The sequence below is a fragment of the Carassius gibelio genome, chromosome B11 (genome assembly GCF_023724105.1).
Source record: "Carassius gibelio isolate Cgi1373 ecotype wild population from Czech Republic chromosome B11, carGib1.2-hapl.c, whole genome shotgun sequence".
Classification (NCBI taxonomy): domain Eukaryota; kingdom Metazoa; phylum Chordata; class Actinopteri; order Cypriniformes; family Cyprinidae; genus Carassius; species Carassius gibelio.
The window spans coordinates 3521856-3589626 of NC_068406.1; the positions used below are offsets into that span (position 1 = coordinate 3521856).

At 39.6% G+C, this 67771-nt stretch overlaps 1 protein-coding gene across 21 annotated transcripts; it reads left to right on the forward strand.

Moving 5' to 3' along the window:
- The first annotated feature begins 10513 nt into the window (after positions 1-10513).
- Positions 10514-49165, forward strand: LOC127968146 (gastrula zinc finger protein XlCGF46.1). Of its 21 annotated transcripts, XM_052569071.1 has the most exons (18): positions 10514-10630; positions 13015-13169; positions 13356-13547; positions 18331-18477; positions 24103-24226; positions 25317-25400; positions 25913-25996; positions 26760-26843; positions 28560-28643; positions 29071-29154; positions 36239-36322; positions 38303-38386; positions 38940-39023; positions 40584-40667; positions 41523-41606; positions 42376-42494; positions 46635-46713; positions 46935-49165. In XM_052569071.1, exons 2-18 carry the CDS (start codon positions 13125-13127, stop codon positions 46952-46954), a joined length of 1566 nt encoding a protein of 521 aa, XP_052425031.1. In that variant the 5' UTR covers positions 10514-10630; positions 13015-13124; the 3' UTR covers positions 46955-49165. The 21 variants fall into 21 exon arrangements, with proteins under 21 accessions (XP_052425031.1, XP_052425030.1, XP_052425033.1 ...); XM_052569070.1 differs by having other exon boundaries at positions 46635-49165; XM_052569073.1 differs by lacking the exon at positions 38940-39023 and having other exon boundaries at positions 46635-49165.
- The last annotated feature ends 18606 nt before the right edge of the window (positions 49166-67771 follow it).

The window sequence follows — 67771 nt, forward strand, 5'->3', positions numbered from 1 at the left end:
TTGAGTGCGCTGATGACGATGACAGTGGTGGTAAATCCAAGTGCGGTGAATATAATCCGTGGGTGAAGGCAAAGGTCCAACAGAAACCAGACAGGAAACAAATCAAGGCAGGAACACACGAACAAGACATCAGCCACGGATCTACAAACAACGATCTGACAAACAGGAGACGAAAGACAAGGTGTTAAATAGGCTGTTGGAATGAGTAGCACCTGCCGCTGATCAGACGATCAGCGGCAACACCCACATGAAACAATCAACATGACGTAACATGAATACAGCTGGAGACGGTGCATTCACGAACCGTGACAGTAATGTCACAGTGTCTGGTCTCTGTTTCCTGGGTCTCACTTCCCCATAGGCACCTCACCGCAGGCACTACAATTCCCACAAAGCCTTGTCCCTTCATCACAGTAATTGCACTCCTCTTAATTGCACTCGGGTGTCTTCACTTGATAGTCATTACCCTGCTTTTATTAACTTTTCTGTTTCTGTTTGTTTTCATAGAGTCCTTACTTTCCGTCACCCAGTTTCCGCGCGTTCCTAGTTTCTAGTTCCTATTCCTGTTCCTGTTCCTTTCCCTGTTTGTTTGTTTGTTTTGGATAGATTTTTGGTTTTGACCCACTGCTTGTTGGATTCTGAATTTGGATTACCCATTAAGCTCACATTGTGTTTGGATCTCTCATCTCCTGTGTTCCCGAGCATAACATTTAGCCCATTCTGCCTTGTGCAGATCTACAATCTTGACTGCACTTCGGTTTTGCCCATGGAGGTTGGAATGGGAGATACCGATTGTGTGGACAAATAGGCTGACATCAGTAGTAACTTCTTAAAGTGACAGGATCAATCTGTGTTTTACATGGGCACATAACCAGTCTGTAGGAGCCAGGGGCTCAAATTATTATTTCACTCACTGAAATGCAAATCAGTTTCTTAAATTTATATAATGATTTTTTTTTTGGGTTGATATTATGTCTCTATCCATTAAAATGAACCTACCATAAAAATTATAGAACTTTCTTTTTTTTTTTGTAAGTGGGAAAACTTCAGCAATTAAAAAAGCGATCAAATAAATATTTTCCCCATTGTACACTCCTTTCGAACTGGAATTATGTCAGTATATCCTGTGATTTACACTTTGCATGGCACTCACATTTGAATGGAACAAGTGTTAAGAGAAACATATAAAATATGCAGAGCAGGGGGTCGTGATGACTAGGATTACGATCTGTTGCTCTACGTCATCAACATGTGACTGGAATCACATATTACCTCTTGCAGAATCTCTTCTGCTGACCACTTCTGAACTGACACATTTAATTGTTATTGTTAATGTTGTTAATTTACCTGAACTCAGACAGCTTTTAAAAATGGATCCTTTAAAACTGCAGTCTGCAGTGAAAGCTTCACCTACTGATGTCTCCGGTTCCCTTGTTTGAGAACAGCAACCACATTGACACGTCTCTTCCCTAGGCTGGATATTTGAATACTTCTTGCATTTGTTTGGAATTCCTCTGTGTTCCACAGAGCTATAGTATCGCACCAGACAGTGCACTATAGATCCCCTGAGGAACAGTTCCACTCATTCTCTACTATAGGGGAGGAAGAATTGTATAAACTTGTTAAATCATCTAAACCAACAACATGTATATTAGACCCTATTCCATCCTAAAAGAGGTGCTTCCAGAATTCATAGATCCTCTTCTGACTATTATTAATTCCTCATTGTCATAAGGATATGTCCCCAAAACCCTCAAACTGGCTGTTATTAAAGGGTTAGTTCACCCAATAATCAAAATTATGTAATTAATAACTCACCCTCATGTCGTTCCAAACCAGTGAGACCTCAGTTTATCTTTGGAACACAGTTTAAGATATTTTAGATTTAGTCTGAGAGCTCTCAGTCCCTCAATTGAAACTGTGTGTATGGTCTACTGTCCATGTCCAGAAAGGTAAGAAAAACATCATTAAAGTAGTCCATGTGACATCAGAGGGTCATTTTTTGAAGTGTCGAAAATACATTTTGGGCCAAAAATTTCAAAAACTACAACTTTATTCAGCATTGTCTTCTCTTCCGTGTCTGTTGTGAGAGAGTTCAAAACAAAGCAGTTTGTGATATCTGGTTCGCGAATGAATCACTCAATGTAACCGGATCTTTTTGAACCAGTTCACCAAATCGAACTCAATCATTTTAAACGGTTCGCCTCTCCAATACGCATTCGTCCACAGATGACTTAAGCTGTTAACTAAGTCTAAAATATCTTAAACTGTGTTCTGAAGATAATCGGAGGTCTCACTGGTTTGGAACGACATGAGGGTGAGTTATTAATTACATAATTCGGATTATTGGGTGAACTAAACCTTTAAGCCTCTCAACAAACAAAAAAAAAAAAACACAACTTGACCCCAAAGAACAAATTAATTATATAACAATTTCGAATCTCCCTTTTCTGTCCAAGATACTAGAAAAGGTAGTATCTTCACAATTATATTCCTTCTTAGAGAAAAATGGTATCTGTGAGGATTTCCAGTCAGGATTTAGACCATATCATAGTACTGAGGCTGCTCTCCTTAGAGTTACAAATGACCTGCTCTTATCATCTGATCGTGGTTGTATCTCTCTATTAGTGCTATTGGATCTTAGTGCTGCGTTCGACACTATTGACCACAGCATTCTTTTGCATAGACTAGAACACTTTGTTAGCATTAATGGAAGTGCATTAGCATGGTTTAAATCATACTTAATATGACCGTCATCAATTCGTAGCAGTGAAGTGGTATCATATCGATCACAAGTGCAGTATGGAGTACCTCAAGGCTCAGTACTAGGGCCGCTACTCTTCATGCTTTACATGTTTCCCTTGGGAGATATCATCAGGAAACATGCAGAGTTTTTAGGTCCTATTATTAAGACCTCTGTTTCTTCAGAATTTATCAGTAAGAAATTACTCATCATCCAGTTTTTTATAAGAAACATAATTTTCTGTAAAGTTGCTTTGTAACGATTTGTTTTGTAACTTGAATTGAATTGAACTTGAATTGAATTGAATTGAACATGGTGTTAGCTTTCACTGTTATGCTGGTGATACTTCTCTATATTTCTTTGCAGCCCGGTGAAACACACCAATTTAATGCTTTATTGTTGGTTGTACTGCATGCTTAATAAACAAACCCTAGCTGGTCCAAAATGCTGCATTTAGAGTTCTTACTAGAACCAGGAAGTATGACCATATTAGCCCGGTTCTGTCAACACTACACTGGCTCCATATAAAAATTGTAAATTTTTAAATCTTGCTTATTACTTATAAAGCCCCTAACTTCACTAACAATATTTGGGAGGCAGACACACTCTGTCAGTTTAAATCTAGATATAAAATCCATCTCTTTAATCTGGCTTACACATAACACAATTTCTAATATTCAAATCTGTTAAAGTATTTTTAGGCTGCATTAATTATGTCAACCAGAACCGGGAAAACTTCCCATGACACCCAATATATTAGAACAAAGGCATCTTCGCTAATATTAATATGTTTATCTCTTATTTCGAGGTCACTGTAGCCCCCAACTGAACCTTGTTTCTCCATTCCATAACTGATGGAGTTTTGGTTCCTTACTGCTGTCGCATCTGACTTGCTTAGCTGAGGACACTTCATTTCCAGTGATATCATCAACTTGATTGCACAGATATTATTTAAACTGAACTGAGCTGGATGATGACATCACTGAATTCAGTGATCTGCTTTTAACTGAAAAAAAAATTGTTTATTATTGTTATTTTGCATTATTGACACACGATTTTCCTAATTAATGCTATACAGCTGCTTTGACACAATCTGTATTGTTAAAAGCACTATATAAGGGTGTACCACGTTTGACCACCAAAGCGCGGTTCGTTTGACTAGTGTGAGTGCTCCGAACCGTGCCCGGGCGCGGCTCGATTAGCCGGCCCTGGCCCGCTTTGAAGAGGTGGGCCAGAGCACGGTTCAGTTGGACTCGGGCACGGTTCGCATGCAGTGTGAGCGCTAACCGTGCCGGAGCACGAAAAAAAGGACGCGTTGCGTCACGGTTTTGCGACGCTCCAAAACCAACATGGCAGGGAAAGGGTCGCTTTGGTCTACGGCAGAGGTGCAAAACGCATAAAAACTAAAAACTGCAAAGTCCTTGCTGCACTTCAGCTGGTACCTTGCAAACATCCTCATACGAGCAGCACGATAACGTGAAAATTTTCGCGCCACTAAGGCGACACATCTGTTTAACAACAGGCTGTGAGAGGGCTGTGGACCACCGTGGACCAAACGACACAAAATTATCCACAAAGAAAACAGAGCGATGGACTCCATTGTGTTCAGAGAGCGCCGCTCTTCCTGTTTATCCCGAAAACGTTGCACCATAATGACGTAAGCCTGCTCCGGCACGAATGCTGAAACCCTATATGTGAGTGCAGGCCAGAGGGGGAGTGGGGAGGGGGGGACAATCGTACTCGGGCCTGGTTCATGGCAACCGTGCCTAGTGTAAGTACACCCTAAGTGTGTTAGGGCAGGGTTGGAACTAAACTCTGCAGGGCTGTGGCCCTCCAAAACCGAGTTAGACACCCCTGCACTAGAGCATTTAAAAGCAGCAATAAAGTGAGAAATGTTTTCTTAACTGAAGCGGTGATCCTAGCTTTAAGATGACCTCCATTAGGCCATCTTTGGCTACAGCTGTGGGAGGTTCCATAACGAGGGTGAGCAGATGAAAGTAGTCATGACTGATGACTTTTCCAGCCAGGGCCTGCTCCTTTGGTATGGGGTTCTTTCGTCCCATATTCGCTTGCCACAGTGTTTATTAACTTATTTTAATACTGACATGCCATGTAACAGACAATTTCTGTGTGTGTACTTTGGATGTGTGTGCTCAGAAAACCATAGGCTGTATATCAAAAGTTTAAACTAATATGTGTTAAAAGCATGATTTAATCGCTATATACATACTAATCAAAACCAAACAGATGTGTTTTGACAGAGATCTGATATATGAGCTGTAATTGCACAGTCTGTTCAGGAAAAGGGGCAGGAATCATCAGAAAACGGTGTCTTTTTGCTTCCACATGCGTCCTGAGACTTATTTTATATCTTATACCTTAAACATACATTTTGTAGAATCATAATGACTCAGGTTGGTGAGAAAAGATGATCTTACACCACCTGAGAAATAAACATGAGACAAATGGTTGATAAGGTAGTAGAACTGTTAAAACTCCGCAAAAGAGTGGAGAGCAACAGCATCATTTATATAGGTACCAGAAAAAAAGATTGCAGCAGATGTGGAACTGGGGATGCTTTAGCATTCTGGTGATTGCATCCTTTGGTGCAGTGCCGGTGTTCTGTCGATTTGTCCTACGCTGTCAGATTTTGCTACCTCCCACTAAAACAGTGGGTAGTACAATTCGACAATGAAAAATGATACTTTAAAGTTATGATTTATTAACGTCTACACCTACCACAACCCTAAACCTACCCTAACAGTAATGCAGCAACATTAAATATCGTTGTTTAATATGAGTAAAGGGATGCAACATTGATATGCGTATGCGCAGTAAACCTGGGTAGGAAAATTTGATGGCTAGGATAAAATGTCAAGAAGGGTTCTGGGGGCCTAGGCAAGATAATGAATATGGGCCCCACTATTCATAGAAATTTGACAAGTGAAGAGAAAGTACATAAAATGACTATTTCAATATTTAAGTGTAAATATGTATTAATTATAACACATTCAACAAGCATATGTAAAAAATATTTAAATAAAAAATAGGAGTGCAAGTGAGCTTGAGTAAATAGATACATATGAAGCCAAACCATATAAATTAAGTATACATAAAAGCTAAAAAAACACCATAAACAAAATAAACATACTAATACATATTCATAAATAAGGCCTGATAAATGATTAAAAAAAAAATAATAATAAACATAAAAAAACATAGCATTAGACATTGGATCTGGGTTTGTAATTATTTGTGACCATGTACAACAAAACCTGGTAAGGGTAAATGTTTCGAAAGGGTCATAGGTGTCAATATAAGCTTTCCATTGATGTATGTTTTTTTTTGGATCGGACAATATTTGGCCGAGATACAACTATTTGAAAATCTAAACATTAAGAAAATCAATTTCGAGTTTTGATATATTTATGGTAGGAAATGTACATAATATCTTCATGGAACATGATCTTTACTTAAAATTCTAATGATTTTTGGCATAAAAGAAAAATCAATAATTTTGATCCACCTTTGGCTATTGCTACAAATATACACATGCTACTTATGACTACTTTTGTGGTCAGGTTCACCACACTAAATGCACCACACTAAATTTGGCTCAGTTTTCCCTCATATGACAAGTCATTCTGTGATCATGGGGCATCATTGCATTCATAAAACAAGTACTAATAAATATTATGTATTATGTATATAGCAGTCAAAGTTTATTTATTTATTTTTTGGCACTGGAAAGATACTGTTTGTATTCTAACTTCACTTTAATATCTCTATCATTCTTTCACTTTTTAAAATAAATTAAAAATAGCATCAGTGTGTAACAAGACTTCATGATGCTATGAGAGACTATTCAGGGACTTCAGCTCGGCCTTCAACACGATCATCCCAAACCTCCTCCTGCCCAAACTAACTCAGCTATCCGTGCCCACCTCCGTCTGTCAGTGGATCAACAGCTTCCTGACAGACAGACAGCAGCTAGTGAGGCTGGGAAAATACACATCCAGCACCTGTACAATCAGCACCGGAGCTCCCCAGGGCTGCGTTCTCTCCCCACTGCTCTTCTCCCTGTACACTAATGATTGCACGTCTAAGGACCCCTCTTTCAAGCTCCTGAAGTTTGCAGACGACACCACACTCATCGGCCTCATTCAGGGCGGTGACGAGTCTGATTACAGACAGGAGGTAAAAGAGCTGGCTGTCTGGTGCACTTTCAACAACCTGGAGCTTAACACGCTCAAAACAGTGGAGATGATTGTGGACTTCAGAAGAAACCCCTCTGCTCTCCTCCACTCACCATCATGAACAGCACTGTGACTGCAGTGGAGTCATTCAGGTTCCTGGGCACCACTATCTCTCAGGACCTGAAGTGGGACATTCATATTGACTCCATTGTGAAAAAGGCCCAGCAGAGGTTGTACTTCCTAAGCCAGCTGCGGAAGTTTAACCTGCCACAGGAGCTGCTGAAACCATCATCATCGAATCCATCCTCTGCTCTTCAATAACTGTCTGGTTCAGCTCAGCTTCTAAACCTGACCTCAGAAGACTACAGAGGGACTAGTCCGGACTGCTGAGCGAATTTTCAGTACAACCCTCCCTTCTATTCAAGAACTGTACTTATCCAGAGTGAGCAAAAAGGCCAGTAAAATCACTCTGGACCCCTCACATCCAGCTCACTTCCTCTTTGAACTGTTGCCATCTGGTCGATGCTACAGTGCACTGAGCACCAGAACGTCCAGAGACGGGAAAAGCTTCTTCCCTCAGGCAATCCATCTAATGAACAATTGATAATGACTGTGGAACACACTACACTATTTATATTTATATACACATACACTTATTTATCTAACACACATACTTAGTGTACACTTAAATTTTGCACATACTATAATATACCTCTACATACATAACTTCTTTTTGTAATATATCTGCCATACACTTGTCAATTTGTATATTTTCATTCCTTACCTTCTTTTTTGTATTTTTCTTTTTTTTCTCTTTTTTTAATGTGTTTTTTGTTCAGTTGCTGACATTCTGTTGCACTGCTGAGCTTCTATCATGAAAACAAATTCCTCGCATGTGTGTGTAAACATACCTGGCAATAAAGTTCCTTCTGATTCTGATTCCTCACTGCTACAGGGCCCTCTTCTTAGAGGCAGGGCCCTAGGCGACCACCTGTACTGCCTATTGGACAGGCCAGCACTGCTTTGGTGGTCAACAGGGACAGTCCTGGGTTTAGATGTTACAGTAATTAACTTGACAACATTAATTACCAGTGTATCCAGTGGATGCCGTCTATTTCCATTCAGATTTTTTGAATTCTCTATATGGTAAACACTCCAGTCTTGGTGTGCTATTCAGGACTGTCAGAGAGTTCAGAAACAACCTCCTTTGTCATTACAGGACAAACAAAGATTTTGGGACTGGACTCCTTACACCATGTCTAAACTGTACACAACAAAGCGACTGTTGAAAATCATTTGAAATGTGTGTCAATGCGTCATAAATATAACGCATCAAGTGTAGACAGCATTTGTCAGTGAAAGGAACTGTTTGAAAATAAGTCTTCATGACTTTCTGTGTCCACTGTGCATTGTGTATGCTGTTACTGTTCTTGTATATTATTTTATATGCTTTATACATGCTTATGATGGATCACTAGTTAATATAACTAGTATTTTCATGATCTAAATGGAGTGTATATTATACACCCTCGATCTAATTTCGTATGCAAGACACCATACTAGGAACAAAGAGTTGTAAAACTACCCTTCAAAAGGTACCATTCCTCACTGGCTCACTCAAATACTGAAATACTGAGGGTGTGACATCATGATCCTATATAGATCACTGATCACCAGATCAGGGCGGTTCTTCTAGATTCAGGAATTCCAGGAGAAGATGCTGAACTAAGAGCCTTAAAAACCACGCTAAGCTTCTGCCAGGCTTCTGTCTTGACTATTCATTCATCAAGATCCTCTGATTCGAACTGGTCTCATCAATTCATTTCAGCAGAGACCAACTGGAGCCCAAATGTGCATCAGGACTCTTTATCAAAAAGGCGAGACTTTCAAGTATCAAACTTAGTCTTATTAATTGTTACATTAAGTATCGTATGCACCTTTTACGCTTATAAACCATACAGAATGATTTTTTTTTTTTTTTTTTTTTTGAGAAAGTAAAAATTCACAAAGTTTCCTGTTTCCTGGTTAAGGTGAAGTGTAGGGTTGGTGTAGGGCCATAAAATATACAGTTTGTACAGTATTAAAGCTATTACTCCTATGGGATGTCCCAACTTTTTACAAAAACAAACATGTGTTTGTGCATGTGTGTGTGTGTGTGTGTGTGTGTTAGACTAGTTTAAGTGTTTATGTAGTTAATAAAGTCTTACTTGTATCACACTTGAGGTTGTTCCTCGTTTACTCATAACTGAAGTCCCTAATCATGCAGATTTTAGCTAAATGCTCTGAGTAGTATAGTAAGAAAGTTATTTTCCTCAACCAGGAAATTAGCGTTCTTAGAACTGACATATACTTGACACTGAGAGGTCAAGTAAATACTTCAGCGGATCTAAATATTTATAATTTCTCATAACTAGTTATGATTGATTATTCATATTTCCCCTTTGAGCTGATTCGCAACAGGTTCTTGAGACACCAGAAACCCCAGCACAGCCAAAATATGTTGACTTAGGAACACATCTAACTTAGCAAAATCGGGACGTGTGGACAGGTCCTGATTTTGCTAAGTTAGATGTGTTCCTTAGTCAACATATTTTGTTGACCCTGGAACAACATTTTAACAACATGTAGACTGGACCATATCCCTGCACCTAAACTTTAATAATTAACCATGATTAATCTCTTAAATCAGAGGAAATGATAGATGAATGACACTGATGTACAAGCACCAAACACTGACTGTAAGTGTAAACTTGACAAAAACTATAAACTGATTGTTCAAATCTGATTAGTTAATCACAATGTTGTTCCAGGGTCAACAAAGATTGACAAAAATCAGGTTCTGCACAACTGACCTTTTAATACTATTTTGTCTAACCGAACCTTTCTTCTATAAGCCTTCTTCTGTGCTCTGATTTATATTTGATGATCACTAAACGGTTTTTGCGAAATACCAGTTGTTTTCATGCCTTTTATAAGACGTTTCACTATTTCATGCTTTTCTCCTCCAGAAAGATAACACTGTAACTTGCTTTATAATGTCGAACAACCTCGTTAAGCAGGTTTTCAATTTACCTGAAAAGGACTGACAAACTGTTTAACAAACCTGAGATTAATACCAGTTATCGGAAAAGATAAATAACTAACTACAGTAGCACACGGAAACTACAATGATTAAATAAATAAATAAATAAACTGTCCACTTTTTAAAATAATAAATCTCTTGATATTTTTGACCACTGATGTAAACTGTTGTTGGTTTACATTTAAGAAATCATCTTTCTTTTTTGTTTATTTCTTTCTTATTTATTTCTTTATTTATTTACAAATATGCATTTAGCAGACACTTTTATCCAAATCGACTTTTTTTTTTTTTTTTTTTTTTTTACCAGTAAGGCAAAATTTTATTTATTTATTTATAACATGTCCACCATATTCTAGGGTAAACATGCAGAGTAACTCCTTTAGAGTTCTGTTCCATTTCCCCACTTTTTCTACAATAGTTTTGCTGTTGTCTTGTTTATTTTATATATATATATATTTTTTTTTTTTTTTTCTGCTGCGCTGTTACGGCTCATGAACACTAGTGACGTTGCAGCCAGTGCGCGTTCTCGTGGAGCTTTTCCGGTGGCGTTTCCTGTGTTTGTAAACTGACCTGAGCTGCAATAAAAGAGCGAAATTAAGCAGTACTAAGGTAAGATATATGAGCAGTACACATAGAGCTTCAATATGCATTATTTTTACTGCTCTTTTCAGTTTTGGAGTGATGTGGTATTTTGCGCTTTTAGAGGCCCCAACAGTTAGATATTTGATTATAGAAAGCTACATGTGCACGAAACACGCATGATCGAGTTTAAAATAAAATCCAGCTCAGATTAAATCATTCCTGACTGATGCGAGACATGTGGTGACATGTTTAGAGGTTTTTAAATGAATGAAGCTCGACTGAATGAAAGCATTAGGTGTGTTAGCTGAGGATTGTTGTTTCGTGAGGGAGTTGGTGCGAAGAGCCGCGCGCTGGCATGCTTTTCTCATGCGTGATGTGTGTTTGAGTTACCCTTCATCTGTCTCCATTTATTACAGCATGCATGGATGTATTCGGTGTTTGCTGTTAAACGCATAATTTAAATCCTCTGTCTCTGGCAGAACTCGCTTTTCAGCCTGGCGTCCAACAGGACCACACTTTGTGGATGTCTCCCATTAGCTAACACCCTCAGTCAACTCCATACTCCATGAAATGCTTTGGATGTGTCTCATAAATGAGCAAGGTTGAGAGAAAAAGATCTAAAACCTCACATGCTTTACTATTTGAAGGGGCTGACACTGCTTATAATGATTTGTGCGCCCACACATATTTTGAGTTCATTGGTGTATGGGTCAAACAGGCTCTGACTTATGCCTTTAATTTGATTAGAATTAATTAAATTAATTTGTATGGGAGTTAACTTTGTATAGCAACTGCCAGAAACCAATATTAACATTTCTGAAGACTGAGGCTAAAGCAATGATCCAGGACAGCACTCAGCATGAATTTTGGAAAATCATTGTAACAGCGCTGCATGGATTGTTGCATTTATAAAATGGTGACAATAACAGTATAAGACACTATTTGTCAATAAACAGTGACATTTTATTTTTTTAATATATATTCTATACACATTGAGTTATTCTGCTGCTAGTTAGTTACAGATACATAGTAGTTTCAGACACAAATTGAATTTGCAGTCCAGGTGTGTGTTTATTGGGATTTTACAGGAGCTTCAAAAGTGCTTCATCCAATTAAAATATCAAGTCAGAAATATCCATACGTTAATGTTCATTTAAGCCAAATGCGCATTGGTAGTGATCTAAATATTTAGAGTATGTGTACGGTAAGATGCATAGCCTTTCAAAGTTGTTCATTTGATCACACGTGCAAAATTATATGATCAAAGGACACAAACTTAAAGTGTTGTCTTTGACTAGTGTCTGTTTTTCTTTGTTGTGCGTTAGAGTTGTTGAGATCTTTCAACTTCTCGCTCAAAATGTGAATGCCTTGTGGTTGCTATTCAGTATTTTGTTGTTGTCAGTGTTCAGTCTCATCTTAGACCAAACAATGGCCTTTGGTTATTTTTCTGATGCATTGGTTAATCTTACAGTCTTTTTCCTCAGCAAGTCTATTGATTATTTTATTCAATTAATCTTTGGGATAAACTTACCAATGAATAATTACAGCATCTCAGGTTTTCTATAAAGTTCAGTTTGGTTATATAGGGGACTGTATTAAGATGGGCGTGTTACTGTGAACTTTAAGTATGACTTACTGTAATGTCTAGTGCTGATCGAAATTGGAAATGCATTCGCATTATTTGCTCAATTTTTTCAATACCAGCTTTGAGCATAAGGTTAGTGTAAATCTATATTGTTTAGGCCTATCAGCGTATAGGTAACAAATTGCAAATGGCAGGAAAACGGCGTCGCCATACTAGCCATTAGCATCTGCTCTGGGGAGTCTTGGTTGAGTCTTTGTGTGAAACATGACAGATAAGGAGGCACTGAAGAATCCCAGGCACTGGCTACCAACCATATGTCTGACCAAATAGTCCAAATAAAAGTCTGTTTTGTAATTACGAAGTTAGAGCCCAAGAGTTTTTAGTTTTGTATACTCCTGTATTAGCAGTTTTTTCTGGAGGAGGCCGTTGACTTTTACCAAGCATGCAGAGCACCATTTTATTACATCTCCGTTTAAAGAACTCCCACACTTTTGATGATCAGGCTCGAGATCTTTGGGATACAGTCTCATTTTCATTATGCCCAGGAGCAATAGCTGCTATCAAATTGGGATGAATGTAAACAGTGAGACACACTGAACACAAACTGACATTTTGTATGTAATTAACATCATCTAAAATTTACGTCACACACAGTTTGAGTTTTAGGCTTCGCAAATTCTTTGCAATTTCTGGGTTTAAGTGCTGCCTCCAGTGGATGGATGCCTGTAATAGTTGTCACCCGACCTGATCAGTTTTACAACACTTGCTGTATTTGCTTTGTGAATGTTTCATGTTTCTACTCTTATTCATCTTTGTCACCGCAAAGAAAAGATATTGCTGCCCCATGATAGAGTTCGGTGAGACTTGCGTGACACTTGGTCCAAACTGACGTCTCATCTACACATCTCGCCTGTCTCTCAACCGCTGTCCACCACCATGTCACACATACCCGGCAGCTCGGTCCGGGACCACATGAAATGGGTTAGTTCTCTACATGTTTCACACTTCAGGACATGTTTTTTATTTTCCTATATTGGGTTATTAGATTTCGGGTTTTTGCTTTAATTCTAGCCCCAAATCCATTAGTGCTAACTGATTACCACATAAAGTTTACACTTCCAGCAGCAACAGCTCATTCTTTGTCTTGATTTGTATTTATTTTTTAAGGCAGGGCTGTTGGGTTGTGAAGCGGTGCTGTCCAGCATGGCTCTAATGCAGGCCAGTTCCATCGCAGCTCCTAAGAAAATGATGTCACCCTTGGGTCCAGCTTCAGGCCACGGTTCAGCCCAGAGGGATGCACAGGACCGTGGGATGCAAGGACACATGGTCTTACCAACGAGCATGACCTGCCCTCCACTGGTTAGGAGACACCTTCAAGTGATAGAGTTTAGAGATGCACTGATTGACCAGGGACTGGCCAATTTTCCGCATGACCGTCCGGTTATACTCACATCCACATGTTAATTGGCATGGAATTTCTTCACTTTGAATAAAGGGGACACAAACTTCGCAACCTGTAATACATATAGGGCCACAGTAAACTGTGGGGGAACCAAAGGACTCGATTAACGCTAGGCTGGGACAAGTCGATTTTTTTTTTTTGCCTGACCAAACAATTAGTCTGATTAAAACATCATAAAATAAAAATAACAAACAACCAGGGAAGCACTGAAACTTGGCCACCAATAACTTTTCATGACTTGCATATTAGACACAATATTGATGTTTTTGCTCAATTTCGCTGACAAATTTAATTTTTCGCAATGTTTCTTATTTGTACATTCAAAACACATTAATTTTAAAACATTTATCTTATAAAATAATTTATGCATTTGACATTTTTCTGTCTGAATGCTTTTATGGCACCTCAGCTTCACCAAACAGTCTGTGTAATTATATCAAATTCTTCTTCAAATGCTGAACTGAATTATTTGAAACTATGTACGAATTTGAAGTGAAAGAAAACACATTTAATAAAGTTAGGGGGAAAACATTATATTTATATGTTAGAGTTGGGGGAAAAATCAATACCGTATAATATCGCAATATTTTCCACTGCACAACTTCTGAAATTAATAATTAATTAGTAAATGTTGAAATTAACAAGAACTATTCTTAATAAATTCTTAGTTTGTTAACTAATGAATCTTATTGTAAAGTGTTACCACTATTTATATAAAGTCTGACCAGTTTAATTCTTAGTTTCAGGAAAATTTGATTATTTTATTGGCTTGTTTTTTTATTTTTTTATTTATTTATTTTTTTTAGTATCGTTAAAGTTGAGTTAAATAACTTAATATTATTTAATAAAAATAATAAATAATCATTACAAAGCATTTTTGGTTTTCAGCCAAGTGCATCCAGAATTTGCGGTTTCCTTTTCAGCCCAGAATTTTAATTTCAGCGCATCCGTACACCGAAACTACATGCTTTATTTAATTTCATTTAAATTTAACAGTAATTTACTTTCAGATGTCCCAATTGCTGAAAGGTCTTAAGACCTTTTTTTGTACAAGTTCAATATGTCACAGAATATCGCAATATATTTAAAATCGCAATAATATTGTATTGTAAAACAAGTACCATGATAATACCGTATCGACATATCAAACATAGTGGGAAATGACATCCGTTTCGTTATATACAGCAGCTAATTTTCAGTTAATTGTTATTTCTACCTCTTTTTAGTCACAAAGTACTTCATTTAAAGAGTTCTTTAATTGAGAGAAAAATTGTAACTTTTTTGACTGGGGGAATTGTAATGTTTAATAATTTTATTATGTAAATATTTTTTGCATAAAAAAAAAGAATGGATTTTTGTTTGTATATGCTGTCAATTCTAGTAAAGAAAATTGGTATTGGCAAGTCACACTTACAAAACAATCGTAAAGAAAATTGATGAGCCAAGAAAACTGCAATCAGTGTTTCTCTAATAGATTTGTGGTTAGAGTTGCAAATAAGTTATTTTGGTTAAATTGGTTATCCTGTGGCATCTGAAAAAAAAAAAAAAAGAGAACCACCAAAGACACATCTTGTGTGTGTGTGTGTGTATATATATATGTATACACACACACACACACACACACACACACAGCTTTTGTTGTTCTCTTTTATTGTTATAATTTCTAGGTTTCTTTGGATAAAAGCTTCTGCTAAATTAATAAATGTGAATATAGTGTAGTAATTCTGGCAGTGTTTAATGCATGATTTTCTGTTTTTAAACTGTGATTTTGTTTAAAAAGTGTGTAAAATAAGTATAGATTTAAATTGTGTAATTTTGGACACGTCCTACAATGCGACACTCTCCACTCACTGGTCACTTTATTAGGTACACCTTGCTAGTACTGGGTTGGACCCCTTTTGCCTTCAAAACTGCCTTAATTCTTCATGGCATAGATTCAACAAGGTGTTGGAAACATTCCTCAGTGATTTTGATCCATATTGCCATGATAGCATTACCCAGTTGCTGCAGATTTGTCAGCTGCACATCTATGATGCAAATCTCCCGTTCCACCCATACTTGCCAACCTTGAGCCCTTAGAATTAGGGAGATATTCAATATTGGGGTTGTCATATATAATCACACACACAAACAAACATAAAGAAGAATATAATTAATTTATCTGTACATAGTGTATACATATTATGTACAATAACAACAACCCATCACAACCCAACCCCATTTATGCACATCCAACCCAACCCAGTCCATTTAGTTAGGAATTTTCAGGCATATTTTTTTCTTTTTATTCGCCATGTCTCTTATTTCTTCCTCTTCCCCTTGTTCTTCTTCTTTTTCTGTTCTGAATTTGCCGCGCTTGACTTCGAGGTGTAACCTTTATTAATAGGGACTTTAAGCAACAGCTGCGAATGGAACGGCCACAGCGACCGGAAGTTTGCTGTCACACCGCCGTAGCCAAGAACGTAAAAATCACTAAGCAGCGGTAAACAGGACAGCGCAACGCGGCATTAATTCACTTATTGAGATACAAAAAAATTTAATTTAAAAAGGCAAGAGAAGGATTGCTTTTGGCATTAAATGACAATCTTTTGCCAGAAAAGGAGTTTTTAATACTGTATGATGTAAATAAGTCTAAAAACCTAGATTTACCATGTAAGCAATACTTGCCTTTTAACCTTGAATACATGGAGGAAGACAAATGCTTAAATTAATTTCGTGTCAGAAAATGTGACCTAACAATTCTGGTAGATTTTTTTAATGCATTTAGCAGACGCTTTTATCCAAAGCGACTTACAGTGCATTCAAGCTATCTTTTTATTTTTATTTTTTACCTATGATGGTAAAATAAAATATTTTTTTATTACCTATATAGATGTTCTCGGGATTCCCAATGAGATTGTTTGTGATCAGACAATCATAAACTGATGCAAATTACAGTGTCATATGCCATACCATTTATTTACCTAATCTCTCACGTTGAAGCGACTCCGGCAAATCAGCTGTTCTCCCGTAGTAGACCGTTAAAGTAGAACGTCACAAAGTAGCAGTTAAATTCGCGTATGTGCAATATAACGCCAGAATGGCATTGCCGTTCCACCAGAGGCTGTTGCTAAGTCCCTTTTCGGTCTGAAACGGCGCCCAGTGATGATGGATGGTGTAGCAATTTTGTTGTCCGGGTGGAAATCAGGAGAAATTTGGGAGAAAGGTCGGCCCGGGAGATTTTCGGGGGGGGGGGCTTTGAAATACGGGGGTCTCCCGGAAAAATCGGGAGGGTTGGCATGTATGGTTCCACCACATCCCAAAACTGCTCTACTGGATTGAGATCTGGTGACTGTGGAGGCCATCTGAGTAAAGTGAACTCATTGTCATGTTAAAGAAACAAGCCTGAGATTATTTGAGCTTTGTGACTTGCTGGAAGTAGCCATCAGAAGATGGATGTAGTCATAAAGGGATGGACATGGTTAGCAACAATACTCATGTAGGCTGTGGTGTTTAAATGATGCTCAACTGGTACTAAGGGACCCAAAGTGTGAACCATTGAGACAAGACAGGATGGATCCATGATTTCATGTTCTTTTTGCCAAATTCTGACCCTACCATCTGAATGTCGCAGCAGAAATCCAGAATCCTCAGACCAGGCAACGTTTTTCCATTCTTCTATTGTGCAAATTTGGTGAGCCTGTGCAAAATTGTAGCCGATTCCTGTTCTTAGCCGACAGGAGTGGCACCTGGTGAGGTCTTCTGCTTCAGGGTTTGACGTGTTGTGCGTTAAGAGATGGTGTTCTGCACACCTTGGTTGTAACGAGTGGTTATTTGATTTACTTTTGCCTTTCTGTCTTCTCTAACCAGTCTGCCCATTATCCTCTGACATCAACAAGGCATTTTCATCCACACAACTGCTGCTCACTGGATATTTTCTCTTTTTTGGACCATTCTCTGTAAACCCTAGAGATGGTTGTGCATCAAAATCCCAGTAGATCAGCAGTTTTTGAAATACTCAGACCACCCCTTTTGGCACCAACAACCATTCCATGTACAAAATCACATAAACCCCCTTTCTTCCCCATTCTGATGCTCGTTTGAACTTCAGCAAATCATCTTTACCACATCTAGATGCCTAAATGCATTGAGTTGCTGCCGTGTGATTGGCTGATTAGCAATTGAAACAGGTGTACCTAATAAAGTGTCTGGTGAGTGTATATTTAATCTGAAACTAGCATTTTATTAATTTTATCTTTATTTTTTCAATAAATACACATGAGTCTTTAATAATCTCACATTGTTAAGAATACTACATTGGATATTGTTTTTACTCTTCTCACACAGGACTATTTAAAATGAACTGGTAAAGGCAAAAATCTGAAAAGAAAGAAATGCTGATCAGTTATAGCACCCAGATAGGATATAGGTTCAAAACAGGATATAGGTTCAAAACCTAAAATGTTGTATCAACTACCCAGTTATTAGTATTGCCTTCTGTTATTAAAAAAAAAATAAAAAAAAAACTTTACATCTACATATAAGCCTGTAATTATTCGCACAAGATAAAAACTTAGATGCATTCATTCACTTTGTTGGTAAAATATTATTTCAAACGTGTTTATTTTAAGTTGTATTTTAAATGCAGAGGTGGTGTTGTAGGTTTACAAACATTTGTGATTTATGTGTTTGTGTGTCTAGCTTCTGCGGAAGGAGATTGATTTTACAGCTCCCCGACTGCTGGATGAGAAGGAAATGAGACCCAATGAAGACATGCAGCTGAAGAAAAAGAACAGGAAGTCGGGAACACCCTCTAAAGTGAGAGAGCAGGACGGGCAAGCAGGGAAGGTCAGTGTGTGGGGGTGTAGTGTGTCACAGTCCTGTGAATGGGCTGCCAGCCGGCCACTTATCACACATAGTTTGTTTGAATACACTGCTCTCAGTGAGACATTTGAGATTTCCAGTTTTACCTGGTTGTATAAGAGGGTTACAGAGAGTATTGTGAAAAAAAAGAAAAAAAGACATCGTTTCATCCTATGTGCCATTGAGAGCATTTAAACTGGTTGTTCCTGTTTGGTAATTGTGTGTTTGTCCTGTCGTGGGGGAGGAGATTACTGGTTTTGGTCGGGGGGTGGGGTGTTCTGTTAAGGGAGGGGAACGCTGTAGCACAATAACTGTTATTGTGTTTTCACAACACCAGTATCTACTGTGATTCATAGGGGTTTGTGCTTCTTGTGTAGTTTGGTTCTTGGCTAGTTAGTTTAAGTTTTGGTTCTTTTATGTGTGGTATTTATTGTTAGGTTTTTCATGCGTGTATCTAGGGCTGTGATGGTTTCCGTGACAACCGCGTCACCGCGGTGGTCGGTTGCTACCACAGTTATCTACTGCCACCGGCTGTAGTGCACGTGACGTCACAAACTCTATAGCAAGCATAATACAAAGTTGTGTATATAAGTGTAATAACTGTAATAGTTGCAAATTCTAAGTCTATGGCAATTAACAAATTACCTCAAACACAGCGTTTCCTTTAGATTGGAAGATTTGAGCGCAGGAAAATACAGTTTATGCATTCAGCAAATTAATTTAGTGTTGGGCGATGGATCTTGTTGGGAAAGCAAATACCACATCACTGATCTGGAGTCATCTGCATTCATGTCACCCGTCAGCGTTTCCACAAGTTCTCGTGATCGCAAACGCTGGCTGGTCAGGTTTGGTGAGGCTTCCAAACTGGCCAAATACAAACGAGACAGCGATAAATAAAAAGATGGTAACAAGAAATATGGCAACGATTCCTATTTCAAAGAGAGCATGAGGATGAGGAGTTACTGAGCTTGCTTGGTGGCTGAAAAGTAAACCGGATGCAACACAACCACATTGCGACAGGTTTAGACTGTCTAGTGTCTATACAGGACATTTGAACTCTGTGTACCTCAGTAGTCTACCTCCGAGACAGGACGGGGATTTATCTTGTAATGTTGTGCTGCATCCAGTGTAGCATCACTGATTATAATGAGTATTTTGTCGCGCTGCGTCGCTCACGTCCGTTAGACAGCTAGACAACTTTCTTATTTAGGCTACTTTCTTGTTTAACTGCATTATTTTGTTGATATTTATTTTAGTGTTTTGCAGGCGGTGTTCACTGACAGAAGTGCTCAAATAAACACGAACTGACGAGTTAAATAGGATGTGTTAGATGAGTGAGACAGTCTTGGGCTGATTTTATATACATGTGCATACATATAAATATATCCTGTATATAATATATATAAAATATGTTACATGCATGCACAGTTTAAGTCAGCTTTAATCACGTTTTTTGGTAATTCCATGAATTAACTGACCACGACACTTTTTGCACTAGAGATCGACCGATATGGGTTTTTTCTATAGCCGATGCCGATGCCGATGTTTAGAGGTCAGGGTCAGCCGATGGCCGATATGTGCTGCCGATTTTTAGGGCCGATATCTTGGAGTTTTCCCCTTGATTTGCATGCTAAAATGTCACACTAAAAATAAGTGGATGCACAACACATTTTTTCTAAACCTATCATAATTTATTGAGCACTGACTTGAACCATCTCTTCATTCATCTTAATTTAGTGCACTGCACTGTATTAAAATAAAAAAAATGTATCCAAAGTTAACAGAACAAACTGACCAAGTATTAAATATATAAAACAGGTAAAATATATATATATATATATATATATATATATATATATATATATATATGTGTGTGTGTGTGTGTGTGTGTGTGTGTGTGTGTGTGTGTGTCAATCATTTACATAAAAGTTTTAGAGCATTTACATGTATCAAGTAGAATTTTTCAAGTTTGTTGGAACATAAATGTAAACTTAAATATACATTTAAATAAATACAATTTTAGAAATAAAAATCAATTAAACTGAAAAATATATAAAAAAAATATATATATAAAAAATAAATAACAGTAGTGCTGCAAACACACTAGCAACATTTGTGTTTGGTATAAATGACACAGAACATCTAAGGTGCATTCTAATTTTGAACTTACATCGCAGTCTGTTCATTATTAAAATAAAGTACAGTCAACCAAACATTTAAAAAGTTACACTGGTCAGTTTAAATACACCGTATACCGGTCCTCTCTGCTGTTATGCAAAGGACGTTTTCGCTCATGTGAAGAGGATGATTTTTTCAGTCTAGTTTACATTAAAAAAAAATATTATAGTTTAACATTCAGATACATTGCGAATATGGAAACATTTGGATATGTGCAGAACGAGACGTGAGCAATAACCTCCAAATACATCTAGTCAAACCCGCGCTCGCTCGTCCTCGTATGGACTTAGTGCACATGGCATAATATCTTCTTTTTAACATAATAATAAGGACTTCTCATCTCCCAGTCTGCTGTGAAGAAGTGAGCAGTTTTCGTCACAGAGCTCTCCGTCCCCCTGGACGTCCACCCGTCTGTCGTCAGCGCAACAGAGGATGCTCGGGATAGTTTTATCCACAACTTTTTTCTTATCCTGTTCATAAAGATCTGGCACAATCTTTTCACTTTGACATCTTTCCTTCATCATTATATCTGACAGGGAAGCCAAAATGCGCGGGGCGTTCAAGCTCCTCCGCTCGCCATGACCACTGAGTGTGGACTGAACATGCGCAACTTTTTTTTTTTTTTTTATAAATCAATCCGCGGGTCACATGTGTGCCGAACTGAAGATATTGATCGGAACGGATCACGGATCAATGATGATCCGTTGCACAACTACTATAGTGTCATTTGAAAACATTGCAGTTGCGTTTCAAAATACAACAACGAGCACCACGAAACCATTTAAAGAGGCGCATTCAGCGGTCTCCTTGACAGAAAACATTCAGCAAAGTAAAATGATCTCAAACGTATGGCGTGCTCTCTTCATTTTATCAAACGATCATAATCACATTTATTCATTTTACAGTCCTGCTACTAGCATTTTATTCATACTAAAACCCCTTTAATTCAGGTGAGAAAGCTTTTTTTCCAAGTGGCTTTTGCACTTAATAATAATACCGCTGCAGACGCATTTTCCAGCATTAAGGTTATTACTTGATCGTTAATTTAAACGACGATCGATCATGGAAATTATCAAATATTGACATCCCTAAATGCAAATGAGTTGGATGGAAAACTGTTTATTGTCTGCATCAAACCATGCTTCCAAACAAATGTCATTCACCATTCTGGGCAGCTCCAGGACAGCTGTCTCTCCGAGCGCGGTGCTGTCTGTGAGCGGGGCGGAGTAACGGAGCCCTCAATCACGCTGCAGTGTTTGTTAGAGCTGACAACTTCTCCACCCCATTTACAGAGTGAAATTCTCTGACTACCTTTATCTCGCAGGTCTGTTGTTGAATCTTCCAAAAGTTTTGACTCGGGGTGCTTTACATGCAGTGGCTGCAGCAGCACTTTCCACCGCGCCAATAACGCGGGGCTGCCCGCCGACGTGCCTGACTTTAAATCGGCGCTACTAAACACGGATAAAAAAATGACAAATATCGGCCCGATATATCGGCCGAGCGATATATCGGTCGACCTCTATTTTGCACATAGTTTATTTCGCAGTTTGATACGAAAGATACGCACAAAGGAAGCGCGCGCTAAGTTAAGTGGAGCACGTGTCTGAAGCATCTCCTGTTCAGTCATTCTGCGACTGAATAACGTCACTTCTTGTCATGAGAAAAAGTGACAAGCAGCAGTTGTGAGTGGGTGGCCATCCCCGCCCTTACGTTAAATATTTAGAATACATTAAACTGAAAAAAATTTATTGCCTCCGTTAATGAGCAAATTTTGACACATTTATTGACACTAATATATATATATATATATGTATGTGTATGTGTGTGTGTGTGTGTGTGTGCGTGTGTATGTGTATATATATATATATATATATATATATATATATTAGGGCTGTCAAAAATAGCGCGTGAACGACATTAATTAGTTGTTTGTCGTTAATTACGTCAAATTTTTTAACGCATTTCACGCATGCGCAGTGTGACAAATTATTTAGGTCAGGAAAGTCTCGTCGATCTCTAAATTCTCAAGATAGTAAAAAACAGCGGCGAGCGCCGCGACAAAAACACAGAAGTTACTCCCGAGTTACTCTCAAATATATTCATGCCAAGCTCGATAAACAGAGACGACTTTGGTAGTTGATACGCTGGAGCTTCTTCCTGTTATAGCGTCCTGTGTTTCACACTGCCCATGCGCAGAACGCATACATGCAATGCAGTGAAAATTTGGAAAAGCATTTGCATTTTTACTTGGTTTTACTGGCACTTGAAGCCTTCAGAACGTGAAAATATCGATCCTAAAGTATAGTGGCAGAGCAAATGAACACCTCCTAAAAACAAGAGTGCCCAGAGTGCTGCTTATGTGATGGTGGCGCATGTTTGTGTTTCTGAGTTCATTCTTTCGAGTTTCTCTATGCATAATTTCATAGATATGTGGCTATATTTAACCACTGGTTCACCTAAAACTCTTACACTATCTGTAGTTAAATGGCATGGTTTGATATAGTGCTCAGGTAAATTTGATTAAGTAAATGTTAAACTTTTGAAAATCAGAAAAAAAAGAACCACATATTGATGAATCAATACACGAAAATTATGTATCTGTGTCCTGTTATTTATTTTTTGGTATGCATTTCAGAAAAAAAAAAAATGGTTAGGATTCAGGTGTAATTGCAAATAGTGATTAATCATGATTAATCCACTGAAAATTCTGATTAATTTGATTAATAATTTTAATCATTTGACAGCCCTAATATATATATATATATATATATATGTATGTGTGTGTATGTGTATATATATATATATATATATATATATATATATATATATATGTGTGTGTGTGTGTGTGTGTGTGTGTGTGTGTTATATATATATATATATATATATATATATATATATATATATATATATATATATATATATATATATATATATATATATATATATATATATATATATATATATATATATATATATGTATATATGTGTGTGTGTGTATCAGCCACCGTCACAGCCTATGCATGTATTTTCATACTATGTGCATTTAACATAATATTTCACCCAGAATTTGTAATTGTCACTTTCATGTTATTCAGAACCTGTGTGCATTTATTTATTTTGTGAAACATACTATTTTAAAACCCAGTACACACCAAGAAAGATAACTATAAAGTTAAAGATATTAGAATCCATACCAGTGGACGATATTGTATATTTAACTCTATTCTAAGCTCACACACGTCTGCCGCTTTAAATTCTCCAGCACAATATAGTAGGATGGATTCTGATTGGGTGTCAATATTTGTATTGTTCATCAGCTGGGAAAAAAAATGCTCTGAAAGTGATTCCAACTAAATAGATTTTCTGTGCCTTTATCATTATAGCTGTGGTGTGGACTGCGATTAAAATGTCTTTTATTCATTTTCCTGGTAGGCGGTTGTGGATGAAAATGGAAATTGTCCCCTTTCAAAAGTCCAGAAGAACTTTATCTGTGATCACTGCTACGGGGCTTTCAGGAGTGGGTACCACCTGAAGAGACACATTCTCATTCATACTGGTAAGAATATTACAGCAGTATTGTAAAGAGGTGTTCATACTGTATATTCAGTGCATTAAAGGGTAAGTTCACCTAAGAATGAAAATGTGTCCTTCTACTATCCCTCGAAGCATCCTAGGTGTATGTGACTCTTCTTTCAGAATAATCCAATCAGAGTTATATTAAAAATTGCCCTTACTCTTCCAAGCCTTTCAATGGGATAAGCAATTGTTATCAACAGTTTAGTCTGTAATAAAACCTCCCTCACATGGATCCGGGAGGTGAATAAAGTCCCCCTGTAGCGAATCCATACATTTTGTAAGATAAATATCTAGATTTCAAACTTAATAAACACTTTTTTTTTTCTAACATCTGCTGACTGTGGGACGCAGAAGACATGCACCTGGAAGATGGAAGATGTATGAATCGAGCGCCCACCTCTGGGAAATGTAGGAGCTTACTTGAGCAAATGAAAACCAGTCTCCTCTTGGCTTATTTCAAAATCCACTGACATTTTTCTTTACAAATCCTTGTTTTGTGCTTCTAATTCATGACCAGCATTTTGTTTTGTTCTCTCTCTGCGCTGGTCACTAACCAAGCAGTGCTGATAAACTATGACATCCGCTTGCATGTCTTCCGGTTCCCCTCAGTCAGCAGAAGTGAAGAAAAAAAGTGTTTATTAAGTTTGAAATCTTGATTTTTATCTTACAAAAATGCATGGATTTGTTACAGTGGGCCTTTATTCACCCCTGGAGCCGTGTGAGGGACGTTTTATTATAGATGGGCGCACTTTATTTCACTTCTTCTGAACTGTTGACAACAAACACCTGCTTTCCCCCATTGAAAGGCTTGGAAGAGCGAGGACAATTTTTAATATAACTCTGACTGGATTATTCTGAAAGAAGAAACTCAAATGCACCTAGGATGCTTCAAGGGTGAGTAGAAGATGGACAAATTTTCCTTCTCAGGTGAACTAACCCTTTAATATGTGCTAAAATTCTATGCAGTTCTATGCACTTTTTTTATTCACACATATATTTATCATGTTAGATTGTGATGATTTGTTGGTGTGTTTCACTGGTTTTCACTCAAATGTCTGCCTTTATCACAGGAGAAAAGCCGTTTGCTTGTGCCGTGTGTGACATGAGATTTATTCAGCGCTACCACTTGGAGCGACACAGCCTCACTCACACTGGTACGACTTGTATCTCTGCATTTTATAATCATAATCATTTAAAATTAGTTCAAACTGAGCTGTTGAGTCAGGTGAAGCTTTAGAGCCGCTCTGATATTACGATCATAATGGAAAATTACTGCTCCACAAGTAACGTGTCATTTTATGTTGCAGCCATAGATAGCAATAGAAAGGCCAAAGTTCTGTAGTGCAGTTTTTACGTCAAGTCTTCTCCCTGTACTTTTAATGTTAGCAGCTTAGTTAAATGACTATTTAATGCCTCCAGACTTGTTCTCCAGTGGTGATCAGACACATTTAATCAAACACAGTTTCATGAACACTGCATGAATCCAAACTAATTGTTTGCATGTTACTCTGAAGTAGGCACTAAAGCAAAAATCATGTACTGTACTGTATCCTGAATCAGCTAATCCTTTTTTGGGTGTGTGAAGCTTTTATTTGTTATGAGGACATTTGAGCAAGGTTTAGATTCTGTGTAGACGATGATTGAATTTGCCACTCTGTGCATTTAGGGGTGAAGCCGTATGCTTGTCCCATGTGTGATATGCGGTTTTTCCAACGTTACCACTTGGAGAGGCACAGCCTCACTCATACTGGTATGTGTCGTTACATTGGACATTTCTAAAACAAATCTTCAGTATTTACTTTTTACACATAAGCACACTTTAGAAATGTAATCGCTAAATGTTATTTACATTTAAATCTAATATCAAAGTCACAATTGTTACATTTTTGGATTTTTTTTTCACAATTGTTTTTATTAGATGTTGTCTTTGATGTATGGTACAAAAAAAAAAAAAACTGTAAGGTGCTCTCGTTATTCTTTTAATTTATATAAACCTAAAAATGGATACTTATAAACAGAGTTACAGATTATAGTGCGTCTACACAGAACAAAAACCTTTATTATTATTATTATTATTATTGTTATTGTTATTTATATATATTTTTTAAAGGTCTTTTCTCACCAAGTAGAATGACACAATAAACAAGTCTAAAATACCTGCAAATATATTTTTTGCACCAAAGCTATTCACACCATGTTTTAACTCTCTCTTTCTCCCTCTCTCTCTCTCTCTCTCTCTCTCTATAACCATTTGAGCAATTAGAAAGTTGACCCGCTCAAAGTTCATTTGAAATGATGCTAAAAGTACAGTACTACTACTAGGCTTTAAGACTGGAATTGTCAGAATAACTTTTAGATAAATAAATATAAATCCATTTAAACAGGCTTCTGTTAGCAGTACTAGTTAGAAGTACTAGTTAGCAGAATTGCTGTACTTTTGAGTAAGTTGTCATATTATGTTGTGCAGAAATACAATTTGAAGACCGTTTTTTTATATTTTGTTCTGCGTTTAGGGATCAAACCATATGCTTGCACCATGTGTGACATGAGATTTTTCCAAAGATACCACCTTCAGCGACACAGCCTCATTCATACGGGTACAAGTCATCTCTCACCCAGTGCGCTGCTGCAACTTTCTGCATTGCTTTTGTTCATTTGACTGACATTTTCGAACCATGCCGTGCTACGCTCACTCTGCAGTTCCTTTCTGCTTTGCAGAGCATTCCTTCACATTGTCATGCACATGATCTTTGTTGTCTCTGTTGCCTTTTTTAGCATGCTAGATATCGTCTGCATGACTTTTGCTTTCTCTGTGAGGCAATCACAAGTCCCTGTTGAAGCTTAATATATTTAATCTTCACAAAAAGCTTTTCTCTTTCACCTCTATCTTTGAAAGGAGCCCTGCTGATCTTTGTTCTAACAGCAAATTTCCATGAACAAATGCATGTCATTTTGGTTGGCTTTTGTGCAGTACTGCAGAAGATCTTAAGTTCTGAAGGTGCATGCAAAGTATGGCACCCTTCAACTTATTGAATACAACTTTCTTAGTTTTCCTCCCAAAATTTCATTGATTTTGAGAGGTCTGTGCCTTTATTTTAACCATGCATTCAAAATCTCAGTGTCCAACCTGGCAATCATAGTTCATGCAGATATCTCATAAGCTCATTTACAGATTTCATAGTTTTAGGTTTGAAATGGTGCTAATAGTTTATTTACCAGTTGTCATAATATTTTCTGGACCCCACTATATTGACTTGGCAAATTAGGGTTTGTGATATGGCACAATATTTATCTTTGCACCAATATAAAATGTCAATTGCAACATTTTTTTATTTGTGTATAATAGAGCTGCATGATTAATCATTACAAGATCATGATCTCAATTGAAACATCCACACAATCTTATTTCTAAATTACATCAAATCTCCTGTTTTTAAAATTCACCTTTGATAAAGTCATATCAGTGGGGCCAGTTGCAGTTACTTAGCCTCTGTTAAGACAGGGTCTTAAGTATGAGTGTCATCAACTACCAGTTACCCACATTTAATCACTTTTATATAACCTAGTCTAATCTTTGCTTTTATGTAACTGAAAAATAAATGAACTTGTAAGACTAGACTAGACAACATTCAAAGCTGCTGACAGAGAGAGCATTTATCATGTTTAGGTATGGAACAGACATTTTTTTTTTTTTATATAATTTTCATTATTTTTTTTTAAATAATGTTTGTCAATGAAATTGTCGTGCCACTAGGTGACTACAAGTGAATGTTAAATTTATTTGTCATTGAATCATTAATTCAATAGTAAATTAAACATTTTGATTAATTATCCAGAATTCACTCATATGTTAAAATGCCCATCTTTGCAAGTATAACTGAAAATTAGTTTTTTAAAGGAGTAGTTTGTGCTAAATTATTTCTTTAAAGCAGTTTGTCATCATTATCCTTAATTTATTATATTAGATATATTGTTTGCAGTATATAAAATTACTTTTTTTACTTAATGATTAGTCGGTTTCCTTTAAAAATATGTCAGATTATGGAAGTAAAATGGCTTGAGACATTCTTTCATGTTAACCTTCAAAATGAGTGTTCGTAGCCGTTATTGGCACTTGTGTTGTGAGTCAGTGCCCTATTAAGCTGTGCAACCATATTTCACTTGCTTTTATGTGCTTACAAACATTTTTGCACTCTGTTCTTGTGAAGCATGCAATTTCAACAATATCTGTCAATAATCAGATCCTATATTCACATAAATGTGTTGCATATGCATGCTTTAAATCTTATGCATAATTTGCTCTGGTCATCTAGGGGTGAAGCCGTATGCTTGCTCCATGTGTGACAGGCGTTTTTTCCAACGTTACCATCTCCAGAGACACAGCCTCACACATACGGGTATGAGCCGTCTCTCCTTAGCCTTTGCATTGTACTTGACTTGACTACACCAATGAACAGCTTAGCACTGTTGCCAACTTGTCAGGTGTTTGTCACTTGTTTTTTTGTTTGTTTTGGCAATGATTAAATTGTTATAAAACCTGTTTGAAACTTTGTTTCTACACTAACAAGATTATAACACAGGGAACTGATTGTGAACATGGGTAAACCTTCAAATGTTTCTGGCTCAATATTATTAACAGTTGGCAGCAATGCTTTAATACCTTGTACACGTTGCTTTTTATAGTTAATGGCATAACAGTTTGCAAACATAGTTTGACTGCAACAAACTCGAGTTTGGGCATAGTTACAGACAATGCAATGGGGTGTTGGACATACTGAAAGTTTTTATTCATCAAAACGTAACATTCCGGTCCTCTGTGTTTAGGAGTGAAGCCGTATGCTTGTTCCATGTGTGACATGAGGTTTTTTCAGCGTTACCATCTGCAGAGACACAACCTAACCCATACGGGTATGAGTCAAAGGAGGCAATGCACATTTAAGCTTATCAAACACTTTAGTTTGCATCTTTACCACATGGCGATAACATTTTCAATGGTTCTCAATATGCATTTTAGCTTTATTTGGGGTGGGTGTGAACTTTTATTATATTATTTTTTTTCAGTGCCCTCTTAGTTGCACTTATATTTTATTTAAGTCGATGTCGTCATCTCTAGTGACACAGTCTCAGTAGGGGTGTAACGGTTCACAAAATTCACGGTTCGGTTCGGTTCAATACACTGATGTCACGGTTCGGTTCGGTACGGTTCGGTACGTTTTAGATACAGCAAAAAGAAAAAATTGGCAGATAAATTTCCTTGATTTTTTTAAAAATGTTTTATTTATTAAAACTAACAAAGTATGTGTTTTTTTTACATTGAACAATGATGGAGCTATTCTTTACCCATCTTCTATGGTGTTTTCTTAGCAGCATACTGTATAAAACAAAAATAGCTCCTTATAATTTTTTTTTTTAAAATTAAATGTAATATTGTTGTAGTGGTTATGAACAAATACAAAGATGTAACTCTTTTTATATGGAACTCTATAACGCTTTATATTTAGTGTGTTTTTACTCAATTGGTTCTCTATTTGGGCTTATGTTTTTTGGAACAAAGCAGGAATTACGGTCTGTCTGAAATGGGCTCGTGAAGGAATATTGTAATGGGGCTCAATTACATTAAGCATGTTCTTAAAACCTGCGTTTTCCACTACAGAGTAAGGTCTCATATCCGCGGCTATAACGTAAATGCACCATTCGCTGCGGTGATGTCCGTATACGGAGCCCGGGACGTCACCTGTAGGAGAAAAAAAAGCAATCCGTGGCGACGGTTTTGCAATCCGTCCCCTCAGTTTATAAACCGTACTCACGAATTCATAAACTGTTCACTCGATTTAACAAATCGTGCCCACGGATTAACAAACCGTGCCCACGAATTTCCAATCCGTGCACTTAGATTTTGTAAACCGTACCCTCGGTTTTTGAATCCGTACCCACGAATTCATAATCCGTGCGCACGCTTTCGCAATCCGTTCCCTCGGATTTGTAAACCGTACTCACGGATTCATGCTGCAAACTCCTACGTGTTAACATACAGTTTTATTGAATATTATTATGTGGAATAGGTTTACAGCAAAGTGTCTTAAGTGATTCTCTATCAAGTGTAGTACGAGGTGGAATACAAAGATTTAATAAGAAAGATGCGCATTAAAATCTTGTTCAATTGCTGATAATCTATAATAGCACTTGATTATTATTGTGCAATAAACCTGGCATTGTGACTGACTCTGGAGTAATTTTTTCCTCTTTTGTAAGTTATTTTGGATAAAAGATTCTTATGCATAACCTGTTTAATAATATATAATAATGATACAAATAAAAATAAAGTTATTTTTTATAATTTTAATTTGTAGGCTAAATAAATGAGTACAAGACAGTAAAAATATTTGTCATAAAATAATTTGTGAATTGCTTTATTTTTAAATAACCTTTGGACAGTTTTGGAAATGCTTGTGTACAATTCTTTCTTAACATGAAGACTTATTTTTGTGATTTTATTATACTAAGCTCCACCCACCTCACCCCACCTGCCGGAGTTAGATGCATGTTTCAGCCATAGACAGTAAAAGGTTTCAGCGCGTACTGAGTGAGCGAGCGCCTGACTGAGTAGCCTAACATAAACATATAAGTTGGTGTTTTTTTTTCTTCGGGGGTGTCAGGGGCATTGCCTGTTACGTCGTTTGGGTTATTGGGCTACCTTGTTGAACGCATAACATTATATTTCACACACCTTTTTTATTTTCCAAATTTAATTAATTAGTCCAACGAACCGTTCGGTACATAATGCGTACCGCGTACCGAACCGAAAGCCTCGTACCGAACGGTTCAATACGAATACGCGTATCGTTACACCCCTAAGTCTCAGCCATGGGGTGTGTGTAATGGCTGGCCCATTCTCAGTGAACTGTGCCATATCCCATGACAGAAATTCTCTTTGGTTGTTTGCTTGTTTGAAGAGGTTACTGCTGAAAGTCACTGCATCCAAGAAATATTTTCCCAACTTAGCCCAAAAGTGCAGGGCCGTAACACTCATAGACGTTGAGGGACACCTTGGAGGGCACATCCCCACACAATATTTAGTTTACTACTAATGTTTTTTTTTTTTTTTTTTAAGCACACACTTTGTTAGTTGTTAAAGGGTTAGTTCGCCCAAAAATGAAAATTATGTCATTAATAACTCACCCTTATGCTGTTCCAAACATGTAAGGCCTCCTTTTATCTTCTGAACACAGTTTAAGATATTTTAGATTTAGTCCGAGAGCTCTCAGTCCCTCCATTGAAGCTGTGTGTACGGTATACTGTCCATGTCCAGAAAGGTCAGAAAAACATCATCAAAGTAGTCCATGTGACATCAGAGGGTCCGTTGGAATTTTTTGAAGCATCGAAAATAAATTTTGGTCCAAAAATAGCAAAAACGGCGACTTTATTCAGCATTTTCTTTTTCTTCCGTGTCTGTGTGAGAGAGAGTTCAAATCAAAGCAGTTAGTGATATCCGGTTCGCGAATGAATCATTCAGTTCACAAAATCGAACTGAATCGTTCTAAACGGTTCGCATCTCTAATACGCATTAATCCACAAATGACTTAAGCTGTTCACTTTTTTAATGTGGCTGACACTCCCTCTGAGTTCAAACAAACCAATATCCCGGAGTAATTCATGTACTCAAACAGTACACTGACTGAACTGCTGTGATGAACACTGAGCCGAGCCAGATAACGAACAATAGGCTGACTCGTTCACGAGTGAAGAACCGTTTCTGTCAGACGTGTCCAATTCGTGAACCGAGGATCTGATGATACTGCGCATGTGTGATTCAGCGTGAAGCAGACCGACACACAGAGCGTCTGAACTGATTCTTTTGGTGATTGATTCTGAACTGATTCTGTGCTAATGTTATGAGCGCGGGGAAACCAAAGGCTTGAATCAAGGGCAATCATCGCAAATGACGCCATTACGTCGAGCGCAAAAAAAACCGGTGAACCGTTTTCTTCAACCGGTTTATTGAATCGAACTGTCCGAAAGAACTACTAGTGATCCGAACACTGATGCAACCGGTTCTTCACTCGTGAACGAGTCAGTCTATTGTTTGTTATCTGGCTCGGCTCGGTGTTCATCTTCAGTTCTCTCTTCACAGCAGTTCAGTCAGTGTACTGTTTGAGTACATGAATTACTCCGGGATATTGGTTTGTTTGAACTCAGAGGGAGTGTCAGCCACATTAAAAAAGTGAACAGCTTAAGTCATTTGTGGATTAATGCGTATTGGAGACGCGAACCATTTAAAACGATTCCGTTCGATTTGGTGAACTGAATGATTCATTCGCGAACCGGAAATCCAGCTGCTTTGATTTGAACTCTCTCTCACAACAGACCCGGAAGAGAAGACAATGCTGAATAAAGTTTTGCTATTTTTGGACCAAAATGTATTTTTGATGCTTCAAAAAATTCCAACGGACCCTCTGATGTCACATGGACTACTTTGATGATGTTTTTCTTACCTTTCTGGACATGGACAGTATACCGTACACACAGCTTCAATGGAGGGACTGAGAGCTCTCGGACTAAATCTAAAATAGCTTAAACTGTGTTCAGAAGATAAAAGGAGGCCTTACATGTTTGGAACAGCATAAGGGTGAGTTATTAATGACATAATTTTCATTTTTGGGCGAACTAACCCTTTAACTACTATGTGCTTACGTTAAGGTGATATGGTTAGTTTTAAAGGTGCAGAAAGTGATTTCTGAGAAGCTCTGAATGATATTTAAAGGGGTTATCAGATGTTAAATTCACTTTAACACGTTTAAACATAATTATGTGTTGGCAGTGTGTGTACACATATACGCTATAATTATAAAAAGTCCACCCATTGGTTTTTATTTAATCCCTAATAATAATATCCCGTTTTTCAAATCAGGCCATTCTCAAATTGTTGTCTGTGTGACGTCACACTGATGAAGGCCCCTCCCACATTTGTTGATTGGTTCATTGAATTGCAGAAGTGAATATAAGGGTTTTGTTGTTGTTTTATGAATCTTTGCAATCGCTTTTCCTAATAGCATGCTAGTTATCTAGTTTAGCAGCTAAAGTAAACGGTCTCTCCGAGCATGGCTGGTCACCCCACAGAAGAGAGGGCCAGGTGAGCAGAGCTCATTAGTATTTATAGCAAAAGACCGGGTTGATGTCTGCGGAGCTGATTTTTATACTACTATTGAGAAATTTTAACCAAAGTGTGTTATAGACTTTTCATTAAGATCCTAAAGAATCTTATCAACTTGTGGAAAATGGACATCTGATGACCACTTTAAAGTCAACACCCAAACAAAACTACTGCTAACAAAAAGATACGGGTCACCTCCTTTCCCTACACAAACAAAAAGTTTGAACACACAGTAAAGGCAGCTAGAAAACATTCATAGATCTGTTTGTCTGTTCTTCAGAAATAACTTTCTGCACTTTTAAGTGTGGGTAAAGGGGTTCAGGTGCTGTCAGCAGCAGTGGTTGCATTAATCAAATATTTTTCTTTGAAAGATATTATTATAATTTTTTTGTAGCAAAATTGGGTAATTCCAGTCTCCAACAGAGACTGCAGCAGAACGCCCATATTTCCGACACAAGCATTGTGTTTTACTGTGAATAACAAGCAAGCGATTGAACATTTATCTGCTTTGTGGTGTTGAACATGAAAAGTGATGCACAGTCTCTGTGAATTTGTTCTCTTCATAAATAAACAAATGCATAATAGTAAATTCATTATTCAAAATTTTTATGTGGACAAAATAAAATGTATTACATATTTTTTTTTCAATAAAAGATGATAAAATGATGAGGTAATAATATAGATTATAATGAATTTTTTTATGACCATATCCAACAAAATGACATGCAATGAGAATCTTAATTCAACCACTGGTCAGCAGTGTAAGTGTATAATAATTAAAGATACTGACCTTTTTTTTTTTGTTTTTTTGTGGCTAATTCTTAAACTGTAACCACAAACCCAATTTTAAAGACACTGATCAGCTACAAGCCCCTAATTCTGCCAGAACAGCTCTGGAGCATCAAGACAAGGACTTTATAAGACCTCTGAACATGACCTGTGGCCTCTGGCACCAAGACATTAGCAGCAGATCCTTTAAATACTGCAAGTTGCAAGGATGGATTAGATTGGATGGATTCTGCAAGTCCTCCATTAATCGGATTTTTCATCCAGCACATCCCGTAAATGCTTAAATGGATGGAGATCTGGAAAATTGGGAGGCCAAACTTTATCATGTTCCTCAAATCATTCCAATAAATTTTTTGCAGTGTGGCAGGGTGCATTATTCTGTAACATTTTAGGTGCTTTCAGCAGTTTACAGTTGACATGAGGTGAATGTTGAAGCAGAAAGTGGCCACTAGGTGCAACTGCATGTGTTGAGTCTTCCATCCATGCTCATCTGCAGTTGAGTGTACTTTGAAAGCTGCGCGGACACAGCTGTGCATGAAATGGTGGGAAATGCAGAAAAAAGAGAACGCCGGGCTAGTGGTCGACCAATATTGTTTTTTGACAGCCGATGCCAATACCTTAGAAAGCAGAGGTGCCTATAGAAGATATAAAGCTGATATAACTATTATTATTATTTTTTATATATATTTGTATTAATATTTAAGAATTTTGAAATAATTTGACAATGGATTAAAAATAAATATGTAAAATAAACATACTTTCTGTAAAAGAGTTGGCACATAGGGGATTGTGAATAGTTCAGGCAGTATGATTTCAATTGGGGAGGATGAAATCTGTGATTTTTTCCATCAGTGTCACACAAACTACCACTCTATGCCTCCACTTTAGAGACAGCAAAGACAACAAAATACACATGACCCATTAGATATCTACACAGAATGCTACATTTTAAAGGGGTGGTTGATTGCTATTTCACTTTTTTAATGTTAGTGTGTAATGTTGCTGTTTGAAACAAATATATTGCCTTCTAAAATTCTGGGTGTTTAATGCCTTCTAATACTGTCCATAGAACTACAGCAAGTTACTTCCTGGGTTTGTGACATCACATACCCAGATAAACCCCGCCCCTGGGAACATGCGACAAAGGGGGCAAGGCCGTGCTACACTGCTTTAGAGAAGAGGAAGAAATCTAGGGGTGCATGTAAAAATCTATTCATATATGGATCGTGATTCTGTCTACTAATGACTCTAATGGATTCACAAGTTTCAAAATCAATCTTCTAAAACAGCGGTGCTCAATCCTGTTCCTCGGTCAGGCTCAAATGAATAAGCAATATAGAAGACTCCATTATTTACAATACGACCTAAGAACATGAGGTGAGGGAGGGGATGTTTAGAGGCGGTTTAGCCAATCACAAAACACTGGAATAGCTAACCAATCAGAGTCCATTACGTATTTTTGAGGGAGGGGCTTTATAAAAGCAGGAAATGATCAGCGCAATTATAGAAGAAGGGACAGAACATTGTTGAATGAAGGTAAATTGTGAAAAATGTTTTGTTTTTTAATTAAGTATTAACACATTAGCCTGCACCACATAAACGCAAATCAAGCCTAAAAAAAAATAAACCCATCAACCACCCCTTTAAAGCAGTTTCAAATACTGTAAATGGTTAGACCCACCCCAGCATTATAAACAGCACTAAGAGGAAACAACGCTTGTGTCATGCAGCAGCCTTAAAACTACACATTTCTAAACTACTACAATCGCTTAGTAGCAATTTCATATTAAATCTAAATGGGTAATCTGTTAAACCATTGTATATTAGTTTTTACAATATCTGTGTTTTTGAATTTTATTTTTGGGACACAAATGGCACCATTTTCTGAGAATGAGCCTACTGTTGTGAACAGTATTTATATTACAGTTTATTATTATTTTTTTATTTTTATAGCCGTTTCCCTTGTGAATGTTCTGTTATCTTTACTCATGAAGTTGCTACATTGAAGCTGATATCCGAAAGTCCATCCTAACACTAGTACTTTGCATTTAGGTGTGAAGCCATTTGCTTGCACAATGTGTGATATGAGGTTTTTCCAACGCTACCATCTCCAGAGACACACCATCACCCATACGGGTATGTGTTGTCTCTTTGTACCCCCTCACACTGCTGGCAACCCACTACGGACACATTGGCAATTGATTCGCCATTGCTAGTACATTTTTTAGTTTACTCACCAGATTATATGATGTTTTTAAAATAGCAGTTTTTAAAATATCTGAAAGTACAATCTTAACATCAATCAGTCAAGCATTATAATATGATAATAAAGTATTATTTAATGATAGAACTTTAGTAATTAGAATTAAAACTTGATAACCATGTATGAATGCATAAGTCATTTTAACTGAACTTTGGACTGGTTGTGGTGCTTTTTTGGTCATTCAGTGTATCTGAAAAAACGAACAAAAACTGATAAGATAATGATACAAATCTTACTAATAAGAATAATATAAAACGCAATAAGGCTTAAGGGGCTGCTGGATTTATGAATATTAATCAGGTTGTGCGCGTTCGCTCTAACTGATTTGCTGAAATCAAAGCTAGATAATAATTCAGCACCAGCCAATGAGTGTTGTTTGCACATTAGTTCCACCCATTACTGGAGAAAGCAGAGGTTCTTAACAGATGAAGAATGAACTGATAAATAGCACAGATCGCTTGAAGGAGAGTGAAACTCTGAAGCGCTTACTCAAGAGAGTGTTCGGCAAGTGAAAATATATCGGTGTTAAACTTATACTTCCAATATACCTCCAATTCATACACTGGCGAGCAAAATCTACGAATTTATTAGCCATTGGCTAATTTTAGACATTATTTAATCACCCAGAGTGAAGATTTAGTCTCATATGCATGTGATTTACTCACAGTGTAGAGGGTTGGCTGGTTTTCTTTAGCATGTAAAATAAATGAACATAATGTTCAAAATTATAACCTTTTACAATTAAATATTTTATCTTGTTGAGATTTATTAAAAAGGTTTTCGGAAGAGAATCAGTTAAGTTTGCCTTAAGTACACATACACCAGTTAGTCGTGATTTTCACCTGAAGATAGAATGGCAAATTTCCAGTTTCACAGAATTATAATTTTTTTTTTAGTGTTTCATGTTTGACTCATGGTGTGTTCACATCTAACTTGAAGCGAATATGCCCATCGCGTCCCTCACTCTAGATTACTCGCGGGATGTTTTTCGCATCACTCATGCTATGTTTTTATTTGCGCGAGTGAGGTGAAAAACATCCCACAAGTATAACCATGGTGAGGATAAATACGATTGCTGATTTGTTACTGTTGTGGAAGTCCCTAAAACGCTGGAGAGCCAAACACAGATGTGTCTGGGTTCACAGCATCACAACTCGGTGAAGTTGTATCATAGATTTCGGGGTGCCCACAAACGGATTCAACCAGATGTGCCGATAAGCTCTTTGCTGATTGGCTTGTGCGAGAATGAGTCGCCTGGCGAGAATTCACCTCTACTTGCCCGAATAATTACATTTGCATATATATATATATATATATATATATATATATATATATATATATATATATATATATAACAGTGTGTCAATAATGCAAAATGATAGTTAAGGCAGTTCATCATTGAATTTAGTGATGTCATCTCTATTCAGTTTAAATAGTGTCTGTTTTTATTTGCAATCAAGTCAGTGATATCGCTGTAGATGAAGTGACCACAACTAAGCAAGCCAGAGGCGACAGCCTCAAGGAACCGAAACTCCGTCGCTGACAGAATGGAGAGAGAGAGAGAGAAAAAAAAGCATATTTCAGTTGATTTATAGATTGAGGAGTCTTCTGCACTGTCTAGTACAACAGCAGTCAGTTAATGATGTTGGAGATTTCTGTATTCTACAATAATTGTGAAAATATGCTTTTCCAACATCAGCTCTTTGTTAGAGAATTAAACCACGATGTAGTCATATTAACATGACAGCTTTATCAGAATGTAAATAGAGTCTACTATCTTTGATTCTCAATTGGAATTAAGGTTGTATTATTGAGATGATGCGTATGGTTAATATTGTGCTCTGGTCATTTAGGGGTGAAGCCGTATGCTTGTTCCATGTGTGACATGCGTTTTTTCCACCGTTACCATCTGCAGAGACACAGCCTCACTCATACTGGTATGTGTCTTTCTGTTTTACCCCCTTAGAACAGCTGCCATTGTCTAACAGGAAGTTGGAAGTATGCCATTTTAATATTAATTAGTTTAATAAATTACTTTCAGACATAATAAATGGAGTTCACATTGATGTATTATACATGAACATGGCATCCAAAAGGAAAATGCTGTCCACTTTTATACACTGTTTTACAGTCAATGCACAAAATCAGAACAAAAATAAGCTTGATATTTTTCAGTCTAAATTTGCACATTATCAAGAAAAAAGAGAAAGCACTTCCTAAAAGGTAAAATGGCTAAAACTATAAGCTCGTAGTTACACTTTTAACCCATTTTTTTTAGCTTAATTCTAAGATGGCAGAACTGCAGTGCACGTCATGTCTAGTAGATGCTCAGTTTGTGACCTGCTCTTAGCATTATATGCATAACTCACCCTACTTGGCTTAAAGACTGTAGAGTGTATGTTGTTTTGTGAGTTGAGCAGCTCCCATGTGTGCTTGGTTTAAGTTGACAGGTGACAGTAAGGCTAATGCATTGCTACTTTGTGCATTTAGGGGTGAAGCCTTATGCTTGCACCATGTGCGACATGCGTTTCTTCCAACGTTATCATCTACAGAGACACAGCCTCACCCATACGGGTAGGTGAAATCTCTATGTATATATCATTATGAATTGCCTCTCAAAGCAGGGCTCGCAAAATCGCTAGCCCAACATCCCGGGGCTATTGTGTGTTCTAGTCGGCTGCCAGATGTGTCGCAGCCCTGCTGATGGGCTATCTTGAATAGTGATTCACGTTGTTCACGGATCATCGCTGGTTATTTGCATGCATGGCAAATTTTTAAACATTCAAGCATTTAAACTATTCAAGCACATGAAGAAGCAAAAGAGAGTACTTTTTGGGGTGCTGTTTTCTTTGCACACACACTTGAAGCAAAAGAGAGTGGTGTTTCAGACAGCAGGCAAACACAGAATTGATTCCTCTTTACTTATTTGTTGAATGAACAGACACATACACTTCAAAATTATCTCAACATACCTAGCTCAAGTATTGTTGTAAAACAGTCTGTTTTGTTTTAAAGTGAACATAAACAGTGGAGAAAGAAATCGCATGTGTATCGTCCATATTGGATACGTGCATTCAGACTGTAAATACCTGCTGCTGTCTGTAAGTAATGTTAATCAAACAACAAAACACAACTTTATCAAATATATTATATGTAATTCATACGGTGAACATTATGCAGTATTACTTTACACTTAATTACAATTCTGTACCTGAAAAAAAAAAAAAATTGTTCCATTTTATTTGTCTACGCTGGTAATTATTATTATTCATTTTTTTCTATTTTACCATAAACGTTCACTTGTCTTTAAAAGTCTTTTTTTATCTTTTTTTTTATTTTTTATGGTTCTAGTATTTTTTTCCTGATATCAAAGAAGTGTTCTTTAAATAATAATAAGTGTTGTTTGAATTATAAAGGACCTTCTTTTTTTTTATCATCCTAAAAAAAGTATTCAATCTGTGAATTAAAATCTGTAATATGATCTGAACATTGAGTTTTGACATTGCACCCCTACTTATTTGAAGGAAATTACAATCATGGATGTTTTTAATTATGCTGATATTTCACAGTAAAGTTCAGCCATTGTGTTTTTTTTTTTTTTTTGGCTATTTCATCTGATGTTGGGCTACCAAAATCTGAAGAATGCCTGACTGAATGGCTACCGGGAGTTTGAGATTTTGCGAGCCCTGTGAAAGCTCTCAGTATGTATGGAGAGAGACACAATTTGTTTAAACTACAACAAACTCGAGTTTGTATTTATCCTAATCATCAAGCATAAAAATAAATAAATGCCACCTCCTGTATTTCTACAGCACGATTATTTGTTTTGAATTGAATTGCTCATTTGATTACAGAGGAGGGGATTATGAAAAGGCATGTTTGACAACTAAATCTTTGTGGCACACAACATTTCATGTTAAATATAAAATGATTATAATGCACACATAATATGTCATCTAATTTCTTGAAGCTTGGTAATGTAATCCACATGCCACATGTACTTAAGTTTTTTTTTTTTTTTTTTGGTTACTGCGGATGCACTCGGTATGAGCAGGATTTTTTATTAATTTTTTTCCTCAAAATATTGTATTAATAGAAAAGCATACATGAACTGTTGGTGCTCTGTGCATTCAGGGGTGAAGCCGTATGCTTGTTCGATGTGTGACATGAGGTTTTTTCAGCGTTACCATCTTCAGAGACACAGCCTCACTCATACGGGTATGTGTCATCTCAAACCCCTGCCTTTTTGTTGTTAATGTTAGTTTTCTGCATGCTAAATGACTTTGTTAATTTTTAAAGAAAAAACATTTTATGCTTTCTTGACAAATTAGCACATAAAATGCACATTACTAAATGTTTCTAATTCACAGTTTAAATTCAAAGTCAACAACATTTATTAAATTAATGATAGCGCTCCATGTAGGTCTTACTTTGTATCTGATAGATGTCACTGATTCCTGACCAGCCTTTCATGTTGCTCCATATCCACCTTTCCTAGAAACTGCTTATTTATTATTATTCTTATTTATTAATATTGCATTGCTGATAATTTATAGATATTTCCACTTTTAAATGAATCGTTCTCTAAACCACTCCTTAGGTACTGTTCAAATAAATACACTAAGAGACAAGATTAACATAAATTTACCTTAAGTGCCCTAGTTTTGATATTGCATTCTGCCACATAATTTAAAGGAATGGAGAGTGTTCAATATACAGGTCTATTGTGAGTATTTGTGGCAGAATTTTATTACAACTAAAAATAATTTTGACTCCTCTCTCTTCTACTAATAAATAAATAAATAAACATTTTACTTTTAGCCTCTTTTAATTTGTTGTTTGGAAAAATTATTTCCATTAACCACCCAAACACACAAACTGCATTAGACAAACAATTTTATAATATTGTAAGTGGTGTAATGTAAAATTGATTTAAATCTCAGCATGCAGAAAAAAAGAAAAAACAAGGATGCTCTAAAAAAAATTGTAAACACCGTTAAAAATATATATATATTTTTTTGCTTTGAATGTTGTGTAAAGACATTCAATCACTAAAATTGACTCTGCATTTAGGGGTGAAGCCGTATGCTTGCTCGATGTGCGACATGCGGTTTTTCCAACGTTACCACTTGGAAAGACACAGCCTCACTCATACTGGTATGTGTCTGCTCACTGTAACCCTGATTTGTACCTAGTTTTCTTGATTGGAACTAAAGTTTTGTATATTTTTATGGTTGAGGTGTTTAAAAAAAAAAAAAAAAAACTTAGATAATTGACATTCAAATTAATGGCCAAAATGTATAATGATGTTTATTTTTTTATGAGCTCTGTTACTTTTGAAATATTTATTAGCTGTATCCTTCATCATATAATATTTGCATCAAAGTCAAAACATTTAAAAATGTGTTCACCTGTTTAATTTACTGCTCTTGGGTGCGTTTCGCAATATTCACTTTACGTTTGCGTGTAGTATCAGGTTTCACAATATCTGTGTAGGTGTTTCTTTGGATGTGCTTTTGTGTTTAAGTTTATTTACATTATTTTAAGTGTTAAAGCATGACAGATTTTATCAGTTTTAACAGTTTCAATGATCGGTTTATTTATTCTCCAAGTAGGTAGAACATAATCTCAAGTCTCAAAATAGGTTTCTGATTAAAACCAAAACCCCAGTGTGCCACTTTACAATGAAGCATTTTTTTATTCCATATTTAACTCTACAAACTCGAGTTTGTATGGAGTCATATACTTTAAATAGTTCTAAGCATGAATATACTCTTTCACATGGGAATCCATATGACAGTCAGTCTCAATCCTTTTACCATCAGAAACAGTGTTTCAGAATCTTTGTCGATGTTGTGTGTTGTGGCATGCTGTGAGAATACAGATGTGGGGTAAAGACTCAATAAAGACTCTTTTTCTCTGTTAGGAGAGAAGCCGTTTGCTTGTGACATGTGTGACATGCGGTTCATTCAGAGGTACCATCTGGAGAGACACAAGCGTGTTCACAGTGGTGAAAAGCCTTACCAGTGTGAGCGCTGCCAGCAGGTAATAACACGCTTTATGACTCAGGGGTTTTACGATATAAGACAACTTTCATGATCATTCATTAGCCTCATTCACACCGCAATAAACTTGCAGCAACAAAGAGAGAGCTGCCGACTTCCAGCGACCGAAACTATCGGTGTCACAATGTGCCATTTCAGAAGGTTGAACAATATTTAACTTAATATAGTTATGCATTGAAGTCAGTGAAGCACACATGATCTTTGTCCTGTCAGAAGCTGTAGTGAAATGTTTGAAAGATGAAGTTAATTCTATTGAATGGAGTTTGTAGTTTTTGTTGTTGACGTAACTTATAAGTTGTTATAAGTTTTTATATTAGATCAACTAACTGCAAACATATTGCCAATTGTTCATCAGGAACAAAAAAAACATTTAGAGTTGTTTGTCTTGTATAATCGAAATAAAAAAGGAGCACTCTCATGTCTAATGTACTGCTAGAAGCAGACATACAAGCTGCAGACCCACTTTTTTACACATAGCTGCAATGACAGAGATTTTATAGGGTTCAGCTGGCATACAATTTTCCCTCTAGAATGTAAATTTAGTAGCAAGAAAACTGATTTGAAGTTAACAGCATGCAATGACATCTGTAAATGTGGTTCATGAATGTCACTATGGAACCATCAGTGTGAACGCCTATGAGCAACTGAGTTTGTAGAGACTGGTGATATGAAGCAAAGGAATTGTTAGAGGTGTGAACATGGCTTTAGTCCTTACAGCTGTATGGAATTTGTTTTATTACCATTTGGACCAAAAGTAACAATATGGGCCGTTTCATAGTCAACGCATCTGTACGCATACGCGTCCCCGAGGCTACGCATCGTTACGCCTAGGCCGCCATTATGCGTTGGTGCATAGCCAAATGTGTCGTCCTAGTTTTTGATACGCGACGTGCCGATGCACGCAATACTATGCGTTCTCGGTTGGGGCGACATTGCAAGTATTGTACATTTAATTCAAGTATATTGTGTTTACAGAAGAAGAAGGTTTGAATACAATGGCGGGCGAAGAGGAAAAAATATCTATCTCTGCGTTGCCTTTGTTGCCGCCGATGTAAAATCAGCAACAGAATACAATCCTCTTCAGTTGCCATTGTGATCTGAAGATCACACGACACGACTCTACTAATATCACCCGACTCTACTACCCCCTGTTGCGTGAGCGGTGTATTGCATACACGCATTGCCCGTGACGCTTGCGTCCACGGTTTAGACTATGAAAGGGAGCACGTCGCTCGCCTTGCTTGCTCGCGCTTCTCGCGTTGACTATGTAACGGCCCTATGAGCAGTTAAGGAAATACTGCATTAAATTGAAATATGTAGTAGGGCTGCATGATAAATCCAAATGGAATCGAAATTGTGCTGTGATTGTCATGCGTATATTTCAGTGAAGCACGGTTCTGTGATCAACTGTAAATCTCCATCCAAAAGCCAGAGGGTGCTCTTGCGCTGAAACCCCAAATACACCTTGCAGAAGAAACCCAGGAAATCCCTATTGGGTAGCTGGATAAACAGAATAATTACCTGCTTTTATTGATTCAACGTGACTGATGAACACACATTATAATTTTCATTAAAATAAAGTATATTTATAATGCAATGCCTTTATCACAGCTTATAATACATACCCGATTCCAAAAATGTTGTGTACAAATTGTGAGTAAAAAAGGAATGGAATAATTTACAAAGTTCATAAACTTATAATTTATTCACAATAGAAAATAGATAACATATTAAATGTTGAAACTGAGACATTTTTAAATGTCATGCCAAATATTGGCTCATTTTGGATTTCATGAGAGCTACACATTCCAAAAAAGTTGGGACAGGTAGCAATAAGAGGCCGGGAAACTTAAATGTACATATAAGCAACAGCTGGAGGACCAATTTGCAACTTATTAGGTCAATTGGCAACATGACTGGGTATAAAAAGAGCCTCTTAGAGTGGCAGTGTCTCTCAGAAGTCAAGATGGGCAGAGGATCACCAATTCCCCCAATGCTGTGGCGAAAAATAGTGGAGCAATATCAGAAATGAGTTTCACACTGGATTCCCGTGATCTTCGGGCCCTTAGACAGCACTGCATCACATACAGGAATGCTACTGTATTGGAAATCACAACATGGGCTCAGGAATACTTCCAGAAAACATTCTCAGTGAACACAATCCACCGTGCCATTCGCCGTTGCCGGCTAAAACTCTATAGGTCAAAAAAGAAGCCATATTTTAACATTTTCTCTGGGCCGAGGCTCATTTAAAATGGACTGTAGCAAAGTGGAAAACTGTTCTGTGGTCAGTCGAATCACAATTTGAACTTCTTTTTGGAAAATGGTACGTCATGTCATCCGGACTAAAGAGGACAAGGACAATCCAAGTTGTTATCAGCGCTCAGTTCAGAAGCCTGCATCACTGATGGCATGGGGTTTCATGAGTGCATGTGGCATGGGCAGCTTACACATCTGGAAAGGCACAATCAATGCTGAAAGGTATATCCAAGTTCTAGAATAACATTTGCTCCCATCCAGATATTGTCTCTTTCAGGGAATACCTTGCATTTTCCAACATGACAATGCCAGACCACATACTGCATCAATTACAACATCATGGCTGAGTAGAAGAAGGATCCGGGTACTGAAATTGCCAGCCTGCAGTCTAGATCTTTCACCCATAGAAAACATTTGGTGCATCATAAAGAGGAAGATGTGACAAAGAAGACCTAAAACAGTTGAGCAACTAGGAGCCTGTATTAGACAAGAATGGGACAACATTCCTATTCCTGAACTAGAGCAACTTGTCTCCTCAGTCCCCAGATGTTTGCATACTGTTATAAAAAGAAGAGGGGATGCCACACAGTGATAAACATGGCCTTGTCCCAACTTTTTTGAGATGTGTTGATGCCATGAAATTTATAATCAACTTATTTTTCCCTTAAAATATTTTTCCCTAAAAAATATGTCATCTGTGTTGTATTCTGAATAAAATATTGAAATTTAAAACTTCCACATCATTCCATTCTGTTTTTATTCACAATTTGTACATTGTCCCAACTTTTTTGGAATTGGGTTTGTACTATGAAATATTTTGCGTGCCTTATTCTGCATAAGAAAGCCACATCATCTCACAGGAGGATTTATTTCAAACACTCGACTGACATTATCAAATGAGTTTGTAGTAAAAACGTTATTAAATGTGGTATTTTCACATGCTTTTAGGTGAAGCAGCATTTACTACACCGAGCCGTAGTTCACTGCAAAGCTACACAAACAGCTTTCATTATCGCATTACTATTTATTTGATTTCTTAGACACGCAATAATATCGCTTGCGATTTTTTTGCGTAACTTGTCAGTGAACTACGGCTCTGTGTAGTAAATGCGGCTCCATCTGAAAGCATGTGATGATTTACTGGGGATTACAGAGCCGGCTTTACTAACAAAATGCGCATGACAGTCACATCCAATCATGCAGCCCTAATATGTAGGCTTATTGTCAAATGATGAATGATGATGCCACTGTTGCTAAGTAGGTGAGTGAGTAGTTCAGTTGGTTTGCCCTTATAACACTTATGAACCATACAAGTTCACCATTCTGTCACCATTTACTCACCCACATATTTTTCCAAACCCATAAGACTTTGGTTAATAATTTAAACTAAAATTAGGATATTTTTATTTAAACCTGAGTGGTTTCTGTCCCTCCATTTAAAGTCCAAGTAACCCAATCTTAAAACGACATGATGGAAATGCAATTAAATGAATGCAAACTATGTGAGGTGAAACCAACAGGAAGTGAAATAATAACTGTTTTGAAATCGATATGACCAGGTTGTATATACAAGATGTCAAATTAGACATTCAAGAAACCAATTTGTGACTTTGTAAAATTATATCTTAATAGAATGTTACATTTTCAATGATATTAACAGAAGTGGTTTCCGCCACTAAATAAAAAATAAAACAAGGAGCCACTGTAGCTAAGTATAAAAAGAATACACTTAGAAATGAGATTAATTTCTAATTTGAAATTTATGCAATAAAATGAACACAAGGAAGAAGAATTATTGAGGTGAAGTAAAAAATGAGGTGAAGAAAAATCTTCCATTAACTTCTCTGTTTTTCACCTCAAGAACTTCTCACGGACTGACAGACTGTTGAGACACCGGCGATTGTGTCAGGGTCGTGGCGTAGCAAAAGTGGAGGCCCAGCCTTGTTCTTTCACCCAGGAGCCTCCCGCAGCCCCTCCGTCCACGTGGAGTCCTCTACATCCCGCCTCGGGCCGACTCGCTGTCTGACACCGTTCTCTTGAGACGACAGCACACCCAGACCTCTCTCAGAGCCACTGGCACCGTGACTCCACCTGCTGACAAAGAGATGCGCTACAGACAGGGTGAGGGGAAATTCTCCTCTCTTGTTTCTTTATATAGAAACAAACAAGGTTCTCTTTTGATCATTGAGGGTTGTTTTATACTTTTTGGTAATATATTATGGGGCTAGAAGGGGTTTTATGGTACTTTTAAGAGGTGAAGAACAAAAAACACCTAACATGGGAATTTCATGTTACTAACCAAAAACAAAAGGTACAACCCATCATTTATAGACTGACGTCTTTTGAGACACACTTCATTCAGATCAGCATCATGTGTGATGTATAAGCCTGCTGTAACGTGCTAAGGGTTAGTAATGTCCTACTACCATCGCGAGATCTGTTTGTAACACTGTACCCATGTGTAACCATATGGAAATGCACAGCGTGCTTCCATGTATTAATTCATTAAGCGTTCACAGGCTTTTTCTCAATGATAAATGTTTGATCTGATATTGTTACTATGTATGACTTTAAAAGATGTGTATATTACTATGTGTAACAGCTGGTTTGTTTTCTGTCATTGCCATGAGCTGGTGGAAATGTCACCACCAGTTGAGTTCTGCTCAGAAGTGTCCCTTTTCTGACTTAACTCACTTAATGACTGGCAAATCTCACCAGAACAGAAATTTTGCATCAAGAAAATGGGGTCTGTTTTACATTTTTCATTGTTACAGTATTTTTTATGAACATTTAGCACATTTCACTGATATTCTTAATACCATAATGAAAAAATAGTGTTTTTGAATATACATTAAAACGATGTATTTAATTTTGTCCTAGTGGCTTTATTTGAGTAATAGGAGCTATCATTATTGAGAACTACAGAACAACTCAAAAGTAGAATGGTTGGTTACATTACGTATTGAGAATTGAAGGAGCACAATCTTACGAAATATCAGTGCCTAAAAAATAGGCTTCATTTTCTATATGCCCCACCTCCTTCCTGATTTTTTAGTGATATATGTCTGAGATATGTTCTTGTGAGATTCATAATAGAGTATTGACTACACCATTAAAACATATACATGGTAAATGACACAGTGAAAACATTCAAAAGCCCCACGATTTCATGTACAGATTTATGTGCGCAACGTATAATAAGATCTTGTGGCCTTCGGATGTGTTTGTGAATTTTTTTTTTTTTTTGTACTGTTTTTTTGTTTTGTTTTGTTTTTTTTACACACAATTATTTACATATTATTTTACTCAAATGTTGACATGAGGACAGATAGTCTGCCTGTTTGACATTATATTGCCTTGTGTTCAAACATAGCTGTGTTGAAATATCTATTGATATAGATTTGTTGTTTTGTTGTAATATCGGAAATGGAAGTTTTAAAATCAAGGTTTCGAGTGTGATATAGCAGTGTTGTCTTATGCATTGGTTTACTCTAATGTGAATCTGCATATACAATGCCTTCACATGGGCCACTAACAGATGACAAGGGCAGAGATCTGATGTTATTGTTGCACCAAATTATATTGTATCTGTCAGTTTATTAACTTCTCATTCTGTTGTTAACATGATATCTACTGTTTGAGGAGAGTTTCGTCTGTATTTTTTAAGAGCTGTTGGACAACTAGGGATCGAATTGGGCATTTCCTTGCATCTGAATGCTTTCTGGTGATAGTATCTGGCAAATACAAAGAGAGTATATCTTTAGAGGGATGTCTGCTGTTTATTGACAAAAGATTGATGCATTTCCATGTAATGACTGAATTTTTTTCTTTGTAATGTTACTTTGTCATATTCTGTAACTGATTGGTTAAAACTTTTAGTTCTATAGTAACAAACTATGTATTTTTATGCTAATATAATTTTAAAACACTGGAGAGGAATGTGTGAAATGATCATCTATATACATATATAGTTGAATATTGCATATACACACACATAATTAGTCTGTAGTTACTAGTCAAAGCATCTCCAAATTGTTGGGAACAATATAACAGTTTGCATACTCAGATAAAAAGAAAGCAATGGAAGTTATAACTTTAAATTATTTTAGGCATTTTTTGGACTGGAAAGAGATCATCAGAAGTAAACAAAGCATCACTTTTTTGTCTTCTTCTTCTCGTGTGATATTACAGACATTTGATTTAACAACTTCACTGAATTCCTTAACTTCAGGAATTCAAAACTTGTATCAAAAGAGAAACTTTTTTTTTTTTTTTTTTTTTTCAGGTACATCAGTAACTTTTAATTGTTTTTGTGAGGAGACAAGTGTTGCTTACTTTATGCATATATAAAAAAAACTAAATAAAATGTGTGATTTTCACATGAGTATTCAATTTTAAATCTGGATTTTTTATTTATTTATTATTATTATTTATTTATTTATTTTTTGTAGAAGTAGCACTGGAATTAATTTAAAATCGGAAAAAAATATAATAAATAATTGGCAATTATTGAGTTCCAAACACCAATGGTTTAAGTGGATGGATGATCAGGTGATTCAACTGAAGTGTATCTTTTCAATTATAATGCGTTTTTCCAACAATGTCCATCTTGGCTTTTCAATTATTGTTCAGGCTGATGAGAAAGTTGTTACAGCAACATACTCATGTCAAAAGTGGCCACTGACTTCCAAAGGGAATCACTCCCACTTACTGTTTGACAAAAAATAATAATAATAATAATACATACATTTCCATACATGTCTGTCAATTTCAAATGACGGCGATTTCAAAATTTAACAAAATTCCTCCTCACTCCACTTCACTGCAGTAATGAAACACAGACTGACTCCATTAAACAAATACAATTTTGTTGTTCCTAAACAATGACAGTAAAAATCTAATCTTTTATTTTATGCACATTTATACTGGCGGCTAGCACTATTACCCTAAGGGGAGGGACAAATTTACAACATTTAACATTTTCCAACAAACAAAGTCTTAGAGAAACCTTTGATCCTAACACTAAAAATACATTTCTACCCTCTTTCACAATCAAATAATTTACAGTTAATTGAACAGGAAAATATAACCGGAGCAACTCAGCCACATTGTCCCTGAAACACCCATTCTATATTAATTATTATTGGTACATTCCCAAACTTAGCAGAACAAACATTCCCACTATATCTCCCCACTGGGTTTATAGGCTAAGGAACAGACAACACTGCACAAGGACCACATCAAGTCTTAAGTTATTTTATTTATTTATTTTTTTCAGCCAGCAGGCGAGAAAGAAAGTCTGCAATGGCATTACTCTTGATTGGAACCTGTTTGTATACTAAACTGATAAGGTTCCATAGTGTGTATACAGGAAGCGAATTGGGGGGGGGGGGTAGGCAAAGGTCTGCGAGCTGGGACCAGGAGCGGAGCCAGGGTGTGGTGACCTAAGCTTGGTCATTCCACTCCACTTGGCAACTTTCCATTGGGAAACCTTTCAAACGCATACTTTAACTTTGATAAAAAAAAAAAATAAGGTGTACATTTTTTTGTTTATATGTATATATTATAAAGTTCTGAATGTCTCATCAATGAGTATGCAATGTTGTAGAACAAGCTTTTGGGGGTTTTGAGAACCAGAAACAAGCTGACTGAGCAATAAAGCTATAGTGAGCCCCTTTATTAAAATACCTGGCAGTGGGGAATAATACACAAATTGTTATTTTCACTCATTTGTTTTGATTCACACATCACAGCATTACTTGATCTAATTCACAAATATGTAAATGACAATTTAGTAAAAATTAATTGTATTCAGTTGTGTTACAGGCACTATAATAGTCTGATACTTTATAGCCAATCACATTTTTATGTTGAAATAATGAAGATTTCTGTGCTGGACTCGAATTTGTGATGCCCAAAGCATAACTGTACTATATGTCAAGAAGATAGTACCTGAACGTGTCCAGGGCCCAATTAATGGCCAAGCACTTGGTGTCAACTGTGGAGCGTTTCACCTCTCTGGGTCATCTGTCAGAGACCACATCCTTCGTAAGACCGTCAATCTGGAAGACATGGTCATTGACCACCTGGGCCATCTCCCTAGCCAAGATTAGATATGGGAATGAAGTGGTGCACCATAGAAAACTGAGCCACCACGGCGAGGGTTACAGCATTGTCAGTGGATGAAGGTAGACCATTAACAAAATCCAGGGCAATAAGTGACCACAGAAGGGGATGTAACCGATCAACGGGTGGTTGATTAGACTACTCCTTTTGAATGCACACATTGCACACCCCAACAAACTAACAGATGCCATGGCCTGACACCAAAAGCATCATAATCCAGCAACCTCCTTACCCCAGGACAATACATTAGTTTGGAGGCATGACCCCACTAAAGAATGGCAGTGTGGACAACAGCATGTATGAATAGCAGAGCCACCAGGAATTCCCCAGGAACCTGGCTAGGGTCAGGTGACAGCCCCAATCACATGCCCTGAGGGCAAAATGGCATCTGGAGGAACACCTAAAAGAACAAAGCCCAACAAGCCTACCTGGAATTCAGCCATTTGGTAGACTAAATATATTTATGATTTCTGTGATTGGACACCACTCTCCAAAAGCCACTGATGTAACTTATAATGGTTGCACTTTATTTTACAGTATGTGTACTGACATGTACTTATAGTGTACTTACAGTGTATTTATCTAAGAAAGTTCTGGTAATACAAGGTAACTACATGGGGTAGGGTTAGGTTAAGGGGTAGGGTTAGGGTTAGTACCTAGTTATTACATAGTTATTGTAATTACTATAATATGTACATAGTATGTACATGAGGAACAGGACTGTAAAATAAAGTGCTACCCTTATAATCATAAGGGTATTCCCAGGAAAGAACCACTCTGACACCCATTTGTGATGTGTCCTTTCCCGCAACAAATGGTAATTTATGATCAAAATCAAACTGTCGGCGTAAACAAAAGAGTAGAGTTGTAAACAACAAAATTTGAGATGAGAGACTGGTGTAGGGGAATTACAGTTAAAATCCAAGGACCAGATAACCAGATGACTGAAGACCAGGAGTCAGAGATGTGTTCAATTAATAATCCTTTTACTTAAATAAATAGTTTGCGGTTTCATCAGCAGAAGTCATCTTCAGTAATCTCGATGTAGTTCGTAGGCCACTCTATTTAAAATCAACAACAATTATTCGCTGACAGTGGATACTAATTGCGTCAATGCATAAGTCAACAAAATTCTGATTGGTTCCAAAACCTAGATAAAAGACGTATATCTGATATGCTGAACATTGGCAGTTGAACATTTGTTCTGGGACTGTCTGAGCTTCTCCCTGTTCATACAGATACTAACACACATACACAGAAAACTTATCAGAACTTCAAGGCCACCTAGCCCTAGTATGGTTCATTACACACACACTATGACGTCATCATCCTAGAGAGTAGAAGTATAGCACATTTCACTCTTGCCAGAAATAAACTCAAACAAGAAATAATGAAATAATATAATTAATATAAATATGAAGGATATGGCAACTCAGCATCCACTCCTTCACTGGAGACAGTGCAGATGCAAAACAAGTAACAAGAACCCACCAAGGGGGGGATTGAGGTGCTTCCCACCAGCATTCCCTACATTATTGACAGACGATGACTTTGACTGAGCATATAGAAGGGATGTGACCTTGACTGCTTCTGTAAAGTAAGAGACCCTTTGTTCCTCAACTTTGCTTTTCTTTAGCTGAGAAGTGCATCCTCCCCACCTGCATGGGTTCTGGCTCACCAGGTGGATCAGGCACCTGGGAAGCGACAGGGGAAGGGTGTGAATAGCAAGCTTGATGTTGTCCAGGGGGTTTGGGGCATACATCCATGATCTCGATGAACCAAGCTGCCAGTGCCGCTGAAATCTATTCAGTCGTCATCTGCAACCAATGGCATGATCTGTCCCCAACCTTCTGCCTTGATGAAGCGCTGCCAGTTGTCATGAAGTCTACTTACTTAAGACTGACTAACCAAAGACATTGATCATCTTAGTGCTCATGTAAATCCTCACAGCATGGCGCTTGGGAAGTCGTGGCCTAATGGTTAGAGGGTAGGACTCCCAATCGAAGGGTTGTGAGTTCTAGTTTCGGGCCGGACGGAATTGTGGGTGGGGATAGTGCATGTACAGCTCTCTCTCCACCTTCAATACCACGACTTAGGTGCCCTTGAGCAAGGCATCGAACCCCCAACTGCTCCCCGGGCGCCGCAGCATAAATGGCTGCCCACTGCTCCGGGTGTGTGCTCACAGTGTGTGTGTGTGTGTTCACTGCTCTGTGTGTGTGCATTTCGGATGGGTTAAATGCAGAGCACAAATTCTGAGTATGGGTCACCATACTTGGCTGAATGTCACTTCATTTTTCACTTTATGGCACTCAAGTCGCGAGACTGTCCAGTTCAGAGTGAGATGACATAAGCCACTCTTGTGTGGGTGGGAACAACACCTCATACTGTTTAATGAAAGAGTGACAATTATTAGGTTCAACAGCATATACAGGCTGATTATTGATGCATGGATCGAAAATATCTGGCAGATGGCTAGTAGTGTTCACTACTGTGTATGTGCACTTGGATGGGTTAAATTCGAGAACACATTCTGGGTATGGGTCACAATACTTTTCCACATTTCACTTCATTTTTCACTTTCACTTTCATAGATATAAAAAGTTAATATTGTAGTATGTATTAGAAACAATATTGTCTAATTATGCTAAATTTTGTTAATGAAAATATTGCCTTTAAAGCCACAGAACAACTGTTGTGCATTTCCAAACAAAGCACAATAGGTGTTTGACTTGAAGCCGCACTGCCCAGACCATTCTGTGTATGACATAAAAGCATCGCAAGAGTGATGATTTCAAATAAATCTTGCTGTTTTGCTTTTTTGTTAAAGGGGTCATATGATGCTTTTTAAAATGTTCCTTTCTCTTTGGAGTGTTACAAGCTCTTGGTGTAGAAGATCTGTAAAGTTGCAAAGACTGAAGTCTCAAATCCAAAGAGATATTCAATCTGCGCCATGTACCGAAGCCGCCCTCTCCTCGACTTTGTCTACTGGTACAGTCCTTCAAGCCTCCGACACAGACCCTGAACCCATGCAGCTTGGTGGGCTCCCAATTTCTGCCAAGGAGAGCGAGCGACGCTTGTTCAATCGCCTGTGCATGTACTGTGCTTCAGCAAACCATTTCATCTCCAACTGCCCGGTAAAAGCCAGAGCTGTTCAGTAGGTGGAGGGTTACTGGCGAGCATGGTGTCTAGGGCCTCTCCATCCAAGTCTTGTACTTCTTCGGTGGCCCGTCTCGTCTGTCTCGTGCATGGCTTTGGTTGACTCGGGGGCAGAGGGTAATTTCATCGATGAGTTGTGGGCTCAGAAGCAAGGTATTCCCCTCTTAGACTTAAAAGACTCCACCCCTCTCTTTGCCCTAGACGGTAGCTCCTTTGCTAGGATTAAGCAAAGGACTGTGCCCCTGATGCTTACCGTCTCGGGAAATCACAAAGAGACAATTTATTATTATTTTTTTCATTCCCCCTGTGGTTCTTGGTCACCCTTGGCTAGTACAACACAACCCCCAGATTAACTGGTCAGATGGTACCATTTTATCGTGGAGATTGTCCTGTCATGTTGAGTGTTTAACCTCTGCTGTTCCACCTGTCTCTGCTGTTTCTGTTTTTCAAGAGGAACCCGGTGATTTGTCTTGAGTCCCGGAGGTCTATCACGATCTGCAGGAGGTCTTTAGTCGAGCCCGGGACACCTCTCTCCCCCCCATCGTCCGTACAATTGCAGTATCGACCTTCTCCCAGGGACAACGCCCCTGTGCGGCAGGTTATATTCCCTGTCGGCTCCCGAACGGTAAGCACTGGCAAATTACCTCTCCGATTCCCTCAATGCTGGTACGATTGCGCCCTCCTCGTCACCCGCCGGAGCAGGGTTTTTTTGGTCAAAAAGAAGGACGGTTCGTTGCATCCCGGTATCGATTAAGTGGGCTGAATGAGATCACTGTCAAGAATCGTTGTCCCTTGCCTTTGATGTCGTTGGAGGGTCGGAGGGCTCCTCTGCTTCTTTCGTCATATGGACCGACAATCGTAATCTCAAATACATACGTTCAGCTAAGAGACTCAACGCTCGCCAAGCCCGCTGGGCTCTATTTTTGATGCGTTTTGACTCCTCCATTTCCAATCGTCCGGGTTCTAAGAATGTCAAGGCTGATGCCCTTTCTCGTGTCTATGAACCCCCCTCTGCAGCCGAGACCCCAGAAGTTATTATTCCTCCCGGTCGCGTTGTGGGGACTGCCTCCTGTGTAACCTGAACTCAAACTAAGACCGGCAACTCTCCTCCGGCGGCCCTGGTTTCATATTGCTCTTGATTTTATTACAAGGCTCCCTTCGTTGGGTGGCAATATGGTAATGCTTATGGTTGTCGATTGCTTCTCTAAATCTGCTCGTTTCATCCCACTCACTAAACTTCCTTCTGCCAGAGAGACAGCCCAGATTATGGTAGATCATGTCTTTTCAGATACATACGGATAGGGCTTCTGGCTTTGCTACCATTCGGACATTCTAGCTTACTACTCTGCGCTTTGCTTCTTTTTTCTATACTTTTCTCAGATTTTTCTAAGCTTTTTACTTCAGCAGATCAGCACAGTGCTCAAACAACAGACACAAACGCTAAAACTAAAAACTATTTGGAACTGGAATAATACTAAAAAAGAAAACTTTGCCTCCCACTGCCAGCAGCTTACATTCTGGAGACGGGAAAACAACTGCCTACATTCAAGCAGAAGAGAGAGAAAATGCCTCCTGTTGGATCCACTTGTTGCATGAATTTCTGTAAACTTCTACAAAGGATTCTTGAAACAAAGTTAATTGCTGGACTTCCAAAACATGGGGAACATTTAGCAGAGCGTTGTCATGGACCTCCTCAGAATACAGCAGGTGAGTTCCATGAATCTTCTGAATCTCAACAGTTTATACCAAGTGTAGAGGAACAAGCCGAAACTGATCGCCACACTAATCAATGGCACAAACAGGGAGCGAGACCCAAAGGAACACGAGATATCAGATTGTCAGGAGTTTCTCGTATTGTTGCCGTAGCTACCTCTACCCCAGATACGACTATGACAAGGCTTGTAAATACCGGTATTCTACCACCCCCTATACATTTTGAGAACAGATTTGAAGCATTAATGAATATGGGTGAGGAATCCCCAAATGTGATTAAAGATGGATCGGATCAGCCAGCAGCTAACATCACTATTAATAGGTGCTCAAGGTCGAGCAGACAGCGGCATTCAGCTCAGAGCCCAGCTGAGCCCAGGTCTCTGATAGTGGGTGACTCTATTATCAGAAACATCCGTAGCAAGACTGCAACAACATGCTGCCTTCCTCAAGCAACGGTCTCTGATGTGAACAAGGAACTTCAGAACATTCTGATGAAGCACAAGACTGCAAATCGAATAATCATCCATGTGGGGAAGAATGATATTCGGAAAGAGCAGTCAGAACTCCTTAACAAGGACTTCAGTGAACTCTTTGAAACACTTCAAAGACTCAAAGTTCAGTCGTTCATCAGTGGACCACTCCCAGCAAGGGGAACAAATATGTTATCATGGTTGCTTGGGCTGAACACATGGCTACAAAGATCTTGTAATATAAAAGGAGTGAATTTCATCGACAACTTCAATCTGTTCTGGGGCCATAGACAATTGTTTAAACAGGATGGCCTCCACCCAAACAAACTTGGTGCTAGAGAGTTTAAGGACAATATCTACTTTTCCCTCCGTCATCCTTCAGCAGAGTGTGTCAATCCATTCAGCACACACACACCGGGTCCGAGTCGTCATGTGGTTGACATATCTCACAAGGACACCGATAACTCTATGCAGCCAAAACAAACACTGCTGATGGACACTATCCCGGCTGAGCACTGCCCACAGAGCTCCTCACAGACAGATTGTGATGAATCATAACAGCTACAAGATTCACCACCCAAGGATGACTTTCTGGAAAACAGCCATGGAAGCCAGGACAACATATCACAGTCACCGGAGACACCAAAGACACAGACAGTCTCACCAGACACATTATCCCTCTCTCCAGCATCTCCACTTCTGTGCTTCTCACAGAAAATGGAAGAATTGGTGTATGCTGGGACTAAACTCTTTCACTCATTTGCTGCAAGCCCACAGAAATCAACAAAACAATGGCTGGCCCCCCAACCACCAAAGCCTGTGGGCCCTGTTCCTGTGAGAGCTCTCAGACCGCTGCCACAACGCCAGGGCCCAAACCCTCTTTCTGCTGAAGGTGAACCAAAAACAACTGATAGCAGCACTCAGTGATATGTGTCGGGTCCCCGCTATAATAACAGCAATATTTACAAATGCCTTCAGAACAAGCGGGAACCCAGTGTGCCTGTAACTTTCTCTATTTCAGTTTTATCACGTGATAGAAAGTCTAAGGCCAACTCAAGATGAAGGGCAAACTCATCTAATCTGCAGCCTATTTTGCATCAAACTAAGATTGATGTAAAGACACAAAGCACTGCCATCAAGTTAGCATCTTTAAATATTTGTTTACTAAAAAATAAATAATTTCTAATCAACTTTATAACCACAAACAATCTGGATTTTATGTTTCTAAACTAAACATGGCTAGAAGACAGCTGCAGAAAATAATGCAGAAAACAAAACTACAAAAGAAATGATAACGGTTCCAAACACTTTTAACTTGACTCAGCATGTGCATGGACCCACACACAAAGGTGGACACACTGTAGACTTAATCATCAGTAGGGGTCTAAACATTTCATCCATTGTTATTAAGGATGTAGCACTCTCTGATCACTTCTGTATTTTCTTAGATATTTTGATCTCTGCTACAACTGAATCTAGATCTGTCTCTGTCAAGCCCCTTTCACACTGCCATTCCGGCAAATACAGGGGTAAAGTGTTCCTGTAATTGTTCCCTGGTCGCTAGATTTGGCACTTTCACACTGCCAGTGATGACCCGTTATATGTGCGTGCTTTCACACACAACCCCTGAAGATCCCGTAACGACACGTGACATCAGCGCGTGACGTGTAATGTACGAGTCGACAACGCTTGGCACGTTATACTTTAACTGAAGCAAGCAAACGATCTCGGCGTCAGCGCGGAAAGTGAGGAACTAACTGATCTCTGCTTCATTACAGTTTGCACATATGTTTTCGTCGCAAATGTTGATCTTCCTTCAAAACAGCCGGTAAAAGAGTCGTGCGATAACGCGCGTCATCACTTCGATACGGAATTAGATCTGGCTTTTATTCACACAGCGCTCGTTACGGATCAATTACCGCAATGTTACTAGGTCCCCGACCAGGGTTTAATTCGAATTTTCAATTCAGGGACGTGGTTGCTTTCACACAGAAGGCGACCAGGCAATGTTACGTGAATATTGCGGGTCCGACGTGCAGTGTGAAAGGGGCTTCAGAAGGAGATACATAAACGAGAACACAAGTGTACTATTTATGGAGGCTATATCTTTAATACCAAACATTTCTGCAGACTCTGTTGATATTATCCTTGATTCCTTTAACTCAAAAGTTAAGAATGTTATTGAAGATATTGCTCCAATAATAGTCAGTAAGAAAACAATTTGACTCCAAATCATTTTGGACAAGATCAACAGCAGTTCAGACTATGAAAAGACAATGCAGAAAAGCTGAGTGAATGTGGCGGAAGACAAAACTTGAAATTCACTATAGCATCTATAAAGACAGCCTTCATGCTTTTAATGTGAAAGTAGCCACAACTAGACAAAATTTAGTCTCAAACCTTATAAACAGTAACTTAAATAACACTCGTGCTCTTTTTGCCACTGCTGAGAGACTGACAAAACCCCTAAGTCAGATTCCCAGTGAAATGCTCTCAGACATCAAATGCAATGAGTTTGCATCCTTCTTTTCTGAGAAGATCATCAATATCAAGAAGGCGATTAGCACATCCTCAAGTAATGCAGAGGTCAGACGGATAAGGCCACAATATCAAAAAGATACTATGTCTATTTTTGAAGCAATTGATAGCAAAATTCTGGAAGACATAGTGCAACACCTAAAATTGTCAACCTGCTATCTTGACACACCTCCCAGATCTTTTTTCAAAAGTGTGCTTAACTGCTTAGAAGCTGATCTTGTAGAAGTGGTGAACGCCTCACTTCTTCCTGGGACATTTCCAAACTCCTTAAAAACTGCAGTTGTTAAGCCCCTCCTGGAAAAGAGCACCATCTTGATAACACCATGTAACGCATTAACCTTCCTAATTATAGGAAGAAGGAGGTGGGAACCTGCGGACAATCAAGTCAAACTTTAATAATCAAAATAAATATAAAACAGCGTGGCAGGCCCTCACGACTGACTGCCATGCACATACAAAACCAAAACACAAACAAAAATCCAGGCCTGGTCCTCTCTCGTCCTTCACTGTCGTCGCTCCTGTTTTATATCCTTCCATCTCCTCTGTGGGACTCGAGACCGGTGGGTCGAGCAGGTGTCGCTCATTTCTCAATCACTCCACCGGCCTCACCCCGTTCCAACGGATCTCGGCCCCGCCCCACTCATCACATACCCCCATCGCCCCTTGCAGGCCAGGGAGGACAGCTCACGGTGACCTGCGGGAACCTGGGGGTAGGACAGATGAGGCGAGAGAAAAGGAGATGGAAGGATGAGGAGCGACAGAAACGAGAGAGGGGAGAAAAAAAAATAAAATAAAGAAATTCCAGTTCCCAGACACGCTGCTGCTCGGCCCTTCACCAGCTGGGTGTTCTCCTCCGCGGTGCCTGGCGGTGGCACTGGATGGCCCTCGGCAGATGGCACGACGCTCCTCCGGTTTTGGGCAGCCGGCAGGAGTCCCCTGTTCCCTGCTCCTCCCCATTCTTGGCGGATGGCAGCAGGCTCTGGCCCCCTGGCGAACGGAGCTGAGTCCTCCGCTCCCTCACAAATGGCAGCCACCTCTCCACATCATGGGCTACTGGCAGCGAGCTCGCCCGTCCCTGGCAACTCACTCCAGCCCACCGCCTCGAGCGTCCATGGCGGCACACTTGCTCACCTGCTCGATGGCACCGCGAATTCACCACAGCGGCGAGGGATCTTCAGCAGCGCGTCCCTCCTTCTCCCGGGCATCGGCACCACTGTAACGCATTAACGGAAACTGGCGGACAATCAAGTCAAACTTTAATAATCAAAATAAACATAAAACAGTGCGGCAGCCCCTTACGGCCAACTGCCGTGCACAGACAAGACCAAAACACAAACTAATATCAAGGCCTGGTCCTTTCTCATCCTTCACTGTCGTCACGCCTGTTTTATATCCTTCCATCTCCTCTGTGGGACTCGAGACCGATGGGTCGAACAGTTGTCGCTCATTTCTCAATCACAACACCGGCCTCACCCTGTTCCCATGGCTCTCGGCCCCGCCCCACTCGTCACACACCATTTTGAGCAATTTTAGACCAACATCTAATCTTCCTTTTATAGGCAAAATTATAGAAAATGTCGTTTTTAATCAGCTGAACAAATAATTAAACTCAAATGGATACCTGGAAAATTTTCAATCTGGTTTTCGACCGCATCACAGCACAGAGACAGCACTCATTAAGATAATAAATGATATTCACTTAAATTCTGACTCTGGCAAAATATAGGTGCTGGTATTGCTAGATCTCAGTGCTTAGTGTTTGACACAGTCAATCATAACATATTTCTAGAGAGACTGGAAAACTGGGTCGGGCTTTCTGTCACGTGAGGCAACACAGAAAACAAGGAGAGATCCAATTGCAGGTAAGCAGTTTAATATAGGGCAAATCCAGAGGGGTAAACAGTCCAAGCAGGGTCAAAACCAGAATATCCAAACAAAACATTAACGGGACACGAACACAGGGCAAGGCAAAGCAAGACAAGGGCAAGAGTTGACGGACATGTAAAACGCAAAGACATTAAACAAGGACTCCGTAACAAGGACAGAAACAACCCAGGTATTTAAAGACAAGTGCAAACGATGTAAATGAAAACAGCTGAAAACAATGAACAGTGACGATAAGGGGAAGTGAGACCTCTAGTGGACACCCAGTGATACACAGACCAGACACACTGTGACATAACCCCCCCTCTAAGGAGCAGCTACCAGATGCTCCTCAGACACACCAAACAGAACAAAAAGGACCAGGAGGGAGGAGGACCGGAGGAGGTTCAGGGGGAGGGATGGAGGGCCAGACAAACTAAGGGGAACAGACAGAAACATAACAGAACTCAAATACACAAAACAGAAGTCCATAAAGGGCATGTTGAGGCGCCCACCAGGGCGGAGCAGAGGACCACCCAGCCATGTGGTCAAAGTCAGAGCCCTCCATGGCAGAACGGAAGACCACCACAGCCTTGTGGTCAAAGCCAGAGCCCTCCAGGGCGGAGCGGAAGACCACCACAGCCTTGTGGTCAAGGCCAGAGCCCTCCAGGGCAGAGCGGAAGACCACCACGTCTGCGTGGTCAACGTCAAAGTCCCCCAGGGCAGAGCAGATGACCACCACGTCCTTGTGGTCAACATCGGAGTCCCCCAGGGCGGAGCAGATGACCAACACGCCCCCGTGGTTGAGACAGGAGTACTCCAGAACGGAGCCGCAGACCACCCAGTGACTTGACTTGGCTCTGGAGGGTAATCGGTGACTGGCCCTGGCTCTGTAGGGTCATCAGTGACTGGCCCTGGCTCTGGAAGGTCCACAAACACCTGACTCGACTCTGGAGGGTCCACTGGCACCCGACTCGACTTCGGAGGGTCCGCTGGAACCCGACTCGACTCCGGAGGGTCCGCCAGAACCTGACTCAACTCCTTAGAGTCCACCGGAACCTGAATCAACTCCTGAGAGTCCACCGGAACCTGACTCGACTCCTGAGAGTCCACCGGAACCTGACTCGACTCCGGAGAGTCCACCGGAACCTGACTCGACTCCTGAGAGTCCACCGGAACCTGACTCGACTCCTGAGAGTCCAAAGGGAACCTGACTCGACTCCTGAGAGTCCACCGGAACCTGACTCGACTCCTGAGAGTCCACCGGAACCTGACTCGACTCCTGAGAGTCCACGGGAACATGACTCGACTCCTGAGAGTCCACCGGAACCTGACTCGACTCCTGAGAGTCCACCGGAACCTGACTCGACTCCTGAGAGTCCACCGGAACCTGACTCGACTCCTGAGAGTCCACGGGAACATGACTCAACTCCTGAGAGTCCACCGGAACCTGACTCGACTCCTGAGAGTCCACCGGAACCTGAACCGACTCCTGAGAGTCCACCGGAACCTGAACCGACTCCGGAGAGTCCACGGGAATCTGACTCGACTCCGGAGAGTCCACTGGAACATGACTCGACTCTGGAGAGTCCACTGGAATCTGACTCGACTCCGGAGAGTCTACCGGAACCTGACTCGACTCCGGAGAGTCCACCGGAACCTGACTCGACTCCGGAGAGTCCACCGGAACCTGACTCGACTCCGGAGAGTCCACCGGAACCTGACCTGACTCCGGAGAGTCCACCGGAACCTGACCTGACTCCGGAGAGTCCACGGGAATCTGACTAGACTCTGGACTAGACCCGAGGTGCCTTGGCTTCGGGCACTGTCTCTGGAATGGTCTCGGGCACCGCCTCGGTCAAGGCATCGGGAGGGACCTCGGACACTGCATCGGGAATGGCCTCGGGAGCGGTCTCGGGCACCACATCGGGAAAGGCCTCGGGCACCGCCTCGGCCTCCGGAACCGCCTTGGGCACCGTCTCGGCCTCCGGAACAGCATCGATCACCGCCTCGGCCTCCAGAACAGCATCGGGCACCGCATCGGGAATGACCTCGGGCACCGCCTCGGCATCGAGCACCACCTCGGGAATGTCCTCCTGGACGGCAGCGGCCCGCTCGGGAACGTCCTCCTGGACGACAGCGGCCCGCTCGGGAACGTCCTCCTGGATGATAGCGGCCCGCTCGGGAACGTTCTCCAGGCCTTGAGGAACGGTAGGTGCCCGTCTCCTCGTCCTCCGTCCTCTATGACGGCGAGTCGGTGGCACCTGGACTGATGACTCAGCCGTTGAGTCGGCCATCTTGTGCTGTGGCACTGGGCTGGCGGTCATCTTGTGCTGTGGCGCTGGGCTGGCGGCCATCTTGTGCTGTGGCGCTGGGCTGGCGGTCCTTTTGTGCTGTGGCGCTGGGTTGGCGGCCATCTTGTGCTGAGGTGCTGGCTCAGCAGCCATCTTGTGCTGTGGCGCTGGGCTGGCAGCCAACTTGTGCTGTTGCGCTGGGCTGGCGGCCATCTTGTGCTGTGGCGCTGGGTTGGCAGCCATCCTGTGCTGAGGCACTGGCTTAGCAGCCATGACGTGAACCGTCTTGGGAACTTCTAGGATCCTTGATAGCATCTCGAAGTAGTCGAGAAGGGTGTCGGCGGCCATCTCGGGCGTTGGTGCTGAGCTGGCAGCCATCTTGCCCTGTGGGGTGAGGCTGGCTTCCATCTGGCCTCGTGGTGCGGGGTTGGTGGTTATGCACCGCAGCGGCGTTGGGTCGGCGGCCAACTTATGCTGTGTTTCCTCTCGCCCACCTCCTCCTCGACGACCTCCCCTGGTCCCGCGAAACACGACCAGGCGGGTTCCTTCAAAGGGACCGCCTCTCTCCCGCTCGATGGCTGGGGAAGAAGCGTGAAACGGCATACCACTGGATCTCGTTGTGGACGGAGTCCTTCTGTCACGTGAGGCGACACAGAAAACAAGGAGAGATCCAATTGCAGGTAAGCAGTTTAATATAGGGCAAATCCAGAGGGGTAAACAGTCCAAGCAGGGTCAAAACCAGAATATCCAAACAAAACATTAACGGGACACGAACACAGGGCAGGCAAAGCAAGACAAGGGCAAGAGTTGATGGACATGTAAAACGCAAAGACATTAAACAAGGACTCCGTAACAAGGACAGAAACAACCCAGGTATTTAAAGACAAGTGCAAACGATGTAAATGAAAACAGCTGAAAACAATGAACAGTGACGATAAGGGGAAGTGAGACCTCTAGTGGACACCCAGTGATACACAGACCAGACACACTGTGACACTTTCTGGGATGGTACTCAAATGGTTTAGGTCATACTTAGAAGAGAGGGGATATTATGTGAGTCTAGGAGACCATAAGTCTAAGTGGACGTCCATGACATGCGGAATCCCACAAGGGTCAATTCTTGCACCGCTCTTGTTTAGCCTGTATATGCTCCCACTTAGTCAAATAATGAGAAAGAACCAAATTGCCTATCACAGCTATGATTAGATTAGATTAGATTAGATTAGATTAGATTAGATTAGATTCAACTTTATTGTCACTGCACATGTAGGTACAAGGCAACGAAATGCAGTTATCATCTAACCAGAAGTGCAATAAGCAGTAAGTACAGAATAAAGGTCTATAATATGTACAATAACTATACAGGTAAGTATTATGGACATAATTTACAGATATTAAATACTATAAGCACGATATACAGATAGGTGTACTATGAACATACTATACAGATGGGCTATGTAAAAGTGTATGTACACTATAGGCAGAACTATGAACATAATTTACAGTATTGCAATAGACAGTAAAGTGCATAGAAAATATTCAAGTGTGCAAATGGATTATACAGTGTTCCTGGATGAACAGGCAGTAGTGCAAGTAATAACAAGTTACTGTTTTTTGCTTGATGTGAATAAATAAATAAATCAGTCAGAGTGTTGAAGAGGGGGAGGAGTCTATGTGTGTGGTGTGGGGGGGGGGTGTTGAGGGGTGTCAGAGGGCAGAGTTCAGCAAGGAGACAGCTTTAGGGAAAAAGCTGTTCCTGAATCTTGTGGTCCTTGTCCGGAGGCTCCTGAAACACCTCCCGGAGGGGAGGAGGTTAAACAGTCCGTGGTCAGGGTGAGAGGAGTCCTTGAGAATGCTGCGAGCTCGACGTAGACAGCGTTTCCTCTGGATGTCCTCAAGAGCAGGAAGTGGTGTCCCTGTGATTCGTAGGGCAGTTTTCACCACCCTCTGCAGTGCCTTGCAGTCAGCCACTGAACAGTTGCCATACCAGACTGTGATGCAACTGGTCAGGATGCTCTGGATCGCACACCGGTAAAAGTTCACCAGGATGGTTGGAGACAGCTGGTTCTTCTTCAGTGTCCTGAGGAAGAAAAGGTGCTGGTGAGCCTTCTTGACCAGGCTGGAGGTGTTTGTGGCCCAGGACAGTTCCTCCGAGATGGTGGTTCCCAGGAACTTGAAGCTGGAGACACGTTCAACAACCATCCCATTAATGTTGATGGGGTCATGAGTGCTTGCTTTCTTCCTGAAGTCCACAATGAGCTCCTTGGTCTTATTGGTGTTAAGGAGCAGGTTATTGTCAGCGCACCATGTGGCCAGGTGCTGTATCTCTTCCCTGTAGGCAGTCTCATCGTTGTCTGTGATGAGGCCAATCACCGTGGTGTCATCTGCAAACTTAATGATGGAGTTGGATCCATTCACAGGCTTACAGTCGTGGGTGTAAAGGGAGTAGAGGAATGGGCTCAGCACACAGCCCTGTGGTACGCCAGTGTTAAGTGTGATTGTGGTGGAGTGGGTGTGGCCTGACCGAACATGCTGAGGCCTGTTGGTCAGAAAGTCCATAATCCAGTTGCAGAGGGAGGTGTTAATGTCCAGGTCTCCAAGTTTAGGGTCAGCTTGGAGGGAATGACGGTGTTAAATGCTGAACTGAAGTCAACAAACAACATCCTAACATAGGTGTTGTTATGGTCCAGGTGTGTGAGTGCAGAGTGAAGCACTGTGCATACTGCATCCTCTGTGCTCCTATTTCTGCGGTAGGCAAATTGGTGTGGGTCCAGTGTGGGTGGGAGGCAGTCTTTGAGGTGTGCTAGGAAGCACTTCATAATGATGGGTGTGAGTGCTATGGGCGAATAGTCATTGAGGCACGTTGGGGAGGAGTGTTTCGGTACTGGCACAATGGATGTGGACTTAAAACATGTTGGCACAGTTGCTTGGGTGAGGGACAGGTTGAAAATGTCTGTGAAGACCCCTGCAAGCTGCTCTGCACATGCCCTAAGCACACGTCCAGGAATGCCATCAGGGCCAGCAGCCTTGCGTGCGTTGATCTGGCTCAGTGCAGTGTGGACATCTGTGGAGGTGAGTTTGAGAGGGTGGTGGTCTGCTGAGGCTGAGATTTTGGTGGCCGTCTCCTTGCTGTCACTGTTGAAGCGAGCATAAAAGTCATTTAGTTCGTTAAGGAAGGAGACGTCCATGACCGTTGGTGTGGAGTTGCTTGACTTGTAGTCACTGATGATCTGGATGCCCTGCCACATGCGTCGGGGGTCAGAGTTGAAAAGTGTTCCTCTACCTTCAGCTTGTAGCAGTACTTGGCCTTTTTGATGCCACTTTTCAGGTTAGCCCTGGATTTACTGTAGGCCTGAGCATCGTCTGACCTGAAGGCAGTGTTGCGGGCTTTCAGCAGAAGTCACACCTCCTTCATCCATGGCTTCTGATTAGGGTATGTTGTTATCTGTTTTTCTGTTGTTACACTGTCAATGGTGGAGTTGATGTGATCCAGTACAGAGGAGGTATAGATATCAATGTCCGTGTGAGAGCCACAGGCAGCCTGTGAAGCAAACATAGTCCAGTCAGTGTGTTGAAACCTGTCTTGAAGTAAAGAGTCTGCTCCAGTTGGCCACACTTTGATGGTCCTCACTGATGGCTTCACACGGTTGATGAGGGGTGAATACTTAGGGGTGAGAAACAAAGATAGGTGATTAGACTGTCCGAGGTGGGGGAGGGGGCTCGCGATGTAAGCTCCATTAATGTTTGTATAAACATGATCCAAAGTTTTGTCTCCTCTGGTGTAGCAGAAAACATGCTGGTGAAATTTGAGGAGTAGTGTTTTTAATTTGCAGTGATTAAAATCACTATGCTGATGATACCCAGATTTACCTAGCCTTATCTCCAAATGACTACAGCCCCATTGACTCCCTCTGCCAATGCATTGATGAAATTAACAGTTGGATGTGCCAGAACTTTCTTCAGTTAAACAAGGAAAAAACTGTCAAAGTCATTGCATTTGGAAGCAAAGATGAGGTTTTCAAGGTGAATGCATACCTTGACTCTAGGGGTCAAACAACAAAAAATCAAGTCAGGAATCTTGGTGTGATTCTGGAGACAGACCGTAGTTTCAGTAGTCATGTCAAAGCTGTAACTAAATCAGCATACTATCATTTAAAAAACATTGCAAGAATTAGATGTTTTGTTTTCAGCCAAGACTTGGAGAAACTTGTTCATGCCTTTATCACCAGCAGAGTGGACTATTGTAATGGGCTCAAAGGGGCTAATAGGCCTTAAAGGCCTATTAGTCTGATGGTAAGAAAGAAGATCAAACAAGTGGTCTGGAACTAAACCATCCAGAAAATTTTAAACAAACAGTAATAACTTAAAACTGTGTCGCGTAGAACTTGATGCAAACTAGCCAGAACAGGAGTGATAATTTGACACTTTCTAGTTCCTTCCAAAAGTCTGGCCAAGGTAAAGGGGTCGATCATCTGTTTCTTGTGGTCTTGTCCTGGTGGTTGTCTGAGACAAGGTCTTTACAGGGGATCTGCATCTGGGGCTCTAGTTGTCCTGGTCTTCGCTGTCTTTCAGAGATGTAGAGGTTCTTTCTAGGTGCCAATCCACCATCTGGTCTGGATACGTACTGGATCCGGGTGGCTGCAGTGACCCTCTGACTTGGATACAGACTGAATCTGGTGGCTACAGTAACCTTGGAATAAGACAGAAACAGACTAATATTAGCGTAGATGCCATTCTTCTAATGATGTAGCAAGTACATTGGGTGTTATGGGAAGTGTTCCCAGTTCCGGGTTACCTATTTAATGCAGCCTAAAAATCTTTTAACGGATTTGGATATT

Coding starts and splice junctions, on each gene's coding strand:
- LOC127968146 (XM_052569070.1), top strand. CDS start 13,125: ATGTCACACATACCCGGCAGCTCGGTCCGGGACCACATGAAATGG. Junction 13,170..13,355: donor TCCGGGACCACATGAAATGG/GTTAGTTCTCTA, acceptor TTATTTTTTAAG/GCAGGGCTGTTGGGTTGTGA. Junction 42,495..46,634: donor AGTGTGAGCGCTGCCAGCAG/GTAATAACACGC, acceptor TTTCACCTCAAG/AACTTCTCACGGACTGACAG.